The 70,510-nt window shown below is 40.3% G+C and overlaps 3 protein-coding genes across 8 annotated transcripts; all 3 read left to right on the top strand.

The window, feature by feature from the left end:
• The first annotated feature begins 10,301 nt into the window (after positions 1-10,301).
• On the top strand, positions 10,302-27,491 carry RNPC3 (RNA binding region (RNP1, RRM) containing 3). Of its 3 annotated transcripts, none has more exons than XM_082054512.1 (15): positions 10,302-10,558; positions 11,534-11,581; positions 12,637-12,755; positions 13,878-13,958; positions 14,670-14,781; positions 15,261-15,329; positions 16,771-16,919; positions 19,267-19,392; positions 20,230-20,366; positions 21,231-21,392; positions 21,570-21,664; positions 21,744-21,802; positions 22,341-22,473; positions 23,422-23,494; positions 27,267-27,491. In XM_082054512.1, the coding sequence occupies exons 1-14, from the start codon at positions 10,337-10,339 to the stop codon at positions 23,479-23,481; spliced, it is 1,572 nt and encodes a 523-aa protein (XP_081910638.1). In that variant the 5' UTR covers positions 10,302-10,336; the 3' UTR covers positions 23,482-23,494; positions 27,267-27,491. The 3 variants fall into 3 exon arrangements, 2 of the variants coding, with proteins under 2 accessions (XP_081910638.1, XP_081910639.1); XM_082054513.1 differs by having other exon boundaries at positions 26,378-27,491; XR_014184232.1 differs by lacking the exon at positions 22,341-22,473 and having other exon boundaries at positions 23,404-23,494.
• A 2,857-nt stretch (positions 27,492-30,348) lies between these two features.
• On the top strand, positions 30,349-48,651 carry LOC309439839 (pancreatic alpha-amylase). Of its 4 annotated transcripts, none has more exons than XM_082052953.1 (11): positions 30,349-30,434; positions 32,896-33,111; positions 34,612-34,758; positions 35,061-35,258; positions 36,538-36,768; positions 37,677-37,810; positions 37,898-38,020; positions 38,134-38,233; positions 38,445-38,566; positions 38,675-38,800; positions 40,627-40,843. In XM_082052953.1, the coding sequence occupies exons 2-11, from the start codon at positions 32,920-32,922 to the stop codon at positions 40,640-40,642; spliced, it is 1,389 nt and encodes a 462-aa protein (XP_081909079.1). In that variant the 5' UTR covers positions 30,349-30,434; positions 32,896-32,919; the 3' UTR covers positions 40,643-40,843. The 4 variants fall into 4 exon arrangements, with proteins under 4 accessions (XP_081909079.1, XP_081909076.1, XP_081909077.1 ...); XM_082052950.1 differs by having other exon boundaries at positions 40,104-40,843; XM_082052951.1 differs by lacking the exon at positions 30,349-30,434 and adding an exon at positions 32,173-32,191 and having other exon boundaries at positions 40,104-40,843.
• On the top strand, positions 47,939-58,339 carry LOC309439840 (pancreatic alpha-amylase). The gene is made up of 11 exons (XM_082052954.1): positions 47,939-48,042; positions 53,376-53,591; positions 53,856-54,002; positions 54,207-54,404; positions 55,453-55,683; positions 56,607-56,740; positions 56,829-56,951; positions 57,064-57,163; positions 57,375-57,496; positions 57,605-57,730; positions 58,036-58,339. Exons 2-11 carry the CDS (start codon positions 53,424-53,426, stop codon positions 58,223-58,225), a joined length of 1,539 nt encoding a protein of 512 aa, XP_081909080.1. The 5' UTR covers positions 47,939-48,042; positions 53,376-53,423; the 3' UTR covers positions 58,226-58,339.
• The last annotated feature ends 12,171 nt before the right edge of the window (positions 58,340-70,510 follow it).

The raw sequence follows: 70,510 nt of genomic DNA, 5'->3' as shown, positions 1-70,510 counted from the left end.
TCATCTAAAGAAAAAGTGGGTATAAATTGTTACTAGAATACAGAAACGAAAGTAATGGAAAGATTCCATCTGAGCAAGTCATGTAAGAACGTCAAAGACCATTTTTTCCCATTCCTTCCATACCATGCCTCTTTCACTTCCCTGACAATATTTTCTTCCACTATGTAAAGAGATGGAGAGTGCTAGGTATTACTTCAGTACGAAATCTTCTTCTATGGTTATGACAGGAATCAAACCACAGCAGCCAACATCTTTACAGTTCCAAATCTCTTCCCACTATCATTCTGATAGTCAAAATAGCTATTTTCATGACCTTCTAACTGCTGTGCTCCCAAGGCTGTGTTTGACAGTGCCTTGTTCCTGATTGTTCCACCATGCCATTTCACTGCTGTCTCCCTACAGCTGACGCAAATGCTACTTTAGTATTCAATAAGGCAGTCTATCCTTTCTTCCTCCTAAGGTAAGGAACTAAGAGTAGGAAATTCCTATGGTTATCTAGACCAGGGTATGCCATATGCGTGTTCTCCTTCAATGTGTAGTATATTTAAATCGCAGTTTTACCCATGGGTTTCAAGTTTCAACTATATTGAATACTTAGACCTCAATCCAGCCAGTAATTAATGAGACTGATGTGCTTACAGCTTCTGCTTGAAGTGCTTTACTTGAGGCAGAGTGCTCAGCTCCAGGCATGTAGAAGCTTTTGGCAAAGTGAGCAATCCATGGGTGACACTTCCTGCAACTACTAGGATTCAGTGAAACTGCAGGGAATGGTCTTGGCCTAAGGTAGCTTGGTCTGCAAATTATTAAACTTATAGGAAAAAAGGTCTAGTAAGACAATGATCTTTCACTTGAAGACTTCTGACACCTCATTCTGAAAGCATACAGATGAAGGCATTGTGATGCTTCGCTGCACAGATTTATCAAAGTTGCACTACAAAATTATTGTTCTAAATGTATAGAATGCTTTGTTAGCCCTACAGCTTTTTCAGCTAGTGTGCAAAAAGTAAAAAAAAATGTTTGTCTCAAGGGGAGAATTAATACTTAAATATCCTCATACATGTAAAAAAAATTTGCTTTCTAAAAGCCAGAAAAAAACAAGTGTACTTAGGAGAGTGTGTACTCAAAAGCCTTCCACGACAGTCAAGCTCTTATTCAGCAGAGTCAGAGCAATAACGCACTGGATAAAAATTCTAATTAGGGTACAAGGAGAAGAACCTAGAGGGAATTACAGCCTTTTATAGCTGTGTCTTAAATGAAGCAGAGCTGCAAAAGAGCTTTTATAGACACTACACTGGAAGGAATTTAACCACTACTGAATATTCCTTATGTTTTGCAGTTTGGCTTAAGATAGTGTTCTCTCATTTTTCTCTGTTCCTCCCTTTAAACATGACCTGACTCCAATCTCAGGCTGACTTTGGTACTAATACATAAAGTAAATGTACACATCTAATATTAATGGGTGAAATCCACTATATTCCTATATGAAATCTGTCATCCTCTTCTGTGATTTACACAAAGCCTTAGTAACAAGTGAGCTGCTGTAATTCAAGTCAATAAATCTCCAGATGACTTGTTAAAGTTATCAAAGAAAATTGTTTTGGCAGCAGGGAGGCTTTTTCTGACCAATAAAGTTCTGCCAGACTAGAAACATATACACCTACTAGCATCTAAAAATAGAGTTGAAACACAAAGAAAAATATAAAAAAAAAGGTAAAAAAAAATCACTCTCAAACCAAATAGAGTGTGTTACAACCCAAGACTCTTCAGGGTTTGGGAAATACATAGATTTATTTGAATGTAAATTCTGGTGATGAAGCCTTTTGTAACAGTTTCAAACCTTACAGTTGTACATCAATAGTTTTAAGACCAGGTAAAGTCCAGTTATAATGCTGATATCCTCACTAATACTGAATAAATACTTCATGCAGTACCTGGATATCAGTGGGACCACCAGTGAAATACAGGTCTAAGCTTCCCAGTCACGGAGTGGAAAAAGAAAAACAAGTGGCTTTGTCATTCTCTAGAACGTAAGACTGGCTTCCACTTAAGCCAGAAGAAAGCCTTATGATCCTCTGTCATGCTGTCTCGTTAGAAAGTGTTATTGCATGCACACTGCAAGTGTGTAAGCATACTCTGTAGATTCGAGGTCCCTAACACTGTCATTCCAGTCGCACAGAATTTTCAACAAATTTTAATGGCGAATATTTCACTTAAGGACTTCTACTTTATGTATTTGTTGCCTATATAAGTATATAAGGACTTTTTTGAAGGCAATTTTAGGTGTCTTTGAAGGTGCCAGTGAGCTTATACCTGGAAGTATAAAGAGGAATATCCTATATATTTAGCATAACTACTACAACTTGCTGTAATTTAGTAGAAACATGCACCAAAACAAGATTTAGCACACTTATATGACAGGAGCTCAGGTCCAGTATAATCGTTAATGACTTGGCGAAAAGGAAGCTCACTTTTAAAATGAATGTTGAATATACCTCAACTCAGAGCCTGCTGTGGAGATAATGTCACAGTGAAGCTGGCATTGCAGTACAATGTGGTCATTTCCTGACTAGACCCCAGTGTGACCAGCAGACGCTATTTCAGTGAGGACAAAATAGACTTTACATACTACTTATCGCTCAAAGAGTGTAGTTTCCTTGCTTACAAATTGAAAACAGGACCCAGATCTCTGACTGGTGGAAGTATACTACATTCATGCCTAGAAGTGTGAAAGGCTGATCAATATTAGGCTAGTTCCAAACCTCTTTTATGCTGGAACTGACCTAGCTTACAGGCTTTCTGAATTGTATAACCTGTTTTCATTCCTGCACTGGTTTTGACATATGGGGATCACCTGAATGGAGCTGCGCCTTTAATACTTATACAGGAGGCAGCTAGTTGAGTATGTATGTTTTGTCTGCTGCAATGAATTTAACCTTATTGTAGTTAACATTTCCCGTAAGAAGATTAAAGAATTACTGAAGAAATTAAAAAGTGTTTGTAGGGGTTCACAGAAATGACAAATGGTGAAAAACAATTAGCTCACATGAAAGAATTATGTTATTCTGAAATCACTTTGAGGAGACCATCAGTAAAATGGTGTCATCTTTGAAAGTCTAATGGAGCTCTTGGTTATAGAGACCCAACAGTGAGGATCAAAACACCACACTTTTTGATATACAAAGGGGAAATGCCTTATGGCAACAGAAATCAGAAGTAATGCCTATGGAAACAAGTAAGATAATCTCATTTTTTTAACAATATTTGCAAAATAGAAATGTCACTGTTAATTCTAGATGCAGTGACAGCATAGGAAAAAAGAATAAACTGAAACTAAAAGGACCATTCTAACTAATGACATAGGAGACACAAACAGAATGAAATATAAATATAAATCTGAATTAAATATATCAAATCTCTTCTCAGTATACTTTCGAATTTCTGCAAAAATCTTTACTCAAAGGACCATGCATCTGCATATATGGAGAATATATATATGTACATGTCCTAGAATAGTGATGTTTTCAGTACTAGAAGAAAGAGCTACTGCTAAGACGTGATCTACACTGGTTTGTGTAAAATATAACTAGTCTATATACGGTAACAGCTACAATGCATGTAAGAACAAGAAAGAAAATACCAGTTTTTCATATAAGAAAATGCTGCAGCTGTATAAAATGAAAGAATAACAACAAAATGTTAACAGCACAGTATCATCTGCAACTGAGTCACAGCATCATCTAGTGGCCAAATATGAAAAGCAGAACTCTAAGTGAATTATCCATTGTTTCATCTGTTTATTCAAACAAAACCAATCAAAAGCATGAAGAAAATGGCTCCTTACACTTCAGGGAGCATTGCAGGCAAAAGCCAGGAAAGTAGTGAACTGATTTAGGGCTTTTAAAAGGGCTACTTTCTTTTCACAGAAAATAAATTTAATAAAGCACACTAACAGAGACATGTACTCTTACTTGCTTTTTCTTTAACTGTATTCAGATATACTCCGAATGGAACTAAAATCCTCCACAAAATGTACAAGTCAAATAAATGACATTTAGCAATTATTTTGCAGTCTCTTTGAGCTTATATATATGCTTACATGGTACCTAAAAAAATACAGCTCTTGTCCATGCCTGAAGCTTCTGTAACATCTATACAGGATGCTAACAGTCACAGATATTGTCAGCGGTATCCTGGTCCTCTGTGACCTTATTTCTAAGGCTATTTTGTTACACTACAGTATTCATATTAATATGAAGAAAGTTATAGAACTACCACCATGATAATCAGATTTTCCCCATCAGTTTTGCCTTTTCTGTCTCAAAGCTGCTCTTGTAGTTTTCTTTTTGACGTTAATAATTAAAACATTTTGTCCTGAGGCTTCTAAAACTTAAAAAATGCCTTGCTAGCCTTCTCTAGCTCACAAGAAATTTGTCAGAAAAAATATTTTTGGGAAGTGAATCTGAAAAACATGTAATGCCACCTTTACCTCCTATAATTTTGATCTACAGAGTTGTTATTGCAGTAATGACCTGGTAATAGAGGATGTTACACTGTATGCCAATAAATACAGTATTGGCATTACTAATAATGAACCACAGGGTTTCAGAGTTTGCAAAGCCTCAGGACTGAGGCACATCAGACTTGCTTTGCTTGAATCCACCTAGACCTGCCTGGAGCTTTATCTTAACTTGTTTAGATGTTAATTGATTTTTCTTATCAGGTGGCTATGCCTAATTTCATTTAATTTTGTTTACCTCTCTACTGAGAAAGAGATTTTATATAAACTGTAGTAACAAGTAGTCATTCTGTATAGAATGAAATATTTACCACTCTACTGCAGAAATACAGGCCTAGTATGACAATAGAGGCCTTGAAATCAATGAGGTGTATGGAGACCTTCTTATCAACCTTTCAATTTGTCTGTAATTGTATGCAAACACACCATAGTGGTTGTAGCTGTTTTATAGAAACTGGAGTGCTACACAGTATTTGTAACCTGTATTTTTAATCTATTGTGCAAAAGTAAAAGCAGACTTCACTCAGAAAATCAGTCAATCAAGCCCTGGCTGCACATTACACAATTCTGCAAGTCACTGTATAGTTACAGATCAGCTGTTGCATGTGGAGTTTGAGAGCTAAGATGGAACCTGTACTTTGAAGTTATATTAGTATTTCTTCAACACTAGTCCCAAGAATAAGGCTGAGTACCCTAGCATTGGATATGGTTTGACAGAGAGACTTGTGATGAAGGCATCTTTGAGAAATACATGGTTTATTTTCCCATGAGGTACTCCTGCCTTTCCATAGAGGAAATCTATTTACTTATCAGCCAGTTGATGGAATCTACGCTGTGCCATGATCCACAAACTGAGAAGTTCTGCTTTAAAGGATGCAACTGCAGAAACAGCAAAGTCAACATATATCACCCTAATGCTGAACAGGTCAACATTTTTGGTATTTTGAGAAAATCCACATATCAACATACAAATGGAATGCAATGAAATTTATGTATAGCTTTGAATGTCTTGTGCCAAATACTCAGCATACAAATATTAATCACTAGACACTTCTAACACTGAAGTCAGAGTAACGATGTCACCAAATCCTTTATGGTGTATTAATTCTGATTCACAGGTAATAAACGCCCTATACTAGACAATCTTTCATTAAATCAAGTCTCTTTTGATGACTTTTTGAAGTAAGGCAGAAAATATATGAATTAAAAACCCAGGATGAGAGTAAAAAAGTGAATTTTGACAAATGCCAAATTTGTAGCTATGGAGAACTAAAATATTCCTGTGGAATAAGCCATTTGCTTGTTACACATTCCTCTTTCTGAAGGAAAGCAAAGATTCTTCCTTCCCTAGATTTTTTTTTTCACCTATAACGATTTCTCACATAGCTACAGATACCATTCCACAGAGCAGGAGGAACAGAAAGAAGAGAAATTGCAGATTGCAATTGCCAGATCTTTCAGTGTCAAACAGTTTGCTGAAAGTAACACGTCAGCTACTTCTGGAATGACAGTCTATAACTGAGTGTCCAGGCTCTTCATCTCAATGTAAAGCAGCATGTCTGAAGCCCCATAGCCCAATGATCTAGAACGAAGTTGTACTTGCATATAAAGTATTGATTTAGTGGAAAAGACACTGTCTTACACAGAAGTATAACATGCAATAAAGCATTGGTCCTGAACCTGACACCCTGTGGGTAAAAAAAGCAGGCTCTCAGCTTATGTAGAGGTGGATTTTATGCTTTCACCTGAAAGGTTCTTGACACTTGCTTTAAGATATGAAATTCATCGCCTTAGCATTAGACGTATTACCTGAGAACTGACTTTGAAAACAGATTAAATGCAGCATGTAGTTCTTCCCCTCAACACACTGAATGACAGGTAATTTGTTTTGATTGACACTTCACTTTAACAGTAGCACTTCATAATAAAGTGTTACACTACATGGTTTCTTACTCTTATGCTGCAAGACATGCTTTAATGTGCAGATGCTGTTAAAATAAATTTATTCAAAGGCTTGGAGGAAAAGCAACCAGAACCTAACTGCATAAGGAAAGAAAGGCAAAAAAGCACCACTGTTAGAACAAACTCTGTAAACTTTGTTTAAAAGGTTAAAGAAATTATTAGAACTTGCTGCTGAGGCTTCTCAGTGTGCAGGGACAACTCTTTCCTTATTCTGATACTGGAGTTCCAGTTGTCACAGTTTGAGTAATGTACAGAATATATGGAGAGTAACAAAAGTCTTTCAAGCGCTTCATTAAAGGCAGAAAAAAAACAAAACAAAAAACCCAAACAAAACAAAAACCAAAAAACCAAGAAAGAACAAGGAAAGCATTTTTTCTTCCCTTTAGTGAAGAGATTGTTTTCTTTTAAAAAGCTTTTCTGACAGCCTTTCAAATTATATTAAAAGTTCTGACTGTTCTTTCAGTGGGAAGGAACTTGAATTAAGGTTATTTGGAACTGCTGCTGTTGTAATCCGAAGGTTTTTTCTTGTGTCAGTAGAGGCTGAATGCAAAATCAGAAGAATCAATAAATTCAAATGTACAGTCTTTCTGTAGTGCTAACTATAACATGCAATTTCATTAATGAAAGAATGTGACCCCATTACGTTGTGTTATTTATTCTGTGGACTATGCAACCAGTTTGGGGAGCTATTTAAAACTCTGCTTCTGGTGGCCTTCTGGTCCTAGCCATGCAAGACAGTTCAAAACTGTTAGGTTGCTCTTGGAAAGTAATTTAAGTACATGGCTATACAGTATTTTGTAGACAAGGTAAAACAAGCAATACTACCTTGGGCTTATCTTCTTGCTAACACAACGATTTATCTCCTCACTTAGAGCTTGATTGTGTACAGTCAAGTGGAACATCTACTGGAGACAACAGAAAATACCTAGAGGTTTATATTTAAAAAAAAAAAAAAAAGACAATCAATAATGATAAGAGCAAAGTCTAGAAATCACACACTGAAGCTTTTCTTCAATGTTTAGCCTCATTCTAGTCTCACTTTATCAGGATGATGATCTAACAGAATCTTTGTGTATCTTAATTGTTCCAAGAAACAGTAGCATTGCTGCTTTCATAATAAAGCTCGTCTTTCCCTGTCTAAGGATCACAGATTTGCTACTTCCATCAATAACTGTAAAGGACAGGCTTAGTTGGGTTTCTGTTACTTTGGACAACTATATCTGCCCCTGGCTACTGCTGATTTGATGTCACTAATGCCAACCTTATGGGGTGGGCAATGAATGGTGTGCAAAACTTCAGGATATTCTGCAAAGCTGGCTTTCTTGGTCTTTTTCAAAAGTGTTCTCCTTACCAACTCAAAAGATTTTAATTGAGAATTTGGAATTTTGTCTCCATTAAGTTACCACACATTTATACAGTCACTGCCAAGTGGATAAAAGGGGAAAAAGAATCGCTGGGAGGTTAATTAATGAGTAGAAAAGCTTGTATGTTGAGGCTTTAGAACCTTCACTCTTAGTGCCTTAGGCTGGAGAAAGTCCCCAGTGATGTGGTTGGAATTCGGTGTTGACCCTGCTTTGAGCAGGAGCCTGTACTAGAGATCTCTACATAAGGATCTCCTTCCTCTCCAACCTGATCGAGTCTGTATTTCTGACTCATAGGGATATTACTAAAACACTTGAAGTTGCATTGACATTTCCCTCTGTGTAAGCAAAGAACCCCTAAACCTAGAATTTCAACAAAACATGATGCACTTGTGTTGTTTGAGTATCTCCAAATTTAACATCTTGGAAAAGAAAAATAAAAAAATAAATAAATAATTAGTCTCCTATTTTGAATGTGAAGATGAGGGAGAAAGGATTTTATTTTTCTTATTTTTTTCTTTATGCATCTTAGAGAAGAAAATCCTGTGCATTTGTATCGCCCTGACTTGCATGATACTCTGTTAAACCTCTGCTCTAGGGATGTTCAGCTTCAGTTCCCTGGTCCAACAGGGTGACCAGACTTTAAAAAAAAAATTATCTTTCTGTGATGAGGATTCTGTGCTGAGAAGGAGAGGTGGGTTGAACAGCCATGAGATATTAGGGTTGTTTCCAGTGAAATTAGTCTTGTCACTTTAGTGTCCAATGTCACTAAGAAAATACATGTTTTTCTCAGCCTACCCTGATTGGAATTGAGAACAGTGTTTCTTAGTTCTGAGGGAAAAACATATTTGAAGTTATATCATTATTTAACCATCTGGTGACTGATGTGCAGATTAATAATTGGAATGTACCGGAGAGGTATAAGGGAAACAGAGAAGTTCATTTTGCCTACAAGTTTCACAGACCTGCTGCATAAAAAGTTCTCCTATGTCATTAGCAAGGAGTGAACTAAAAGTCAGGCCAATTTAAACAGGATGCAGCAGCAAAGCCACCACAGCCTTGCTTTTGCAATCCTGATGCTCCCATCTGCTACAATTGCATGTTGACTAGCATATCCCATGAAGTCTAGACTTTATACAAATGACAGGCACACATGGAACTTACTAGGCTGGATGGTGTTACTTCTAAAGTTCAACAGGCTCAGAAAAAAACCAGTACCACTGGTATCATCAAGAGAGAAACAACACTGTCATATTTGCATACTGTGCCAATTCTTCCACCTGTTTCCAAGATCATAGATATTTCCTAGCTTATACAAATGACAACAACGAAAAAAGCAGTAGTGGATCCTGTAAGAAATTGTTGCTAAATTGCTGCTTTTCTCTGAGATCGTTCTTGAATATCCTGTGTTTCCACAGTCTTTTTTCTCAACTCCTTCCCAAGCCCATCTAGACGAACTTGGACTATCATCTGATCTACCCAGCGAGACCACTGTGACCACCCATGATGGCCAGATCTTTCCCCAAATTATCAGTGTTCAGTCACCAAATGAGCACAGCCCAAGAGCCTTCAGGTGTACTGCTGTACAGCACCAGGTCAATCATGACTCTTCAAGGAAAAGCAGCGGTCTTGAGGACTTTATGGACTGAAGGACTTATTTGTTTTGTTGAAAAATTCAATAAACATTCCCTATTCACCAGGTACACTACACATGTTTCCTGAGGCTGGCCTCCGTGCACCCTGGCAGTCCCAGCCCCTGGGTGTCACTCAGGGGTCTGCTGTCTAGGGGCAGGGCAGGTCCCACAGGCTCTGCCCAGCAGCACCAGGCACTGTGGCTCTGTCAGGCCCAGAGCCCATGGCAATGGGGATACAGGCAGGTGGTGGACCTACCAGCCAGCAAACAGCTAATTAGATGCGGTAAAACCTGAGATTTCAGCAGTCATGTGTGGAGATTACTTTTCCCCCCTTTGAGTTCATGGCCTGTGGCCTCAGAAAAAGCACCTGGCTCTGGATTATTCTGTCTGGTTTGGATAGCAGCTGGCTGGTGACTGCCTCTGTGCTCACTGCTCATGCTGCAGAATCCCCCTCAGGCCCACTACTACAGGTTGTAACTAGGGCTGTGCCTCACCCCTGCTGCTTGCCTTTGCCACTCAGCAGCTGCTACCCCGAAGCAGCATGTTAAGGTCCACCAAAAAGATCTTGCTGTTCAGGTGAAGTGGCAAGTTGAAAAGAGAAGCCTCTTGAGCTATATGCTTATGAGAATGGTATTTTGAAAGCAATAAAACTTATTACAATTTAGCCAGAAAGCAAGCGCATAACCACTGACGCACAAGCGCGCAACCGCCGCCTGCGCGCGCACTTCCCAGCCCAGACACCCCATCCCCGAACCCTGCCAGTCTCGCGAGACTTGAAGCCCAAGCCGCTGCCTCAACTCTCGCGAGATTTGTCCTTTTGCTTCCGGGTGCGCGCGGCGGTCGCGCGGGCTGGGCGGGCTGTCATGGCGGCGCCGGGCTGCGAGGAGACACGGGCAGCCTGTCCGGGGCTGGGGCTGGTTCCGCCTCACCCCGGCGTCCCGCCTCACCCCGGCGTGGCGCGGCGGCGGGGCCGGACGCTGCTGGTGCGGCACCTGCCCGCTGAGCTGACGGCGGCAGAGAAGGAGGATCTGTTGAAGCACTTCGGGGCGGTGTCCGTGCGCGTCCTGTCGGACCACGGGCGGCTGGTGAGGGCCGGGACCTGAGGAGGCTCCGGGCGGTGGGACGGGAGGAGAGATTTGCCGCTGTCCCGGGCCGTTTGTCGCCCCCCAGGAGCGCGAAGTGGCCACAGGGTCAGCGTTCTTCCTTCTCCCCGGCCGGGCCGGAGCGCGCTGCGGCGCGGTGGCCCCGCGGGCGGGAATGCACCGCCGGGCCGAGGGGAGCGGTCGGGAGGTGTCTGACACGGGGGCCCGTCTCCCGCTGGCTGCCCGTTCCGTGCCCTTGGCCGCAGCTTTGGCCTTGCCTGTCGTTAGGAGTAAGGCTGTGGAAAAGCAATGTGAGAGGGTCTGTTGGTAGGTGTTGGGATGCAGTTTCACAGGTCTGTCTCTTGAAATCTTTATTTTTCTTTCTCAAAATTACAAAAACGTGGGAATGTCTGTCAGGCAACAGATGCTGTTTGGAAAGAACCTTAGATTACTGCGGATAAATTATGTTCACATCCCGTGTCAGGGCCATGCTTTCTTTTATAGGATATTAAAAATACAGACTTCATTACAATGATTTTCCTGTTAGCTGCTCTTATAAAAGTGTTATGTTTTAGGTTTTTAATACCAAATCACGTGGTGGCAAAATGAAGTAACAAAGTTTGTTAAAACAAATTGAAGTGTAAGATGAACTACGTATTCTGTGAGGATTTGGTCTAACTTGGAAAGTAAGAGAAAATGTTAGTTAGAAACCTTCTGAACTTTCATAGCACTACAATAGTTATGACTTGTGTAGCGGGAAAAGTACTACTTTTAGGAGTTGCTTTGATGAAAATCTTCTGCTGAGAGGTGCTGAAATAAATTTCCTTTTTTTGAAAAGAGGATTAAACTATCTTATTGATATGTTCTTTCTTGCAGTTTAGGATGGGTTTTGTTCACTAGAAAAGAAATACTGTTTTCCTGTGTTTCTCAAACTTCTGAGTTCCTATCTTGACAATTTTTGTTTTGTTTGTTTTCTAGAAACATACTGCTTTTGCTACCTTTCCCAGTGAAAATGCAGCTGTGAAGGTTTGTATTGGGTTTTGAATGTTTTAGCAAAGCACTTTTCTGAATTGCCAGTTCTCTAAATATTTTACACGTCATCTAGTACTCAGTGTTGGGGAAAAAAATGCAGAGCAATGTAATATTACAGTTCTGTTTCAGTAGGTGCTTGAAGGATTTGATAAAATGAACACTTCTGTAGAGTCATAAGAAAGGTGGGTTGGAAGTGGCTTGTGAAAGTCATTTGCTCCAACCTGTCACTTAGAGCATGGCAAACTTACATGAATTGAGACTGATCAGAGCCCTGCCTAGTGTGTGTGCAAGTTTATGTATAAACTATAAGTCAAATGTAATTTACTTGTCTCCTGCTTAATTGCATATTTGCCATAAAATTCAGACATACTGATGTACTGAATTCAAGACTGCCTTGAATGCCCAGCTTTTATAAGAAAAAGAAAGCTACCATGTTAATGTAGGACATGAATGCTGAAAAGATGATACTAGTAATACTTTTAAAATATGAATCTAGTAAAAAGCTTGTGTCCTGAATTTCTCTATTATGCTCTGTTGGTTTTTTTTTTTGGTATGGCTTTTTTTTTTTAGGCTGTGCTGTAAAGTACTGCTCAAAAAGTTACAAAGACTACCCAAGTTGAACAATGTTGAATTTAGGTTGCTTTGTGTCAGTTGTTAGCCACCTATGAGGATCTGGACTTGCAAAATGCTAGAGCTCCTAGTGTCACTGTTCAGAATCTTGATTTCAAAATTCCCAGCTGTTACTAGTGGACTTTGTTAAGGCTGCAGTCCTGCTACTGTGTTCCGATGACCTAAGTCTCTGCGATGGTTCTAGCTGTGCAGCCTCATCTTTTTCCTTTCTGCTAACCCAAAAGAGGCTGCTGAAAGCAGGGCTGTGAAGGCAGGTGCAGAACCACCTCTGTCTCTAGTGGCCCACACTTCATAGAAAGCAGTTGGGACTGCTTTGTCTGGCTAGCTTACAAACCAAAGAAAAATCAGTTACACTTTGAAGTAATTCTCATGTTTTTCTTCTTCACTTTCTTTATTTTCTCCATTATAATTATTTGAAGGCTTTGTCAAGACTGCATCAGCTGAAACTTTTAGGTCACACCTTAGTTGTTGAATTTGCGAAGGAGCAAGATAGTGTGCAGGTACTTAGCCAGCCTTCTGTCTCAGAGAATTGTAAAAGGTATGTGCATTATAATTTAGTTTCTATGTTTGTGGTCAAGGAAAGGAAATTCTGTATTCATGATACTTTACTGTTGAGTCAAAGGATAACCATTTAGAAGTGTTAACAAGGAGGTTCAGTTTTACAGATAAGTGGCTACATTCCTCTCATTAGTATTGTTTCATTCAGTATCATCGTGAAATAATTCCCATCTTTATTCCTGTAGTTATTAATATCTTTAATCAGCAGATGGTCCTGTTTGTTCTCATTTACAGAGCAAGACTCCAATGTGTGTAAGCTGACCTCTGTTGCACAGGTTCCCTGTGTTTAAAAAAAGACTATTCTACTTTTTTTGGTGTGTGTCAGGATTATTGCTGTTAAGACCAGGAAAGCATTGCATGCACTGTTTTCTTTCTAATCTAATCAAGAGTCAGGCAGAATTGACACCTAGCATAACCGTAAGACTGTACTATTATAGCCACTGGCTTCTAAGCTGGAACTGATTTGCATCTATCTAGCTTGAAGCATGAGGAGAACAAACATAAAATCATCCAAGTCTCTCTTCAAATAGTTAAAGGATATGTAATATTTAAAAATAAAAATAAATTAATGTGTCTGAATGCTAGCGTGACCAAGAACTGCGATAGTTTGGATTTCAATTGTCTGTCAAATACTTAATTAAAAAATTAAGTTGCATAGTTAGGCTTCAAGTTTACCTGAGTAATATGTAACTAAGTGATAGAAACTATGTGATAGTCTTTAATTAAAATCAACTACCAAGGTTTTAAGTTATTTATTCCATTCTGAATATTAACAAAAACATTATTTAATACCTTTGATTTTTTACAGTCTCTCAACAGAGAGTAACATGAAATAATTTTAGTTCTTTTCCTGTGAGTAGATTTAAGTCAGGAGTGTTTGAATACAGGGATAGTTACTTAAATCTGAATAAAGGTTTATTTTAGTCTGGCTACTATAATTATCCACATGCATTAATTCTTAAGAATTAATAATGGCTGTAGTAATGTCTTTGATAAAAGACTTATATATTTATTTTATTTTAAATAGATGAGGTTAAACATATTGCATATGTTAGGCACTTAAATTTTGCCCTGTTTTAATTAATGCTAAATTAATTTTCAGTTCAGAAGAACCAGTGAAAGAAGAAGAGAAGAAAGAACCAAGCTGTGTTAAAATAGAGAATGGAATTGCACCCAACCATGGGTTAGTGTGGTTTTTTTTGTCTTAATTATTTTATTCTGTTACAGTTCATTTTGAAGAAAGTGTTATGCAGTGTTCTGTTTCATACCATACTGCTTTTCCGCGTGCATATCTATAATAGTTGCCATAAAAATGACATTTCAGTTCTTCAGGTTTAGAACCCTCATAGTGTCTGGTGTTTTGAGCTGTGAAGTTGTGGGCTGCAGAATAGCCTTCTAGCACTATACATTGCTTTCTCAGGAGGAGCATGAGGACTGGGTAGGTTGTCCCAGTGTTAACAACAGAATACTGTTAACTTCTGTCTTTCCAGATGTTTCTTGTTCTTTTTTTCCCCCATTTGCATTTTTGCATACATGAAGAATAAATTTATTTTGTGTCTAGTAAATCCAGCACTTTGAGCATTTAATTTATGATGGTTGTACAGCATGCTATGGTTTTGTTTTTGGACATGTTGATTGTTTCTGTATGCTGTAGGCTTTCTGCATGTGTTGGTACTTTCCTTGTGCCCAAGCCCAGTAAGCGTGTCATGCATTAGGGGACTGTTCCCTGATGTTAGAGACATGATGTAAGTGGCCCAAAACTGTTCAAGGGGAAACAATATTTCAGTGATACTTCAGATGTAATGATTACTTAAACCTCTAGTAATCATCAATTGTTATCAGTCATTGTGGCAATGGTGCTAAGATGTCTTGGTTTTCATCTTTTTTTCCTCAGCCTCACCTTTCCCATCAATTCTTGCCTTAAATACTTGTATCCACCACCTTCAAGTACAATTCTAGCAAATATAGCAAACGCCTTGGCAAGTGTGCCCAAATTTTACGTCCAGGTAAGTGGAAAATGGCAAAAAAAAAAAAAAAAAAGGTATAAAAATAAGAACATCTCCTTCTTCCTCTTTTAGTTATCTACAGAAATAATTTTTGTCATAGTAAATACTAAGTTAGCTTTGCTGTGATACTGTTAAAATGTTAAGTTTTTATTATGTTGAGAAAATAAGATTTCATTAATACTGAAGACTTAACTGGCTATGATCTTCCTAATTAGATGTGAACTGGGTACTTGAAATTTTGTTCCGAGAAGATGCTTTACTTTTTTTGATTAGCCTTTTTAGGGTGTTTGGGATATTTGCTATTAGTGTTGGATCTCCAGTGCAGACTTTCACATTGTTTAATAACCAATGTAGTTATGTCTTCATTAAAACTGTGCAAAAAGTTATCAGCTATGATACCTAGCAAGGAACTATTTTCATTTATATATTTAGGTATTTATTTATTTGAAGGAAATCTTACTTATCTTGCATAATTTCAGGTACTTCATCTTATGAATAAAATGAATCTTCCTCCACCTTTTGGACCAATTACTGCTCGCCCTCCCATGGTAACTTTTTTAAATATATGTTTTAAGTACTGTAAAATGGATTCACAATTTAAAATGTTAGCAACATGGTGGGAGATCTAAGTTCAAACTTCTAAAAGTTGGAGAAATCTCTAGAGGATAGCAAATACTGCTGCATTTCATTGCGTAAGATGCACATGTTAATCTTATAAAGAAATCTTTTTCACTGTACTTACAACAAAGAAATATGGGCATATGACAGCAGCACTGGAATATGTCAAGCTGTTGGATATTAAAAAAAGAAGAGGGAGGTTATAACATCATATTACTGATGCAGGAAATAAAGAATACCATTAGCCCATTGCCTTACAAAGATGTACTATGTTCTTTTATTTGTGTGTTTGGAGTTCTGATTAGATTCAGATTGATAGGGAGATCATACAACACTTTTGTACTTAACTTGCTCTGTCTCCAGGGTGTTTTTTCAATGAGGCAGGGCTGAGGGAAACTGACAGAGGCTTATGGGGAGCTCTTTCTGAAGGGAAATAGAAATACCAGCTCTGTGGTCTGAGTTGTCTGTTGCAGTGATAGAGTAGTTTGACTGCCAGCAGTAGACAGAGCAAGTGAGGACTGAAATGAGTAGTGCTGTCTACAGTATTTGAATATAGTGAAGTTGTGCTCCACTGCACTTGGTGTTTGCCCTAACAAAACACTTGCTTCTAATAAGAGGGAAGCTGACTGGTAAAGAAAACTATGAAATAAGTCTGTCAAATAAGTGAATTCACACTGATTTTCTGGGAATAATTTTATTTGTTGCCTGGTATTGGGACAGGTTAAGCACTGTGAATTTAATGGTCATGCGAAAAAGAGTAGTAAGGTGAGAAACCTCAGAATTCTCGGAGCAGTTTTTAAAGGGCACAGCATTTCTAAAACCAGAAGGCATCAGTGCCTAATGGAACTGATGGTGCATAGAAGTAGCTGTTAAGTGTAGTTAAGACTGTGAAAGTGAGGCTGGAGGTGATTTTGTACATAGGGAATTCCTAATATGTGTTTTTTGCAGTTTCGGTGAAAAAAAAAAACGATTCATTTCATGAAATCCTCTCTCCTTACAGAAATAGAACTGTAGCTTGGATAGGTTCAGTGTAGAAACTGAGATGGCTTGGGAGCTTAGGCCACCTACCGTATGTTTTGACCATATTCTTCTCAGGAAAGTCCTTAAAGCTGAATGCAAAGTAAAAACCCAGGGCTGTGGTTGCTTTTTTGTTTTAAACTCCTCAAGTATGAATGAGAACATTCAGTGTTACACTTTCTTGTGGTAAGTTTTCGTTAGTGATGTAGTTTAGCAAAGTAGCATCTAGATCCCTAAAAACATACTTTAAAAAACGCTGCTTCTTGTCATCTTATGATTTAGTGATTTGGCTATTTTATTATGGAGAGGAAAAAATGTTTAATTACCTTTTTAAAACTTTTTCCCCTTAATTAGTATGAAGAGTATTTATCAGTGCCTGTGCCACCTCCCCCAGTCCCACCTCTGCCTCCTGAAGAGCCTCCTTTGCCTGACGAGGAAGAAGAGCAACTATCTAGTGGAGATGAATCAGAATATGAAAGTGATGATGAGGAGGAAAAGGAGAGGTATGCATTTTACAGCCATTTGTGAGAATTTTGGCTTTTTTAAAGTGGTGTTTTTACTTTTCTAGCTTCTAGTTCAGCAAATGATAGAGTCTGTTAATATTTGCAGTACATAGATAATCTTTCCAGATGCTTAGGGAAGCTCCAGTGACTGAAAAGTGGGAGGGCAGTGCTGTTCTGAATCCTAGAAAGAGAAGGAAAATGGCCAAATGGTATGCGAATCGTCATTTGTTCCCATGTCCAAAAACCTAACAAAACAAAAACTCAGAATGAAGATAGAGTGCAGATATAAGGAATTAATAATTAGCTTGTTTTGGGGAGTCTTCATTTTTCTGCAACCTGAATCATACGTGCATTCTGACTTCCAAAGCGTTCTTTGTACATCGGTGTGTGTTGCTAGGAGTAGTAATAATGAGAGATTTCATGTGCTGAGGATTCCCTTGTAGTTTTGAGACTGAGTTTACATTGTAGCTGTTGTTTTTTGTTGTGTGTGATTTTGTTTTATTTTTTTAAGCTTTATATTCATACTAAATGAAGAAGCGATTTTCTTTATTTGCTATTTAAACTGAAAAGTATATCAGAAAGTCCCTATGCTATATTCAGAAAAATACATGCGTGTGGAAATAATATTATGAAAAAAGAATCATAGAACACCCTGAGTTGGAAGGGACAACAAGGATCATCGCGTCCAACTCCTGTCCCTGCATATGACAACTCCACAGTTCATTTCATGTGTCTGAGGGTGTTGTCCAGGCTCTTCTTGAACACTGTCAGGCTTGGGGCTGTGACACCTCCCTGGGCAGCCTGTTCCAGTGCTCCACCACCCTCTGGGTGAAGAACCTTTTCCTGATGTTCAACCTCAACCTCCCTGGGTCATCTTCCTGCCATTCCCTTGGGTTCTGTCATGGGTCTCTCTGCCCTCAAGAGTGTTGACAGCTCTCCCCAATTTCGTGTCATCAGCAAACTTACTAAGCAATCCCTTAAGTCCTGAGTCCAAGTTGTTTATAAAGTCACTGAAGAATGCTGGCCCCAAGACCCTGCAGAACCCTGCTAGTGACTGGTCACCAGCCCAACATTACCCCATTTACTAGAACCCTTTGAGCCTGGCCTGTCAGCCAGTTGCTCACCCACTGCATTGTGTGCTTACCTTGTCGTAGAATAAAATTAAGTTTGTCAAGCAAGACTTTCCCCTCATGAACCTGTGTTGGCTGGGACCAATGACTGCATTTTCATTCAGATGTTTTTCAATAACTCCCAGAACAGTCTTTTTCATGATTTACCAGCAACAGAAGTGAGGCTGACAGGCCTGTAGTTGCCAGGGTCATCCGTGTTGCCCTTGTTGTAGGCTGGGACGATGTTTGCCAGCTTCCAGTCATCCAGGACCTCTCCAGATACCCAGAAGCATTGAAAAATCACAGAGAGAGGTCTCGCTATGATGTCAGTCAGCTCTTTAAGCACCCTTGGATGAATCCCGTCAGGCCCCATTGACTTGTAGGGATCTAGCTGGAGTAGCAAATCCCGTACAAATTCTGGATTGATTGGGAGTTTATTATTCTCACAGCCATGATTTTCCAGCCCAGGGTTATGGGAGCCCCGAAGTCCATTATCGGTGTTGGAGACTGAGACGAAGAAACCGTTAAATGTCTCAGCTTTGTCTGTGTCCCTGTTAGTAAGGTGACCATGCTCATCAAGCAGTGGGCCAATGTTATTTCTAGTTTGCCTTTTGCAATTAATATATTTTAAAAAGCCTTTTTTATTGTCCTTCACAGTACTGGCCAGCTTCAATTCTGATTGAGCTTTGACAGCATGTATTTCCTCCCTACAGTGGCAAGCAGCATCTCTGTAGTCCTTCCATGTTGCCTGACCTTTCTTCCACTGACCATGGAATTTCTTCGTTCTCTGTATTTCAAGCTGTCTTTTTGCCTCATCTGCTACATTTTCAGCATTTTGGAATTGCCTGGTCCTATGCTCTTAGTAGGTGGTACTTAAAAAACAACCAACGCTGGGGGACCCCAACACCTTCAAAAGCTTCTTCCCAGAAAGGTTCAGCTTAGGGCTTCTTAGCATTCCTACAGCTTCAGTGTCCTAATTAGGTGCATGCTTGGGAAAGGAAAGGGCATCATGGAACTCATTATAATTTTGATTGTCACTTAAGTGTTTTGTGTATATTGGTTTGCTATGTGTTATAGTTTATTAATGTAGTGTCGGTCTTAAGGCAGCTTTATTTATAACCATATTCGGAAAAGTTGTATTTCAAGGGCTTTAAAGAAGAGGGAAAGGTTTTCAAAATTGGTATTTTCAAATAAACTGTAAACCACTTTGGTTCTTTTTTAAATGTTGTTTTAAACAGAATGACCAAGTTGATGGAATTAGCAACGCTTCAGCCTAAAAGACCAATAAACACAAAGAAGCGTGGTGTTAGAAAAAGGCAAAGAATTAAAGACTTATTGAATGTTCCAGTGTGTACTCCTCACAGGTTTGTATTATTTCTGTGGGTTTTGAACTTTTTCAGAAGATTATTCCTTTTACTACATGGTGTTCTCTGTATCATGTTGCTTCAGTGTTGCTGTTTTAAAACAAGTATTCTTCACTAATATGTAAATTTGGTAGTGGAGTTGATCTTCCCTTATCCTCATGCTTGGTTGTATTGCTTTAAAGGTCAAAACTTTCATGTAATTTGTACTCAAGTCTGCTAAACAACCTTTATCTGTAAAGTGTAGGTGGTTCAAGCTCTGTGTTTCTCTCGCTATCACGCTGATAAAAATCCCTTTTTCATAAAAAAAGAAAAACAATTTTCATATCACAACCCTGACAGAAGCCATCTGGGTTTATTGTCTGAGATACTTCTTAAAATAAAAATCTAAAATAAAAATAGGATGATTTGGTTTAAAATAAGTTTTTGGTTTTTGAAACTGCAGTACCGTAGCACAGCAGGCACCAGTGTAGTATTTCTTTGTAATGATGATCTATAGTGAATGCATTTTTGCTATTAGCTGCATTCTTTCTCCATGTGATTTGCTATATTTTTTGAACACTTTGTATATTTTCTACACTATCTGAGAGCAGCAGCAAGGCCAGTTCTTTTTCATATTCAAGTTAGTGTGGTATGTCTTTTTTTTTTTTTTTTCCCTCTGACTGCCAGCCTTGTGTATTTGCAGTGTTTTAATTAACCTGAACTGTATTGGGTGAAATTTATGAAACAGAGAACTTACATATTTGTGGTAAACAACAGCATAAAATTATCTGGAAAAAATCATGTACACTATGCATTCATTACTGTCTGAATCTTAATTAACATTGTTGTTTTAAACAGTAATTTGCACCCTACACTGTCACCTTCAGATGTCTTTGATCAGCCACAGCATGTAGGTCATAAGAAAATCGAGTTCCATATTACTACTGACATCCCAGCTGTTCTTCAGATAAACTCAGAAAAAGAAGAAAAAAATGGTAAGAGTGTTCATACTTCAAATGTATTTGATACTGAATTCATGTAGTTTCAGTGTGTAGGAGGCTGCTGAAATTTAGGTCTGGGAATAATTTTCTTCTTTTGTATTGGAACTTTTGTAAATAGTATACCTCAGGGTTTAAGAACATCTACTTGTGTCTTGTCTGCATTTGCTGTTTTTCCCATGTTAAAGCACAGAGCTCTGTGCTTTGGTATAGTAAAGGATCCCGATGATCTTAAAGGTCTCTTTCTCTCTGACATGATCTGTGGGTTTATGGTGAATTGCACTCTCTTTTAAATGTTAAGGTTTTTTTTAGCAAATATGTTGCAAATGCATTCTCAGTATTATACAGTGCAATTGAATATATCAGGTCTAATTTCAGATTTCCTTTTCCAGCTTTTAAAAAACATCGTTCAAGTGATTGCCAGCTCCTTCTCTGGGATGCACTGATTATCTGCTCTAAAAATGCTGGGTCAGAATAGCAATGAGGTGTGATGGTTTCTTATAGGTTTATGGTCAGTCTGTGTTTCTTGGTACTTTACAGGTCTATACAGCTTCTTTGAATGAAAGTGAGATAAACCATTGAAATGGATGCAGGCTTGAACAGCAAGGCTAGCTTTACCTTAACTGGCATGTGCAATGGCTTTTCTTTGTACTACAGTTGATTTTACAGGACTATACAGAGCAGTTGTGTTTGTCAGACCAGGGATTAAGATGCACTTCTTTAAGGATATGTCCAAATTGCTTCACAAAGTAAAACTATAACTATATTAAAATGTTACTGAAAGGAGTATAATTTTTTGCTTGCTGTTGATCCTCTTGTGAATAACATATAAATCACTTACATAATGTGTTGAAATTTCAGACCTTTATGCAACCACAGAAGAAATCAATAATACAGGCTTTGGAAGGATTTTCCCAGCTCCTAGCTCAAATGATAAAATGGAAACTGAAGAGGAGGAAGATGAAATACCATCAGAATTTATTTCTAGAAGGGATCTAGAAAAAAACAGGCTTTCTAGAGAAGGTATAACTGTGAGAATATATTATCTAATAATAGTTCTTTGATTTGTTGCAAGAAATAGTTAAAAATCAGTATTTCCTTTGTTAATTGATCATATATTAAATTTATTTATTTTATACTGAGCAAAAATAAAAAGTAAGTAAATAAGCTAAAACAGTCTGTTTTTCTGTCTTCTTCAAGAAATGGAAAAATTTTCTGTTTTCAAAAACTACGAGCCAGGTGATCCAAATTGCAGGATATATGTGAAGAATTTAGCTAAACAAGTTCAAGAAAAGGTAGGTAAACAAGCAAATGAAATATTTATCAAAAGGGCTTTTTATCAGCTTTCATCTTATACCTACCGTTTAATTTCAGGATCTCAAGTTCATTTTTGGAAGATATGTTAACTTCCAGTCAGAAGAGGAACGAAATATGTAAGTTAATTTGGTCCCTAGTTAAAATTAAGCCTTTTAGGTTAAATTCTATAATACTGTTGAAAATTGTAATTTGAATCTAGTCATGTGTACTTTCTTCTTTATGCTCCTGTATAAAGAAAAAAGTGTGTTCTATCTGAAAACCTTAGTTTATCACAGGTACAGAAATAGAATTATTTTTTGAACAGTGTCTGAAAACCCTACTATTTTGCCCTTATATTTTTTTGTTGCCAAATATACAGTTTATTGGCTGAGCAACACAGACTGAACAGTGTAGATGATTGTTTGTTTCTGATTATTTTTCATATGTCGTATTTACCATAGTTGCACACCAATTTACTGTCCTGCAGTCTAATGTCACTTTTTATTAAGTGGTTTCCCCAGGCAAAATGGTCTACAGTGACATAATTCCTGCTTGTAGGCTCTGCTCCTGTTTCTGCTATTTCTCCAACTGGAAGCATTAGAATTACATTTGTACTGTGAAATACGAAAGTGCGGTTAAACATGAGTCATTCCCCATTCTCAATTTTGCCTCTAGGTTTGATATACGTTTGATGAAAGAAGGTCGTATGAAGGGGCAGGCTTTCATTGGACTTCCTAATGAAAAAGCAGCTGCTAAAGCTTTAAAAGAAGCAAATGGATATGTCTTATTTGAAAAACCCATGGTGGTTGTATCTTTTTCTTCAAACATTTACATTATATTATTTGTAATCTGTCTGTCAATCTGTAGTTTTGCTGTCATAATGTTCTACCAGTTGGAAATGTATGGAAAGAGGAAATACCTTAAAACCAGGCAGCATAGCACAATGTGCTATTGTCAAGTTTAAGATAACTGAAAAATATATAGAAGCACCTCTTCTGATATAGGGAAGTAAATGTGCTGTATTTAAGACAATAAAATTGTCTCTTCTGGTGTTAGCTCTTTGATCCTGCACACACAGTATAAAAGACAATTTAGCTTGTATGACCATTGTATTTAAATTAAGTAGGCTTTGGACTTAGTTAAGCCTGTGTTTGCAGAATTAATAATATAAAGAAGTGGTTCCTCTCAGTGGTCTCTGTTTAGACTGCTTCTCCAGTTGGAACTGTCAGTTACTTTTTGGGCCTGTGTAATATGTTGGGATTTCTACACTTTTTGATTACATTGCCCTGTTTTATGTCTGTGAGTCCTTTTTTATTTTTCACTTAAATGTTTCATAGTTTATTTCTTTGTACTGTTGTTCATTCCGACCTCTGTTCCTTTTAGTTTTTTTTTTCCTCCCAACTACCTACTGAGACATCAAAGTTATGGAATTAACATGCTGGGGTGGAGGACTGTAAATATCAAGCATTTATCCTGTAGCTGCTCTGCTTGCACCCAACCCATTCCCACTTAGTCCTCCTTATTTATTAGTGTTGTAAACTCTTGGACAGGGTCTCTTAAAATTGTTTTGTACTGCAAATTAGTGTAGCCTTAATCTTTGACTAATAGACACTATTGTTATAATATTGAATACTGTAGTGGAACTGATTCACAGATAAAGGCCACTTTTTAAACTCTTGCTTAAATAATACTTGTCTTTTGCTTCTGATTGACGTCCTTTTATCATTGACACTTTTAGTCCTTAACAGAATCTTAGCAATTTGCTCGTTCAGCTAGACCAAAACAGGATGCCAATGAAGGGAAAAGAAAAAAGTAGAACACTGCACAAGGTATGGATTCTCTGCCTGAAAATACAAATAAACAAATTGTTCATTTGTTTTGTTGGCGTTTTTTTGTTTGGTTTTATTTATTATATTTTTAGTGGCATCTTTAGGAATAGTGATGGTTGGGGGGGAAATGTTCCATACAATTTTTTTTTCTTAAATGTGCAGTTACATTGGAATACCAGAATGCAAGGTATATAGTTGGTGTAAGTTTAAGATGTTGCATCCTCCTCTGTTTAGAAAATTGGAGACTGCCATTTCCCTAATCCTGACATCCAAGGGTAGTTGTCAGTTTCTCTAATCCTTAATCTGGGGAATTTAATGAGAATAATTCTGTGGAATCAGACCACTTACCTTTTAGTAATCTGGGGCTTTGGCTTTGAAAAAACTTGTTCCTTTCTCCTTCCCTTCTGTCCCTACCGTTGTAAAGTGAACCTGAAGAACTGTTTCCAGGAATTAACCCACTTTTGCTAGCTCTGTAAATGGACCCTTGGCTTTGCTAACTTTGGAAAAATGAGATTGTAGTGCTGTTGCAGTGTGCCTTAAACTTGTGTGATTTAGGAAAGGATATTGTGTCAGAAAGTGCTATTTAATAATTAATCATTTGATCAAGGCTTCCTTTGCTGTGGAATGCATAGGTCTTGATTTTTTCCATTTTTGTCTAAACTTGATGGGAAAGTAACTGTTAGCAGGAAGTAACCACCATTTAACTATTCCTGTTATATAGCTTTACTTCATTGCTGCTTACTCTAAGTATTTGCTTTATATGAGAGTGACTCAAGCCAAATCAGCTCTGATTTAACTGTGAGGGGTTTCATGGACTAAAACATTTGAGTAGTGAACTGTCTCAAATTATTGTGTGAAATAACTGGTGCAAGAATTAGAAGCACTTATTTCTTATTCTGCACCCTCTGATAGATCAGCTCAAATTTAAAGAGCATTTAACTTAATTACGGATTACAATTGGGCATCACCCTGGTTATGCCTCCACCTAAGACCAAATGAACTCAAAGTTTAGGCTGAACGCTTCTGAAACATTCTACTTAATCCACTATGTGTTTTTAATCTGGATGTTTTGATTATTGTTACTTTGGAAAAAAAACCCTGAAGTTTGTAATAAAGAATGTGAACAGCTGTTTTTTATTTTCAGAAATTTGTTGGAGACCCCACAGTATGGTTATTGTGAGGGTAGTACTTTTCTTTATAACAACTAATTCAATTGTAGGATTCTTGTTCTGTCAGTTGTCTAAGGATTTTTTCTTCAGATTATGTTTGAGATAGTTTCCTTCATTTCTGAGATGCTGTTTGGTTTTACCAGTTCCTATTTTGAGTTATTGATTTGTGGTTTGCAAAAATCTTTATTTTATCAAATTCAATATCAGGTTTTTTACAGGCATTCTTCTGTATTGGTCGTTGAAAAAGACAAATGAGCCTAGGCTAAAGTATTCCATAAGGAACAAGGATTTATGAGAATGTTTCAGTCTTGTTTCTTACTGCTTCTGTGTTAGAAATAACCTTGCATTTATATTATCTAGTATTTCATAAGAAGAAATTTGTAAGGTTTCTTTAAATGCAAAAAAGAAACTTGAAGTATTTTAGCTATTGGAAAGCCTTATAAATGAACTCTGGACACTTTTAGGAGTTCCATGTCCTTCCAACTAGTTTTGTACATTAAATATAATTCTGACTTTACTAAACATGCTAAATAATACTTGAATTACATAAAGAAAATAATGAGGTGTTTAGTTGGTTATTAATCATGTTGATGGTCAACTCAGAAGCTTTTTTTGAGTGAGCAAACACATACTTATGCAAGACTTGTGAACTTGAAAGTCTTCCATGAGTTTCCTTGGTGTCACTGGTTTAATGTGTCATGGGGTAGAACTTCTTCCTTACCTTGATCATTTATATGTAAAGATCACAGTATGTGCCATAGACTAATAGAGATCTCTAGGGATACATGAGGTTTAATTAAAAATACTTACTTCCCAAATAATGATGAAACTGAACCCTCTGTCTGCATGACTATGTTTTCCTGCTCCTGATGGAATATTGTGATGGATGTTGATTTATGATGCAAAATTCCATGATAGAAATCTGAGTCTATAAGGAAGAACAGTGACAGAAGAATCTAATTGAAAAATAAATATACATATACACAAGTTAATGCAAACATTTGAGGGACTTAAAATTGATCTGTATCCTGTGTCTCAATTTTTTTTTGTTGTTTGATTGGGGTTTTTTAACAACTAAATTGACAAAAGTTAAACCTCATGTTATTTTTAAACAGGAAGAAGCTGTGTTAAATTAATGAATGTTATTATTTTTAGTATTTTCTCTACAAAGGTTTCATCCTTTTTAGAGGCAATAATACATATGGTTTATAAAAATACGATGTAACTCCTTGCTGGCTGAAATGGCTTTTTCTTGATGGACTAGCAAACATTTCAGTTAGTATTTGGGGTGTCTATTTTTTCTGTAGCTAAAATACAGCTTTTTGGGAGAAAGGTTATGTAGAAGAAACTGTTGTTGAGAGGTCTCCAGCTTCTTCACAGGGAAGAAGTGACTTGAAAGCCTGCATTGAGTGGAAACACGATTGGGTTTTGAACTTGGTGGAAAAAGTGAGTCTGTAGAATGGCAGACTTGAAGGAGAATTAATGGGACAGAAAAATCTGGTGTTGTCCTAGTAGTTCAAGTTATCAAAAATGTATTTACTTTTGTATATGGAGTTTAGTGTTGGTGGACTCATCAGCCCTCATTAAATCTCTTAAGGGGTCAAAACTGTATCTTGTCGAAGAAGCATATTTGCTTTTGGTAGGTAGCATAAAGTTGTGTATGCAATACTGAGAATCAAGTAAAATTAAACCACATTCTGCTGTTCTTCTTTAGAAACATTCCTGCGTAAATACTGCAGTAATACTGTCATGCAGAGTGTATCCTTTCTTGTTGTATCCTTTTTTTGCGCGATGTTTCCCATAGCACTCAACTACATCTAAGTTTTCATATAGAGTAGGTGTGGGGAGGAGTTTACATATTTTAGAACTCGAACTAACCCAGTAATTTTAAAAGCAAAGGGCACTTTTTGGGAGGGGTGGGGGGAAGGAAAGTCAATGAGTTATCTGTCTTGCGTGAATAGACACAATGAAGTTTCCTTGTTTTGAAATGTGGCCTCTACCTCGTTCGTCAAAGGTCATATAACTTGCTAATTTGTGGTCCAATTCTCTAGCTTGTATGAGCTAGAAGTGTTCCACTGATATGTGTGGAGCTGTGCTGAGCTTACACGGAGGATGTCTTTTTCTTTAAATAAATATAATAATAATACATTGGTTAAAATATGTTGCAGAGCAATTCTTAATAATATGAAAGGGTTGACTGGTAATTTAGATCTCTTGATGATTACTGTTGTCCTGATATATGAGAAACAATCTGTAGTTGACATAGATTGTACATTCCTTACTCTTTCCTTTTTTAGTAGAGGAGAAAATCTAACAATATCTTGCAATGAAGTATTTGGAATTGAACTAATAATCAACTATTAATCAATCCTACCTTTTTGCTGTTTCTTTTTTTTTTTAGACTGTTCTTGTTCTCTGTATTGCAATAGTGTTAGCTTATTGTAACATAAAATTAATAATATCTATTAAGTCAGATTTTTTTTTCAGACATTCTGCACTTTTCTAAATACTTAGGATTTTTCAATTTAGTTGTCAAAAAGAAAGCATAACAATACTATTTTTCTAGTTGTTCTTACTTTTAACATGCCTTTGTGATGTTCCAGGTCCCTTTTGTGTTCCATCTCTTTCAAGTATTATCAAGCTGGGGAAGAAGCAGTGTAATCATCGGGACTCTTGAACTGTGCGTAGTAGCAGTTCTAAAGTATTTAAGGCAGAGTATGAATTTTCTCATCTTAAAAATTCCAGGTATCTTTAAACTGTCACAAGACTTACATGATGAATGTATGTTACTTTGCTTGTAAAATCTCTAATAAATTATTTCCATGGTCTTCATTTTGCCTTTTTTCTTCATTTTGACTTTTCTCGTGGGGTTTGGGAGGGGGAAGGTGGAGGAAGACACTTTATTTTTTGAAAAGATGAACAGTCCAATTATAACTGCAGCATGTTCTAGATGATTCAGAATGTATACTCATGTGCACCTACTTGAGTGGGATGTTTAGCTGTTAGCGTTTCAGGGTAAAAAGATAAAATCTAAGGATAATCTCATTTTAGTGTAAATATTTTTCTTGTTTTGGAAACCAAGCAGGAGGACTAGTGCACTGGCATGAATTTGTACTGTGAAATTAGGCACTTTTTTCCTCAGTGATAACTTCCATCGTTCAGCCACATCTTGAAAAATATCACTAGTGAGACTAAAGTCATTAAAACAAGAGTAGCAGTTAAAACTGTTAAACCAGTGTAGGTGTGGTCCTTGCGCTTTTGAACTGTGTGTAGTAAAAATCAGTGCTGTGGAGGTCACATAGTAAGATTTGTTACATACTAGGAAGATTAGCATAACTTCCTAAAACCACATGGGAAACGTTACAGTGATGTTAACTTTGGAAGAGAGTCCAATTGATTTAAGGAGAAAATTGTTCCATAAAATATTAAGTTGATGGTGTGGTAACAGGCTGGTTTAAAGACCTTTGTCATCATTCCAGCTGCAAACAGCCTAAATCACTAATATTGATTGCTGACCAAAATAAGTATATCTTTGCTGTTTTTTCAATATGAACTGGTTTAGCAGATTACTTTTAAATGCTTTTACTGGAATTCTTCTTATTTGCTGCGTTCCCATGTGGACTGTGTTATTTGTTCATTAGTTTATCTTGTCTGCATTTGTAGTAGGCCAAGAAAAATACACTGAGGATGTTTTATGAGAACTTCTGAGGAGTTTATGACGCTTGGAAGAGAAAAAAGTGGCTTAAAAAAAATGAGTGTTCTGTGGCTGTTCATTATGATTAAAGCTGAGCTGTGTTCTTGGTGGGGTTATATTATTGAAGAATAAATAAAGCATACTCCCTACCATCATGTACTAAGTATCTGTCAAGGAAGCTGCTTCTGCAGTCTAGTTGGGAGAACTTGCTTAAAATGGGAAGGCAAAGCTTTTGTTCCCTTGAATCAACTGGTTTTATGTTTTGTTTTGGGTTGGTGGTTGGTGGTGTGGGTTTTCTTGTTTGGTGGTTGATTAGTTTGTTTGGAGTTTGCTTGTTTTGTATGTCTTTTTTGTTGTTCTTGTGGGTTTTTTGGTTTTGTTTTCCCCTCAGAACCTTTGGTCTGATATTTCAGGTCAAATGACCTCTATTTTTTAAGAAGTCACTAGGGCTGGCTTTTGAGATTGCCTATAAGCAGTGAGTGCAGGCTTATTTCACAAATTTTCTTCATTAGCTAATGACATATAGACACAGCAACCTTTCTAATTTAATTAAATTTTGAACATACATCACTATAATTTTCAAGGTGAGATTGACTTAGATAATCTAAATAATGAAGTTTACTATAGGGCTGTCATATAAATTGACTCCTTGATATAGCAAAGATCTTGTGATAGCAGAAGCTAAATTAACTTTATTTTCTACCTATAAATGTGAGTTGTGTGCCTTGTTGGAGTTCTCTGTGAAAGCCAAATTCAGGTCGTTCTAATATGCTTTTAATTCTAAAGAGATGGATTAAAAAGCATGCACATTTCTCCAGTGTCCCTGCTGTGAGTTTGATACATAAGGCTCATCTCTAGTTCCAGTCTTTTGAGTGGTTTTTGTTTTTGTTTTTTATATTTTTTTTTCCCCACAAAAACTGAATTTTGGGAACTTCACTATATGGTAGTGAAAAGAAATTTTGAGGTTGAGAGAGTAAAAATAAAATAATGTCATCTGTGGAGTTAACGTGCATTCACTAATGGGCCGTTTCTGGCTAATTTATCCTTATGACACTAGTGACTTGAAAAATTCACTGAGACATTTCACATGCTACATAGTTTGCATCTTTGTTATCCCTTCATGTCTTTGGAAGCTGACACCTAAAGGGATCTGATCTGAAACTGGGAATCACTTTTCCTTTATTATTTTCTAGGACATTTCCAACTGCTTCCAGTTTATTCATTAAATGTATCTTCCTACTGGATACAAGGCTGCAGGGAACAGCCTTGTGGTTGTCAATACACAGGTTATGTTCAGTAGCTGGAGAGTTGCCTCCATTGCTGTTGTAGGACAAACACTTGAGTCCTAGAGCTCATACCTGAATCTTTTACTCCAGCCTAGCAAGCAGCTTCTGGTGTGAGATCTTCTTTTATTTTGTATAGAGAAACATATACTGTAGCTGTGTTTTTGACTGGTCCCAGAGAAAAGAAACATTCTGATAATGATAAACTCCATCTGTTACTTTGTCTAGCAAAGCCACTCTAGCAACATTAAAGTAGAAAACTTTAGTTAATTCCTGGTAGCCTTCAAAGATGCAGAACCCTTCCTTGTGCTACTGTATTTTTACTCTGTATAGGGACGGAGCCACTTTACAAACCTTTGTGACTCAGTTTATTGCACATAAAGAGGTATATAATAGAGGAAATGCGCAGTATGTCCTAACATCCACATTGAGTTATAAGTACGGAACCAAGCTATTAAAACATTACATAGAAGGCCACCAAGTAGATTTGCAAAGCAGTGAAGTAGTGTGACAGCAAGGTGGTGCTATACTCAAAAGATAAATATCCTTTAACAATAGAAAAAAAGAGATAAATGTATATGCAGAGATCTTTCTCAAATCTCGAGCCTCAGTGTATTCCAGAATGTAATTTTATCTTGATTCGACATGATCTCGTGTGCTGTGAGGCTGTTAGACGAGCCCGTTCCCCTTAAGCTAACGCAGGCGGAAGGGGCGGGGCTGCCGGCACCGCCGCGGCGCTGGGCGGGCGGCGGCCGCTGCTGGAGCCGCTGCAGCTGACGCGGGGGCCCCGAAACGTGCGTGTTGCGTTCCCTGCTCGCTCTCGGGGTGTTCGTGGCCTGTCTGTGCTCAAGAGGCGCGGCAGGACGTGGGGCGGTAGAGCGGGTCCCGGCGAGGGTTGTGCGAGGGGTAGTGTTGTGTCTCTAAAGGAGGCACCGAAGTAGAGTTGCTTCGTCTGCATGAAACATGCAGCTGCTGAGCGGAGTTGTGTGGGCGGTGACTACAACTACTTTCCTATATCAGCCTTTTACCACCTGTAGATTCAACAGGCCTGCCTCAAACTTCTCGCGAATTTAAATATTGTTGCCAGTATTCTGTAGATAGCAGCTGAGTGTCATACCACAGACTAACTCAGCAGAAGATGAGCTGACCTGAGCTCTCAGGTTGCCCAAGACAGCAATAGTGTTCTCCAGAAACAGTTCTCTCCCATGGTCTTTGACTTACAATCAGTTGTGCTTTCTTTTCTTCCATATAGGAATATAGGCCTATTCCTTTTTTCCAAGTTTCAAAAGCGTTTTGAAGCTAGAGCCTTCAGAGTGCATTGAGCATTTCAACATCTCTGTTCTCTTACCATGGCTTCTACTGAAGCCAAAGCAGCAATAAACCTGTTTCAAATACATTAAAAACTATGTTGAGTTGCCTCTTCAAGCCCTAGGCCTTGGAGCTGGTTATCTCAAAATGTATTATTCTTACTGCTTTGTGTACTTACTGCTGTAAGTAAAAATTGCCAATCTGATAAATGACTTCCCTCAAGAGGGAAGACTGAACTTTTTTAGCTTGTTTTCTGGTAATTTGTGTTCTTCCTATCAGGGCAAATAAGCATTCTTCCATGAAAATGGAAGCCCCCAGAACAGCTGCTTACAGCTGAAATTTATCTGTATATTCTGCAAAAGAGCTACAAGTAAATAAGTTCATGAAAATAGTTTTGTTCACAAGCAGAAAAACAATCTAAAATTATCAAATGATTCGTTCTAAATAACTCTGGCAGCGTGTGAAGTGCGGTGACAGATGATATTAACAGGCTGTGGAAGGCAAGTTCCATATTTTATAAGCTGGGATATTTTTGTGCTTGAATTAGCTCCAAAGAGTGCAGCTTGACTGACTGAGAGATAGGGATCGTACATTTCCTAAAATAAAAATGAGAGAAGGAGGGTAGTTTTGTAGAAATCATTAAGATATTATATAAACTTTTGTTTGTTTGTTTTTTGTATGGGTGTGATAGCAGGTTGGAGTGTTCAGAAGTGCACTCCTAAATGTGTATTGAATCAGGAAAGGTTGCAGGTTTATTTCATGTAACAAACCTGAAGACACATGTATTCATGTTTAAACCTTCACTGAGGTGTTTGCTGTCCCCTGTGACAGCACTTGGGAATCTTCTTATTCCCTCCTTGTCCTGTGTTGTTTTTGTGTTACGATAGATTTTTTTTTTTTTTTTTTGAAACATGTAGAGACTTAGAGGAAAGAAAGAGGATTCTGTATTTTGTTATTTAGGGGAAGCAATCATTCAGCCTTTTGTTTGCAAAAGATGTCCTTCTAGGACTTCTTTGTATCTCAGGCTCTCTAAATCAACTTCTAAACATAAGGAATGCAGAGTGACATCCTAAGTGGTGTAGTGTAAACTTTAATCATTGTTAACTTCTGGTTTGTTATATCTCTCTTTAGATGAGAAAAAGGAGAGGCAATTTCAATAGGCCTGTCATCTGTGTTGGTATATAAGTAAATACAAATACGATATGAATTGCGAAGTATAGTTCCTAGCCTGGCTTGTCAGAAGGTAAGGCAGCTGTTCTTCTTCCTTCGGAAAGCTCCTTCAGTGCCTTTGTAGAACTCCGTACCTGGGCACTGCCGAGAGTTCTTGGCTATGGAGCTTCACGGCACGTCTAACCTCTGCATGCCATTGGGCTGTGTCCTTGGGGAGAAGAATACCTCCACACAAATTGCACAGGTGTACAGAGATTAACCATTTAGCGTTTCTGGTTTTGGGTCAGTATGGTCACTTCTGTACCTGAGAGATCTTCCAAGATTAGGGCTGTTGTTTGAATAATAGATGTCATGCATATCACAAATGACAGACTCACGTATGTTACACCTCCAAAGTATCTGGGGTTTCTTGGCAACTCATGATGAGAAACATGCTTCTTCTCCAAGTCCTTGTCTAAATATGCACAAGTCATACTAACACAGATTGGAAGATAAAATGTCCATTTCAATCTATATAATTACTCCTTTGCCTTTTGGGGTTATTTGGGCTTTATATTAATACAAATTTGCGCACTAGAGAGAGCCTGTATTAGACAACGTCTGAATTTTAACTTCAGAGAAACACAGTTACCGTTAGTATGGGAGGTTGGTATGGCTTAAGTAGAATCCAATTCTCAAACAAAATGGCAATCAAGTAAAGTTAAATAAATATGATGCCAGAGATGGGCATTTACTTTTTAATGTGTATTTTGTAATGTGTACTTTACCCCCTTGCAGGTACACAAATAGGCAGTAAGAAGAATGCAACTGATCACAGAGCACAGGATGGGTATCTGTTTTCTTCTGCTAATTGTAGGGTTTTGCTGGGCACAGTACAACCCTAACGCTCTCTCAGGAAGGACGTCTATTGTACATCTCTTTGAATGGCGCTGGGCTGATATTGCTCTTGAGTGTGAACGCTATTTAGCTCCTAATGGATTTGGAGGAGTTCAGGTATTTCTGTTCCTATCAGTAGGTAGTAAAATTGCTACATAGATGATAATTTGTTTTCCAGAGAAAATGTTCAATTTACTAAAGGACAGGTACTGAGAAAGAAAAATAGAAATTGGTAATGGAAGTAGTAAATTATGACAAATATATTCTTCAGCCATCATCGTGTAAGCCTGAATTTATTTCATTGCTCCGAAGTGCATGTTTCATGCTCTGTGCTATTGCATTTAGATGAATTAGAATTGTGTATCACTGACTAAATCTTTATTTTACTGCTGTGAGGAATAACCTATGTTTATCTGCTTGATTTTATTTATATCAAGGGAAGCTCTTAAGAGCTAGATAAACATAAAATGAAACTATGAATGGAAAAAAAAAGGGATTCCCAAAGAGAATACCAAAGTGCTGAAGGTTTTAAATAAATAAATATTAAAGTCTGCTAATTGCATTCACCCAGACTGGCAGGTTTCTCTCTATAAAGCCTAGTGTCAGAGTAAGCCATTAGGAGACCCTTCTTTGCAGGAACCTGGGGTGAGCAGGCAGAAATGAACGGAACCCAGGTTCTGGTGCAGATGTGTGGATGTGAGTCCGCTCTGTTTGAACAACAGACACATGTTCCTGTGGAACCAGTAGTGTCAGATGGTGGGGTGGTACGGCTGGAGAGCAGTTAACTATTAAACTATTTCAGTTTGTTTGTCAGATTGCTCAGGAAAAATTGGTGAGAGAAGTCTGCCTGTCTCTTGTAGCTCAGGAGTTGACCTGAGAACTTGCCCATAATTTTCAAATAATACATCTTTTCTTTGCAGCCTTCTTTCCAGGCACACAGGCCTGAACGATTTCTCAGACTATAGTATGTGCCTGGATATTTTCTTAATCCATGCTGTGACAGGGTCATGGAAAGGAAGGTTTTTCAGATGCAGACTTGCTGAGCTGGTCACAAAGGCCTGGCTGCTACATAGGCTGCAGCCTGGGCATCTTTGTGAGAAGTGGTGGGATCAGGTCGTTATGTCCAGAGACTTAGAGGTAGCAGCAAAAGCTTGTTGCCTGAAAAATATCCTTAAGAGTCTATAAAAGGAAGAAGTATAGCTTATCTGGAAACGGTGGCAAGTCAGATTGATTTTAGAGGCAGGACGTTATGTCAGTTGTTCTGCTGTCAGTTCCTTCCTGATTCTGGGCTACCTCTATGGACCTAGTCCTTCAGATTTCAGACTCTACTTTTGATCTTTGAGGCTGCATTCACAAAGATAATTAGGATGCTATGTCCATGAACATAATTTTCATAGTATGTTTCTACCTGCTGAAGTTCAAGGCCCAAGTCTTTTATTTCCAGCCCACTACAGTGTAGGCAGAGGATACAGAGGATCTACATGGGTTAGGCATTATGAGCATCTTCCATTAAATGGACCAGATTTTCTATTTTTATATTCTTTCTCTTACAACACTGGATGAACAAATAGACCATTACCAGTATCTTGTTACCAAGAGACTCCATCTTATTCACAGATTTCGCCTCCAAATGAAAATGTTATCATTACTGACCCCTGGCAGCCATGGTGGGAAAGATACCAGCCTGTCAGCTACAAGCTGTGCACACGATCTGGAAATGAAACTGAATTTAGAGATATGGTGACCAGGTGCAACGATGTTGGAGTAAGTGCTCCGAAAACCTTCTGGTGTGAGCAATGCAAGGATATAGACAACCACTAATTTAGAAGGGAAGATGTGGTAGCACTGGCGTGAAGATGAAGATTTTTTCTGCCTGTTAAGATAGAATACATGTTATATCACCATTGCTATATGTTAATAAAAGAGAAATATCTAAAATAAAATGTTGGGGGAAGCAAGTGAACAGAAATAAGGGAATAAGGCAAGACGTAAGAGAGAGAGAATGTTAATTAGTGGTGGCATGGAAAGTAGCTTTCTCAAATTGAAATGTTAATGCTGTTCTCTAGGTACATGTCTATGTGGATGCAGTAATCAACCATATGTGTGGAGCTAATGCTGGTGCTGGCAACCATGCTACTTGTAAAAGCTATTTCAATACAAAGACTGAAGATTTTCCAGCTGTGCCATATTCTGCCTTGGACTTTAATGATGCTAAATGTAAATCTAGAAGTGGAAACATTGAGAATTATCAGGATGTATCTCAGGTAAACCTTGAAATATAAATATATTCTTCATGAACATCCATTCCTGGGCTGTGGTTTCTTTGCTGCCCTTTACTATTAGATATTTTTTAAAAAAACAAAGCAAAACAAAAACCTTAATGAAAAACTATACAAATTGATAATAGAAGTTAGTGTTGCTATCAGGAACACCACTTCCTAACGGTATAGCTCTGCTTGAGCCAGTGGCTCCATTTCAGATTTAGACAAATGTGCTTGGGTACTTTATAAACACAGTTTTAAAGCTCATAAAATCTGTTTAGGGATTATCTTGTGGTTTGGGGTTTTTTTGGTGGTGGTGGTGGGATTTTTGTTTGTTTTGTTTTGTTTGGGGTTTTGTTTGTTTGGTTTTTAAATAAGAGTTATTTTTTGCCTTTTATTGTAATTTGGAAGTTTTCTTTGCTCTCAGTTTCAGAAGAGAGAGACTAGGATTTCATAAAGAAAAAAAGCAAGGCTAAAAATCTTGAAAATCAACCTTCTGTTTAGAGATTTCTCTTCCTAGTAGTCTATCTGTTCTTCTGTATCAGATTATGAGGTCAGGAATTTGAAAGTACCACAGAATGAAAAATTATTTAATAAAGAGAAATACCTGTCTTTCTTGAATAATGTATTATGCCTTTCAAATGCATTTGATACTTCCTGAATCTAAGTTGAAGGGAGAGGGGTTTTGGAGAAATGGCCATGAAAATCCATTGTAAGTGTTACTAAACCAACCAACCAAACGATTCAGTATATACAGTGTGTATTTAAAGTATTCATTTAATGAAAGTCAATGCCCATTCTTTTGTATTTACAAGAAACAAAAGCAAAAAGGGAACAGAAAACAAGAGTTTAACGTTTTGTAAGGCTATAATAACTGAGGTTTTTAAAAGATTTAGAAATGTAATTTCTAGAAATCTCTCCTACATCAGAGAAGAAATGAGTGCACTTAAAATAATAAGGAATCTATTCCCTAGCTTACTGGAGTAAAAACAATGTACAATATTTTTGCAATATACTTGAATTAAAATGCTGATTTTAGATTTAAGGGTTTGACTCTGTTATAATCCTTCAGCACCTACAGCTGTGTAAGCCGGGTTAATGCAGATTTCTTAGTGTTCCTTCTGTGTGGACAACTGTCCAAGGCAAAGATATGCATGTGAACAATGGCTAGTGAAGGTTTTATTTTGGCATTGTAAAGTAGGTAATAAAATTCAAAATGTATGTAGAACAGTACATTCAGTTTATTAGATGAAAAATGTTTAATTCCAGAATTTTTATATAGGTTCGAAACTGCCGCTTGGTTAGTCTTCTTGATCTGGCCCTGGAGAAGGATTATGTGCGCTCAAAAGTTGCTGAGTACCTGAACTACCTCATTGATATTGGTGTAGCAGGCTTCCGAATTGATGCTGCCAAGCATATGTGGCCTGGAGATGTGAAGGCGATTTTGGAAAAGCTGAAAGACCTAAATACTAAATGGTTTTCTGCAGGAACTAAACCTGTCATTTACCAGGAGGTGATTTCTTTTTTCCTTTCTTTTTTTTTTTTTTTTCTTTTTTAACGTACTTCACAAACACATTTCTTGCAGGCAGAGTGTATTGACTCAATCCCACACTGGAAGCCGTGCTTTGCTTGAGCTGGGCCCAAGCAGTTTTCCGGCTCAAGATGTATAGAAATCAACACTGAGATTTAATAACCCTATTTAAAAATATCTGAACTGTCCACAAATGGTAGTTGATATGCAAAATGTCCCTGTTGTTTTGGACCTTCTGGAAGTAGGTAACCTGGAAGTTTTGCTTGAGATGAAGTTAGTGTAAAAATTGTATTGGTTTAAAAAGAGATTTCACTCCCTGAATTTTAAATTCTGGATAATTTTGAAAATACAGATGGTGATTAAAGTCTGAAACTTTGTTTTCCAATGGCATAACCACTGTTACTTGACATTCCAAATTTGTGGTTTATGTTTGAATAACAAATCCTAACAAGAGCTAAGAAACAGGTAATTATTGGCTTCAGTCATGAGCAGCTAAAGCTTCCAGGCACATTTTATTAAATCAGTATCTTGCCTGCAAGTTCCAGGGCAAATATTGAAACATTCCTGAGCTACGTAGTGAAATGAGGTTGCCCATGTGCTGGAAGCAGAGGCATTGGTGACTAGACTAAATATAGAGTTGGTACAGCCCAAGCTTTAATTGTGTGGTAATGATCAAATAAGGTGAGGAGATTTAGGATGGAGATGGAAAAAAATTCACAGCTAGGGTGAAAGAAAATGAAAAAATAGTTTTAAATACAATTTTGCAAATAACCCAAATAATATACTTAGCTCAAGTAGTGCCTGTTACTTAAAAAAAATGTCTAGAGCAATGTCTTTAACTTGTTTGATTTTTTTAAGTAGAAAGGAATACTTTATCTTTCCTGCACCAGGTAATTGACTTGGGCGGAGAGCCGATCACGGGCAGTGAGTACTTTGGAAATGGCCGAGTGACAGAGTTCAAATACGGTGCAAAACTGGGGACAGTGATCCGCAAGTGGAATGGAGAAAAGATGGCCTACTTAAAGTAAGGATGAAGATCCTGTGACATTTTGGGAATATGCTGGGTGCTCCAGTTGACTGGGTAGCTTCAAGTATTTGTGTTTTTGTCTAGGAACTGGGGAGAAGGCTGGGGCTTTGTGCCTTCTGACAGAGCCCTGGTCTTTGTGGATAATCACGACAACCAGCGTGGGCACGGGGCCGGCGGAGCTTCCATTCTAACCTTCTGGGATGCCAGGTAACGGTTGCTCTTGTCTGGGTGATGCTTCTTCCTTTTGCTTGTCTGTCTGTTTTCTGGCATGGTTTCTCTTTCCACATCTCATGATTATTTTTTTTTTGTCTAACGAACAGGCTTTATAAAATGGCAGTTGGTTTCATGCTTGCTCATCCATATGGGTTCACCCGTGTGATGTCAAGTTATCGCTGGCCAAGATCTTTTGCAAATGGACGGGTAAGCTTGTGATACTGAAGATACATTTGTGGTGAGTAAGGATCAGAACAATGACAGGGAAGCCCTCCAGTGCATGCAAATTCGTTAAGTGATTTCCCTGTCCCACGCTGAATCTAGCAGGTGGAAATTGGTTCTTCCATCTCACTTTTCTCCAGAGACGGGCTCTCTGTATTTCTAGTAAGAAGTTTTAAACTTCTCTTTTCAATCACAGGACGTCAATGACTGGATTGGACCCCCAAGCTACTCAGATGGAACCACGAAGCCTGTTACGATCAATGCAGACACTACCTGTGGCAACGACTGGGTTTGTGAACATCGCTGGCATGAAATAAGGTAGGAGACTGTGGAGGAAAAAGAAGTAAAGGCAGTTCCTTTGATCCGTGTTGCTGGTGGCTTTAGAGCTCGTGCAGCCACAGTGACAGACGTTCCTTGCATTTTCAGGAACATGGTTGTCTTCCGTAATGTGGTGGACGGTCAGCCTTTCTCCAACTGGTGGGACAACGGCAGCAATCAAGTAGCTTTTGGCCGTGGTAGTAAAGGCTTCATCGTTTTCAACAATGATGACTGGTGAGTAATAGAGGAACAAATTATCACAGTATCACAGTATGTTTGGGATTGGAAGGGACCTCAAAAGATCATCTAGTCCAATCCCCCTGCTGGAGCAGGAACACCTAGGTGAGGTCGCACAGGAACATGTCCAGGCGGGTTTTGAATGTCTCCAGAGAAGGAGACTAATACTTGTAGTATAATACTTGTAGTTAGAACAGAAGGCTTTTAAAGTTTTGTGAACTCCAAGAGATCTTTGTAACAGATGCTTTCTCTGTCTTGGTTTTTGGTAGTTTAAATTCGCAGTCCAGGGTTAGGCCTTGTGCTGTGCTCTTGCTCTTTCCCAGTTGGCTGTGTCACTGAAGAGCATGGTCAGCCAGCAACAGCTGAACTTAAAGGAATGAGGGAACTTGGCAAATTGGGGCTATGGTCGAAAAGTCTCCCCTTTAAAAACTGTCTGGCAATCCTGTGTGCAAGAGTGAGATGATTTAAGAGAATGTGAGTTTGTCAGATCTGTAATAATTAAGAGTAACTTGGGGTCATTAGCAACTTGAAGTATGTAGTGGCTCACAGTTAACTGTCTTCCAGCCTACTGTGCTGTCTACCACAACAGTTTCTTTTGGACACCCTTCAAAGATGTGAGAGGAGTTTTATTAGGGCTGACAGTTTTTTAGACTATTTTGGTATGTTCTTCTAGAGCACTGTAATGTCAGGAATACAGTATTTGCATGGAATCTGGCATTTCTCAAGTACCTTTAAGCTCCTTAAAAAAAAACAGGTTACTAGTAGACTTTTCTGAAAACTGGTTATGTGATAATCTAAAAAAGCTATCTGGGGTTTGGTGGGGGAAAAAAGGAAAATTTCACTAGAGCACAATTTGAAGTTCTGGAGTTGAAGTCCTGAAGTTCCTGGAGAGTGAGAACACCTAAGCTTCATGTCATTGCTGGTAAATGCTTAAATAGTACTATTTATTTATGTAATTATTTTTCTTAACTGTAAAGAGGTGTAATTCTGTGTGACTAGAACCAAATTCCTTTAAGTGTCATAATGTAAAAGAGCTCACATGAAAAATTATTTTTCCTAGTGTGTGTTGAGCAGCCTTACAAGGCCTGAGCACAGCATGAATCTTTGATGTTTCTCTAGGCTTCTCACTCAGTAGCACTAGACTATTGTCATTTTGTGGGAGAATAGATTTTGGAGTTTTCCAGAGAAGTGCTGCAGAATAGTAATTCCAGAATTACCTAACATCTAGAAGGTCTCGGATATGAGTTGCAAAGCATTTGAGAGTCCAATAATCCTTGTTGCATTTCAATATTTTCCAAAGGTCTTTGAATGTAACTCTGCAGACTGGTCTGCCTGCTGGCACTTACTGCGATGTCATTTCTGGCCAAAAGAAAGGTGACTACTGTACAGCATTTGAAGTTCATGTTGCTGCTGATGGCATGGCTAATTTCCTCATCAGTAATGAGAATGAAGACCCATTCATTGCAATTCATGTTGATGCTAAATTGTAACTACATCCGTTGTGCACACGTTGTTTCTTCTCTTTTTTTGCTAATAGCATACATGGTGGTCTGATTGTCTGGCTCTTCAGCAATGAATGAACTGTGACAGGGCAAAGTGTATTAGCTTACATTAATTAAATACTGAGTAGCTGCTATACAGAGACAGGAGCTAGTGCTGCTAGTGCAAATCTGGAACAGGCAGTATACACCTGTTTGCCTTTGTAATTGTGCTTTATTTGGTTAAAGTACTAAAAAACTATGAAAGGCGAAAATGGAAATTACTTAATTTTAAATTTTGCTGCTCTGTGCATAAGTGGAAATGTCGTTCTCTCTATTTGGAAGCTGGACTGGGAATTAACAGAATGTCCAAAGATCAAGAGAAGACACCTTTGTGCTGAACCATGGTGGAATTCAAGATGATACCAAGTTTTAACTCAGTTGAAAATCTGTTTCTTCTGTTGGTCTGTACATCTACTATTTCCCCTATATGTGATTCCCTGGTATTGGAGCATGAGTGATTCTCTGTATTTAGTGAATAATAAATGGCAATCAAATTCAAGAGTAATGCTTTTTCCCCTCATGAACTGGATTGTAAATTACTCACTTCATAACTACTGGCAAAGCAGTGATAGGTTTTAAGGCAATGCAGCACTGCATTTCCCAGATCAAAGAAACATGGAAGAAAATAAAATAGATAAAAAGAACTCAAACTAACACCTGGGCGAGTTACAACGTAGTATTTCCAAAGACAATCCTTACATACACATCTGTATCCCAGAGCAGCCACATTGTGTACAGCACCTACCAGAGCTGCCTACACGCACAGACGATTTATCTCATTCTTGTGACAAACCAGACCCAAGGTGTACTTCTAAAGGCTGTTTCCCTTCTGTGGCAGAGAGTGCATGGGTGTTGGGGTGGATATTGGCTCTTGATGTGCCCAAGGGGTCAAAGTGTCTGGCAAGGCCATGATGCTGAGGGAGGAAGGGCCAGGTAGTGCCCCTGGCCTATGGGCTGGATCTGCTGCCTGTCTCCCTCGCTGGCTGTGGCCAGCACTGCCTTGCTGAGAGCAGGAGCCTGCTGCCAAAACACAGTCAATGGATCTGCTCACTGGAGCGGTGTCAGAGATTGGGAGGCCCATGTGGCTGGATGTTAATAGCCATTGTAACCATGTGGCTTCGCCCCAGGATTAGGACAGAGGGACCCCTCCTGCCCCTCTGACACAGACCAGCTCCACTTGTCTATGCAAGCTGGGGTGGCAGAGGGATGGATTCACGTCCATGTTGTGCTGGAACATTCCTTGAATCAATTTTTAGGAAAGCTGGTATAAAAGCATGACATCTTGTGTAGTGAACGTGTGTGCTCCTAACTGTGCTGGTCTGGGTAAACTGGGGGCATTCACACTCTTTGAATGACCTCAGGGACAAACAGATACACGACCAGCTGAGGCACTCAGCTGCCACAGCTGCTTATCTAAAAGGCCGCACTCCAGCTCTCCTTTTTGATGAAATAAAGTCAGCATTCCTTGCAACACCTGTGGACAGTCACAGCCTGTGTTATTCCCTGAGCTGCAAGGGCCAGTCACTCTTGCCTGTCTCCTCTGAGCCTTCTTGCTTTGGAGGGGTGTGTTGGTCACGTGCGGGTAGGCCTTGTGTACACATTGATGCCGCACCAGTGTATTAGGACAACGCTGCCTTTGCAGCATGGTGTGGGTTGTGTCTTTGATTGACAGGTCTGTACTATAACCACACAGGGAAGCATAGGGGTGGGCCTCCTTTTTTAGGTTTGCAGAGTGACAGCTTGCAAATGAAAGGGTCTTATTTCCATAGCTAGAACCCACATGCTCCAGTGCTTCACAACCAGGTGTCCAAGGATACTGGGGGATGAAATGGCGTAAAACAAGGCATTTCAAAACAAAGCCAAACCCTCCCAATGTCTCATCTGCCCAAAGCTTCTATTCCCCTAGAACTCCCCTGAAAATCAGAAGCAATTTGTTAGGCACCTGACTTTTTTAACGTACCAAAAGAGGTGCCATGTCAGAAACTGTACATTGAAGACTTTCTGCTTGGGGTTTTACTTCAGAGAGGCTCATAAACCATCAGTGCTGCACGACCACCCCCTCTCCTGCCCTCGTGCGTTTCCTCAGCATGCTAAAACACTGCAGCCTCTTCCGCTTGAGCTGCTGAATAGCTTGTCATGTGAGGGCTCCCAGTCCCCTTGCCAGTGGGTTGGCCATCAAGGATGGGTGCTTCCTCTCCTTGGCTGATAGCAGGGTATTTCAGTGGAAAGCACGTGCCAGTGAAACTGAGTGTTATGCAGTGACGTGCCATCACATCAGTGCAACCCCTTGGAGAATGGAGAGAGTGGTTGGCCTCAGGCATGTTTGGTTGCTCTCGGTAATACCGAGGAATGGGGGGGGCTCGTTCTCACTGAGTTGGTAGTCACACGGTGCAGTGAACTCACTGGTTCTTTGCTGTTGGCGAGCAGGCAAGGTCATTTTGAGTGATTTACTATTTCATTGTTGTAGTGGAAAAAGAGACCTTGGATAAGGTGTGTGATATGAAAATGAACAGGTGGGCAAATGGGACCTGTTTCTGTGTTTTGTCCTTGAAGAGAAACTCTGGGTAAGAGAAGGGTGCATGTGACATAATCCATGGCCTGGGTAGTTTCAGAGAGAACACACTAGAGGCAGTTCAGGTACAAAGTGAACTGAGGTTTCTTTTCTCTTGGAGTGGATGTGCCATTTTGTGGGCTTTTTGTTTTTCTCACAGGTGTTCATCAAACGTCAGGGGTTTTCTGGCCTTTGTGTTCTCTCAGAGTGTTCTTGAGTGGGACTCAAGCTTATTCATGGAATGTTGTTCCCGAGACATTGATCCTGTGATCAGTTCCAAACGAAGACATGAAATTATGTCACAGGCCAAAGTCAGGAGGTTGTTTTTTTTTTGAAGGAGGAGATTGTAGGAAAAGCCAGAATGGACTTGGGCAACAGCTCTGGCCTTCAAATGTGCTTTTATGTCAGGCAGCTCAACCTCATCTGCAGTGTCACTTTACCTCTGATTTTGGGTTTCCTTCCTCGACTCAGATGAATTATCGGTCGTCTAAGGTGAGGTGAAACCTGGTGCAGAGTCCCTGTTGGAGAGGCAAACACTTGCAGCTCTGGTCACTTTCAATCAGGCAGTGCAACAGTTGCTCTGCACGACCATGTGAAGAAAACTGGTAGCAGCCCCCAGCAGGGACTGGACAACGATGCTGGGAGAACTGCAAGCATGATAAGGGGTCAGTTTCTGGTTACCAATGTGATTTGCCTGGTGAAGACCCAGGAGGTGTTGTGTGATACATCTGCTGTTGCCTGAGAGTGGCTGATCAGGTACTGCGGACCGAGCTGAGACTAATCCTGAGAGCTTGATGCCTCTGAATGCTGGCACACACCTTCATTCTCGTAGAGCACTTAGATGTCCCGTTGTCTCTTAATGACCCTCCTTTCCTTTACTTTCCAGAGCCCCCTTTGAGGGTCTGTGTGTTACGTTTTGGGATAGTTTTGATGAAGTATCTTTGCTTATGTGGTTGGAAGGAGTGCAATTCTGAGTTTGGGTGCCCTGCTCACAGACGGCTTGGTTTGTGATAAGTAATTATCATTGTGAAAAGATATTTTATCTTCAGCTGTTGGGCAATCCAGGAAAAAACACAACAGAAGAATGATAGTGAGCTAGCTAGCCACATCAGAACTGATGATAGCGTTGATCTGTGTGAATTTTGACGGCTGCAGTAGGAACTTTGTCATCCTGCAGGCGTATAAATTGGCAGTGGAGAGACCACAGCTTTATACTGAAGGCACCATGCAAGTCCTTCTGCTGCTCGCAGCTGTGGGGGTGTGCTGGGGTCAGTACAACCCCAACGTTCAGGCCGGGACAACATCTATCGTACATCTCTTTGAATGGCGCTGGGCCGACATTGCTCTTGAGTGTGAACGCTATTTAGCTCCTTATGGATTTGGAGGAGTTCAGGTAAGTTGTTTCCTGTAAGTAGGTAGAAAAGTGGCATTGTAGCATTCAACTAGTAAATCAAAACGCCTGATTCGGAGACAGCCAGCTGCAAGTAACTTTGCTGCTGGAAAGTGGGGGATGGAAAGTAGTGGCTGCTGCTAGACGCAACCCTAGACCCTGCAGGGCCAATGAAAGATAGATATTGTGTCTCTAGCAGATTTTGCCCTTAAAATGTTGAAATAAAACCAGTGGATTTCTGATCAGAGTACATGATTTTGTCTGCAGGTTTCTCCTCCAAATGAAAATATTGTCATTACTAGCCCTTTCAGACCCTGGTGGGAAAGATACCAGCCCATCAGCTACAAGCTCTGTACCCGATCAGGAAACGAAGATGAATTCAGGGACATGGTGAGCAGATGCAACAACGTTGGGGTAAGTGCCTTGAATTTCAGCATCCGATACAGCAAGAAGTACTCTTCCAGCAGAAGGGAGTTACTGCTGCTGTCCTTAAAGGAGGCATAAACTGAGAGCAAAGTGAAGGGGAAAAAGGTTGAATGGAAAGGGATGTGGTAAAGCTCTGGCTCTCACTTTGCCATCCTGATGAGACATACTGAAATGCAGTTATTTCTTTTCCAGGTTCGTATTTATGTGGATGCTGTTGTCAACCACATGTGTGGGGCTGCGGGTGGCTCAGGCACCCATTCCACCTGTGGGAGCTATTTTAATGCTGGGAGTGAAGATTTTCCAGCTGTGCCGTACTCAGGCTGGGATTTCAATGATGGCAAATGTCACACTGGAAATGGAGAAATTCAGAATTACGGTGATATATATCAGGTAACTTTCTCTGGCAAAAGTTTGCCTTTTTTCTTTTTTCTTTTTCTTTTCTTTTCTTTTCTTTTCTTTTCTTTTCTTTTCTTTTCTTTTCTTTTCTTTTCTTTTCTTTTCTTTTCTTTTCTTTTCTTTTCTTTTCTTTTCTTTTCTTTTCTTTTCTTTTCTTTTCTTTTCTTTCCTTTCCTTTCCTTTCCTTTCCTTTCCTTTCCTTTCCTTTCCTTTCCTTTCCTTTCCTTTCCTTTCCTTTCCTTTCCTTTCCTTTCCTTCTTTCCTTTCCTTTCTTTCCTTTTTTTTCTTCCTCTCCTCGCCTTTTTTTCTTTTTTTCTTTTCTTTTCTCTCTTTTTTTTTTGTTTTTTTAAGCTGATGGTAGTTGCTCACAGAACCTGTACTTAGTAACCTGACAGCTGAATGAAGTAGAGACTGTAGGTACAGAAAAGATAGATACCCATGGTGCAAAAATATTCTAAGCACTAAGAAATCAAGAACCCTCCCTACATATTTCAAGTGGGCATGTGCAGGAGTTTGCTCCTGAACTGAGCCCAGTGTACTCAGCGCAGCTGGTGACCTCTTTCTTGTAGCTTGTAAATTCAGCTGATCTTGACAAGAGTCCCCTTGCAACATTCAGAGGAGTGCAAGGCAGTAGCCTAGTAGAGCAACTGTTTTTTGTCAATGGAATGTGTGGCAGTTCTTTCTCAAGGTTAATGTTCTTCCTTAGACCACTTTGCAATGATACACCATGCCGTTTCTCATCTTCGGTTCTGATGACATCTGCACAAGGAGCTGCTATCCTTCTCCAACTGTCCTAACTTACGTATACAGCTGTATAGTAGATATACCAGTATCTTGGTGCAGACCTTGGCATAACTCTCTTCTGTGCCCGTTAGATATCCAAACAGAATTGATTTTACAGCTGAAAACATGTCATTGCAAAGTTTTACAAGCTGAGAGAGTGGCACCTCAAAACTCTCTGTTTGTTTTGTTTTCTTTTCTTCCCTATCGCCTAGGTTCGGGACTGTCGCTTGTCTGGCCTACTTGATCTGGCCCTGGAGAAGGACTATGTGCGCTCAAAAATTGCCGAGTACATGAACCATCTCATCGATATTGGCGTAGCAGGCTTCCGAATTGATGCTGCCAAGCATATGTGGCCTGGGGACATAAAAGCATTTCTGGACAAGCTGAACAATCTAAATACTAGATGGTTTTCTGAAGGAACGAGACCTTTCATTTACCAGGAGGTAATCTCCATGATTTTTCCTTTATGTTTGGTGAAGGGTTTGGAGCGGAAGCCATTTGAGGAGGGGCTAAAGTCACTTGGTTTGTTCATCCTGGAGAAGAGGAGACTAAGGAGGAACCTCATCCCAGTTGTCAGCTTCCTCACAAGTGTAGGAGGAAGAGTAGGCGCTAAACTCTTCTCTTTAGTGACCCATGACAGAACCCAAGGGAATGGCAGGAAGATGTCCCAGGGGAGGTTGAGGTTGAACATCAGGAAAAGGTTCTTCACCCAGAGGGTGGTGGAGCACTGGAACAGGCTGCCCAGGGAGGTGTCACGGCCCCAAGCCTGACAGTGTTCAAGAAGAGACTGGACAACACGCTCAGACACATGGTGTGAACTGTGGGGTTGTCATATGCATGGGCGGGAGCTGGACTCGATGATCCTTGTGGGTCCCTTCCAACTCAGGACATTTTATGATTCTATGTCTTTGCCTTGATCTACACAGCAGAAATAAACGTACTTTAGTATGTTTTCTCTCAGCGTAAAGCAAGAGCTAATGTTGAGGACTGTAGGCTGCATGTTTTGTCTCTGTGAGACAAGAAGAGATGTACAGTTTTTCATTCCTGTACCAGGTAATTGACTTGGGCGGAGAGCCGATCACAGGCAGTCAGTACTTTGGAAATGGCCGAGTGACAGAGTTCAAATACGGTGCAAAACTGGGGACAGTGATCCGCAAGTGGAATGGAGAAAAGATGGCCTACTTAAAGTAAGGATGAAGATCCTGTGAGTTTTTTGGGAATATGCTGGGTGCTCCAGTGTTTTTGTCTAGGAACTGGGGAGAAGGCTGGGGCTTGGTGCCTTCTGACAGAGCCCTGGTCTTTGTGGATAATCACGACAACCAGCGTGGGCACGGGGCCGGTGGAGCTTCCATTCTAACCTTCTGGGATGCCAGGTAGAGGTTGCTCTTGTCTGGGTGATGCTTCTTCCTTTTGCTTGTTTGTCTGTTTTCTGGCGTGGTTTCTCTTTCCACATCTCATGATCATTTTTTTTTGTCTAACGAACAGGCTTTATAAAATGGCAGTTGGTTTCATGCTTGCTCATCCATATGGGTTCACCCGTGTGATGTCAAGTTATCGCTGGTCAAGAAATTTTGTAAATGGACAGGTAAGCTTGTGATGCTGAAGATATATTTGTGGTGAGTAAGGATCAGAACAGTGACAGGGAAGCCCTCCAGTGCATGCAAATTCGTTAAGTGATTTCCCTGTCCCACGCTGAATCTAGCAGGTGGAAATTGGTTGCTCCATCTAGCTTTTCTCCAGAGACGGGCTCTCTGTATTTCTAGTAAGAAGTTTTAAACTTCTTTTTTCAATCACAGGACGCCAATGACTGGATTGGACCCCCAAGCTACTCAGATGGAACCACGAAGCCTGTTACGATCAATGCAGACACTACCTGTGGCAACGACTGGGTTTGTGAACATCGCTGGCGTCAAATAAGGTAGGAGACTGTGGAGGAAAAAGAAGTAAAGGCAGTTCCTTTGATTCGTGTTGCTGGTGGCTTTAGAGCTCGTGCAGCCACAGTGACAGACGTTCCTTACGTTTTCAGGAACATGGTTGTCTTCCGTAATGTGGTGGACGGTCAGCCTTTCTCCAACTGGTGGGACAATGGCAGCAATCAAGTAGCTTTTGGCCGTGGTAGTAAAGGCTTCATCGTTTTCAACAATGATGACTGGTAAGTCAGAGGGAAAGACGGCGTCCCCAGAGGGAAGCGTAGCGTTCCTCAGTAGCAATACCGATGGGGAGGGTAATGTCCACTTCTCCTGATGCGCGCGATCACTACAGCCTGAGTGAGAGTCATGCAGGTGCATGTCAGGTCTTCAGAGCCAAAACGGAAGCGTAAGGAGCAAAGCCAGGATAGGGTCTGCAAGCTCCCACTTTACATTGCCCTTTAAAGTAAGGGAGTAGCATCAGGTCTAAAAATGCAAAATATCTGTTTTGAAAACAATGGTTAAATAGCGTTCACTTACTTTCACATAGGAATCTGAACACCAATTTGCAAACTGGCCTGCCTGCTGGTACCTACTGTGATGTTATTTCTGGAGACAAAGAGGGCAACAGATGTACTGGAACACAGGTGTACGTTTCTGGTGATGGGATGGCTAATTTCCAGATTAGCAACAGTGCTGAAGATCCATTCATTGCAATTCATGTTGATGCCAAGTTATAACTCAGGAGAAATGTCCTTCTTCGTTTGGTCTGTGCATTTCTGTTTCCCCCATATGTGATTTGAGCATAAGTGATTCTCTGTATTGACTGAATAATAAATGGTAATCAAATTGAAGAGTAATGCTTTTTCTCCTCAAGAATTGGATTGTAACTTTATTACATGATAAGGCAATGCAGTGGTGGGGTTTGAGGCTACGCAGCAATGTGTTTCCCAGATCACAGAAAGAAGGTAGAAAATAAAATAAACAAAAAGGCCAAGCCAACACCTGGGTGAGTTAAAATGCAGTATTTCCAAGGTCAATACATACACATGCATCTGTATCCACGAGCAGCCGCATTGTGGGCAGTCGCCTACGAGCGGTGCCTACGCATGCAGAGGGTTCACCTGTTCCTTGTGACAAAGCAGACCCAAGCTGTGAGTCAACAGAGGAAGCTGGGCTGTGCCCATTAGTTATTCCACAGTCAAGCCGGCGTGTTGCCTGGTTCCTGGTCAGTTTGTGCCGGTATGTTGTGGTTTAACCCCAGCTGGCAGCTAAGCACCACACAGATAAGAACAGTTTAATAATTGAAAGAAAATAGAATACTAGTGGTACTAATGTTACTACTACTACTAAATTGTAATGACAAGGAAAATAAGGGACATAAATAAAACACAAGAATGACAAGTGATGCAAATGAAAACAACTGCTCACAAGCAACCGACTGATGCCTAGCCAGTCCCTGAGCAGCAGGGACCATCCCTTTGGTCAGTTGGTGTCAGCCATCCCAGCTGCGTCCCCTCCCACTCCTTGTGCACCTGCAGCCTGCTCACTGGTGGGGCAGTAGGAGAAGCAGAAAAGACCTGGGCTCTGTGTAACCACTGCTCCGCAGAACTAAATCATCCGTGTGTTATCAGTCCTATTTCCAGCACACATCCAAAACACAGCCCCATACCAGCTATTGTGAAGAAAGGTAACTCTATCCCAGCCAAAGCCAGCACACTGTACAAATCAAAACCACAGATCTCTACTGTTAGCCCCAATGGCTTGTGCAAACAAGCATTGACTGTGGCTGTTCGAAAGGTGTCTGAGAAGCCAACTGTATATCCAAAGATCGCTTAAATGTCGTGACAGTGGCTGAAGCACAGCATATTCTTGTCTCTGAGGTGTGTTAGGCTCATGTATTCTTTAATAGCTCAGAGAATTATGCAGATGGAGAACAGACATGGTGTCTTTCCAGGTTTTGTTGTCAGTTCTGAGCAAATGCCAACGTAACATCAGAGTGCGGCCCTTGCTTTAAATCAGAATGTCTGCTCAGCCAGAAGTACTTGTTGTGACCTCGTCTGGTGGGACAAATGGGAGATGTACATCTGGATTTATTATTTTTGAGGTCAAGGTGTACTTCCAAGGGCTGTTTCCCTTCTGTGGTAGGAGAGAGTGTGCACAGGTGGGGTGGGCATTGGCTCAGGCTGTCTCGACTGGTTTGTGCAAACTGGGATGACAAAGGAATAGATTCACATCCATGTTGTGCTGGAACATCCCTCATGTCAATTTTCAGGAAAAATGGTTTAAAGCATGACATCTCATGTAATGTGTGACAGTCGCAGTATGAACATTTACAATTAATGCAACGAATACATCTCTGCTGTGGAAACTGGCATGGTATTTTAGGTCCCATGGCTATGACATCTTAATCTCTTCTTGTGATGGCTCTTTCTCTGCTTCTCTGAAACCTCTCTTTGCCATCCTTCCTGGGATTTGTAGTGGACTTATGTGGCAGATACTCCTGAAATTTGAGAACTGTTTCTTTCCCAAGAAGAGAACAGGCTCAAATTTGCAGCATGTTGTAATACTCACCTGTCTAGTGAGCAGCAATAAGTGTAGACGTGTTTCTTTTTTTTTAAAGATGGTAATTCAAGTCTCTTATTTCTAAGTGAGCATCTTTAAGACTGTCATCTTCCTTGGGCTTTGATGTTGTTTTTAATAACCTGTCTGGGAATGGGTGAATACTGTGTTTAATACACAGGCACACTTAACTGCACTTTTATGCCATTCAAGCCATTGCTATGACAGAGCACAACAATAGTGGTTATTCATTTGGTCAAGCTAAATAGCAGCGAGATGGACAATTGCATTGAGATCGTTTTGACTGTCAGAATCCACTACTATCTGACCATCTTCTTTTGGGTATTCCACATGTTGAGGGTGTAACGTTTAAAATCAAATTTACTTACTTGAAGATAATTGATGCTACTTTCTTTTTCTAAATTGGCAGAGTAATACGAAGTGTACTGAAATAGCCAGACGAACATAAGTTAACTTCACCATCAGGGAGCTGGGTGTCCCCATTCACTGCACAGGAGCCCATTGCTGTCTTTGAAAATCTTTAATTAGTTGTTTAGTTTTTATACTCTCTGTTGTGATGAGCCTGATGTATGCTCCTCCCTGTGCTGGTCTGGGTAAACTGGGGGCCATTCACACTCTTTGAATGACCTCAGGGACAAACAGATACACGACCAGCTGAGGCACTCAGCTGCCACAGCTGCTTATCTAAAAGGCCGCACTCCAGCTCTCCTTTTTGATGAAATAAAGTCAGCATTCCTTGCAACACCTGTGGACAGTCACAGCCTGCGTTATTCCCTGAGCTGCAAGGGCCAGTCACTCTTGCCTGTCTCCTCTGAGCCTTCTTGCTTTGGAGGGGTGTGTTGGTCACGTGCGGGTAGGCCTTGTGTACACATTGATGCCGCACCAGTGTATTAGGACAACGCTGCCTTTGCAGCATGGTGTGGGTTGTGTCTTTGATTGACAGGTCTGTACTATAACCACACAGGGAAGCATAGGGGTGGGCCTCCTTTTTTAGGTTTGCAGAGTGACAGCTTGCAAATGAAAGGGTCTTATTTCCATAGCTAGAACCCACATGCTCCAGTGCTTCACAACCAGGTGTCCAAGGATACTGGGGGATGAAATGGCGTAAAACAAGGCATTTCAAAACAAAGCCAAACCCTCCCAATGTCTCGTCTGCCCAAAGCTTCTATTCCCCTAGAACTCCCCTGAAAATCAGAAGCAATTTGTTAGGCACCTGACTTTTTTAACGTACCAAAAGAGGTGCCATGTCAGAAACTGTACATTGAAGACTTTCTGCTTGGGGTTTTACTTCAGAGAGGCTCATAAACCATCAGTGCTGCACGACCACCCCCTCTCCTGCCCTCGTGCGTTTCCTCAGCATGCTAAAACACTGCAGCCTCTTCCGCTTGAGCTGCTGAATAGCTTGTCATGTGAGGGCTCCCAGTCCCCTTGCCAGTGGGTTGGCCATCAAGGATGGGTGCTTCCTCTCCTTGGCTGATAGCAGGGTATTTCAGTGGAAAGCACGTGCCAGTGAAAATGAGTGTTATGCAGTGACGTGCCATCACATCAGTGCAACCCCTTGGAGAATGGAGAGAGTGGTTGGCCTCAGGCATGTTTGGTTGCTCTCGGTAATACCGAGGAATGGGGGGGCTCGTTCTCACTGAGTTGGTAGTCACACGGTGCAGTGAACTCACTGGTTCTTTGCTGTTGGTGAGCAGACAAGGTCATTTTGAGTAATTTACTATTTCATTGTTGTAGTGGAAAAAGAGACCTTGGATAAGGTGTGTGATATGAAAATGAACAGGTGGGCAAATGGGACCTGTTTCTGTGTTTTGTCCTTGAAGAGAAATTCTGGGTAAGAGAAGGGTGCATGTGACATAATCAGTGGCCTGGGTAGTTTCAGAGAGAACACATTAGAGGCAGTTCAGGTACAAAGTGAACTGAGGTTTCTTTTCTCTTGGAGTGGATGTGCCATTTTGTGGGCTTTTTGTTTTTCTCACAGGTGTTCATCAAACGTCAGGGGTTTTCTGGCCTTTGTGTTCTCTCAGAGTGTTCTTGAGTGGGACTCAAGCTTATTCATGGAATGTTGTTCCCGAGACATTGATCCTGTGAGTCAGTTCCAAACGAAGACATGAAATCATGTCACAGGCCAAAGTCAGGTGGTTGTTTTTTTTTGAAGGAGGAGATTGTAGGAAAAGCCAGAAGGGACTTGGGCAACAGCTCTGGCCTTCAAATGTGCTTTTATGTCAGGCAGCTCAACCTCATCTGCAGTGTCACTTTACCTCTGATTTTGGGTTTCCTTCCTCGACTCAGATGAATTATCGGTCGTCTAAGGTGAGGTGAAACCTGGTGCAGAGTCCCTGTTGGAGAGGCAAACACTTGCAGCTCTGGTCACTTTCAATCAGGCAGTGCAACAGTTGCTCTGCACGACCATGTGAAGAAAACTGGTAGCAGCCCCCAGCAGGGACTGGACAACGATGCTGGGAGAACTGCAAGCATGATAAGGGGTCAGTTTCTGGTTACCAATGTGATTTGCCTGGTGAAGACCCAGGAGGTGTTGTGTGATACATCTGCTGTTGCCTGAGAGTGGCTGATCAGGTACTGCGGACCGAGCTGAGACTAATCCTGAGAGCTTGATGCCTCTGAATGCTGGCACACACCTTCATTCTCGTAGAGCACTTAGATGTCCCGTTGTCTCTTAATGACCCTCCTTTCCTTTACTTTCCAGAGCCCCCTTTGAGGGTCTGTGTGTTACGTTTTGGGATAGTTTTGATGAAGTATCTTTGCTTATGTGGTTGGAAGGAGTGCAATTCTGAGTTTGGGTGCCCTGCTCACAGACGGCTTGGTTTGTGATAAGTAATTATCATTGTGAAAAGATATTTTATCTTCAGCTGTTGGGCAATCCAGGAAAAAACACAACAGAAGAATGATAGTGAGCTAGCTAGCCACATCAGAACTGATAGCGTTGATCTGTGTGAATTTTGACGGCTGCAGTAGGAACTTTGTCATCCTGCAGGCGTATAAATTGGCAGTGGAGAGACCACAGCTTTATACTGAAGGCACCATGCAAGTCCTTCTGCTGCTCGCAGCTGTGGGGGTGTGCTGGGGTCAGTACAACCCCAACGTTCAGGCCGGGACAACATCTATCGTACATCTCTTTGAATGGCGCTGGGCCGACATTGCTCTTGAGTGTGAACGCTATTTAGCTCCTTATGGATTTGGAGGAGTTCAGGTAAGTTGTTTCCTGTAAGTAGGTAGAAAAGTGGCATTGTAGCATTCAACTAGTAAATCAAAATGCCTGATTCGGAGACAGCCAGCTGCAAGTAACTTTGCTGCTGGAAAGTGGGGGATGGAAAGTAGTGGCTGCTGCTAGACGCAACCCTAGACCCTGCAGGGCCAATGAAAGATAGATATTGTGTCTCTAGCAGATTTTGCCCTTAAAATGTTGAAATAAAACCAGTGGATTTCTGATCAGAGTACATGATTTTGTCTGCAGGTTTCTCCTCCAAATGAAAATATTGTCATTACTAGCCCTTTCAGACCCTGGTGGGAAAGATACCAGCCCATCAGCTACAAGCTCTGTACCCGATCAGGAAACGAAGATGAATTCAGGGACATGGTGAGCAGATGCAACAACGTTGGGGTAAGTGCCTTGAATTTCAGCATCCGATACAGCAAGAAGTACTCTTCCAGCAGAAGGGAGTTACTGCTGCTGTCCTTAAAGGAGGCATAAACTGAGAGCAAAGTGAAGGGGAAAAAGGTTGAATGGAAAGGGATGTGGTAAAGCTCTGGCTCTCACTTTGCCATCCTGATGAGACATACTGAAATGCAGTTATTTCTTTTCCAGGTTCGTATTTATGTGGATGCTGTTGTCAACCACATGTGTGGGGCTGCGGGTGGCTCAGGCACCCATTCCACCTGTGGGAGCTATTTTAATGCTGGGAGTGAAGATTTTCCAGCTGTGCCGTACTCAGGCTGGGATTTCAATGATGGCAAATGTCACACTGGAAATGGAGAAATTCAGAATTACGGTGATATATATCAGGTAACTTTCTCTGGCAAAAGTTTGCCTTTTTTCTTTTTTCTTTTTTCTTTTTCTTTTCTTTTCTTTTCTTTTCTTTTCTTTTCTTTTCTTTTCTTTTCTTTTCTTTTCTTTTCTTTTCTTTTCTTTTCTTTTCTTTTCTTTTCTTTTCTTTTCTTTTCTTTTCTTTTCTTTTCTTTTCTTTTCTTTTCTTTTCTTTTCTTTTCTTTTCTTTTCTTTTCTTTTCTTTTCTTTTCTTTTCTTTTCTTTTCTTTCCTTTCCTTTCCTTTCCTTTCCTTTCCTTTCCTTTCCTTTCCTTTCCTTTCCTTTCCTTCTTTCCTTTCCTTTCTTTCCTTTTTTTTCTTCCTCTCCTCGCCTTTTTTTCTTTTTTTCTTTTCTTTTCTCTCTTTTTTTTTTGTTTTTTTAAGCTGATGGTAGTTGCTCACAGAACCTGTACTTAGTAACCTGACAGCTGAATGAAGTAGAGACTGTAGGTACAGAAAAGATAGATACCCATGGTGCAAAAATATTCTAAGCACTAAGAAATCAAGAACCCTCCCTACATATTTCAAGTGGGCATGTGCAGGAGTTTGCTCCTGAACTGAGCCCAGTGTACTCAGCGCAGCTGGTGACCTCTTTCTTGTAGCTTGTAAATTCAGCTGATCTTGACAAGAGTCCCCTTGCAACATTCAGAGGAGTGCAAGGCAGTAGCCTAGTAGAGCAACTGTTTTTTGTCAATGGAATGTGTGGCAGTTCTTTCTCAAGGTTAATGTTCTTCCTTAGACCACTTTGCAATGATACACCATGCCGTTTCTCATCTTCGGTTCTGATGACATCTGCACAAGGAGCTGCTATCCTTCTCCAACTGTCCTAACTTACGTATACAGCTGTATAGTAGATATACCAGTATCTTGGTGCAGACCTTGGCATAACTCTCTTCTGTGCCCGTTAGATATCCAAACAGAATTGATTTTACAGCTGAAAACATGTCATTGCAAAGTTTTACAAGCTGAGAGAGTGGCACCTCAAAACTCTCTGTTTGTTTTGTTTTCTTTTCTTCCCTATCGCCTAGGTTCGGGACTGTCGCTTGTCTGGCCTACTTGATCTGGCCCTGGAGAAGGACTATGTGCGCTCAAAAATTGCCGAGTACATGAACCATCTCATCGATATTGGCGTAGCAGGCTTCCGAATTGATGCTGCCAAGCATATGTGGCCTGGGGACATAAAAGCATTTCTGGACAAGCTGAACAATCTAAATACTAGATGGTTTTCTGAAGGAACGAGACCTTTCATTTACCAGGAGGTAATCTCCATGATTTTTCCTTTATGTTTGTCTTTGGTATCTGTTTTACCATCCTCCTGCAGAGGAATGACGGCGATACATCTTCACCAAATGTTATCCCAGAAAGAGGTAGCCATGTCCTTGGAGCAGCATTGCAGATGTAAGTAGTTTGCTTTTTAAAAATGCCTCCACAACAGATTGTCATTCAGCTTTACTTTTTCTTTGCTCAGTCTTGTTTTTACCCGTGTCCATCACGTATCATATCGACTTATCTCACCTGGAGTACTGTGTGCAGTTCTGGGTGCCGCAGTATAAAAAAGATATTAAGCTACTAGAGAGTGTCGAGCAGAGGGCTACAAAGTTGGTGAAGGGTTTGGAGCGGAAGCCATTTGAGGAGGGGCTAAAGTCACTTGGTTTGTTCATCCTGGAGAAGAGGAGACTAAGGAGGAACCTCATCCCAGTTGTCAGCTTCCTCACAAGTGTAGGAGGAAGAGTAGGCGCTAAACTCTTCTCTTTAGTGACCCATGACAGAACCCAAGGGAATGGCAGGAAGATGTCCCAGGGGAGGTTGAGGTTGAACATCAGGAAAAGGTTCTTCACCCAGAGGGTGGTGGAGCACTGGAACAGGCTGCCCAGGGAGGTGTCACGGCCCCAAGCCTGACAGTGTTCAAGAAGAGACTGGACAACACGCTCAGACACATGGTGTGAACTGTGGGGTTGTCATATGCATGGGCGGGAGCTGGACTCGATGATCCTTGTGGGTCCCTTCCAACTCAGGACATTTTATGATTCTATGTCTTTGCCTTGATCTACACAGCAGAAATAAACATACTTTAGTATGTTTTCTCTCAGCGTAAAGCAAGAGCTAATGTTGAGGACTGTAGGCTGCATGTTTTGTCTCTGTGAGACAAGAAGAGATGTACAGTTTTTCATTCCTGTACCAGGTAATTGACTTGGGCGGAGAGCCGATCACAGGCAGTCAGTACTTTGGAAATGGCCGAGTGACAGAGTTCAAATACGGTGCAAAACTGGGGACAGTGATCCGCAAATGGAATGGAGAAAAGATGGCCTACTTAAAGTAAGGATGAAGATCCTGTGAGTTTTTTGGGAATATGCTGGGTGCTCCAGTTGACTGGGTAGCTTCAAGTATTTGTGTTTTTGTCTAGGAACTGGGGAGAAGGCTGGGGCTTGGTGCCTTCTGACAGAGCCCTGGTCTTTGTGGATAATCACGACAACCAGCGTGGGCACGGGGCCGGTGGAGCTTCCATTCTAACCTTCTGGGATGCCAGGTAGAGGTTGCTCTTGTCTGGGTGATGCTTCTTCCTTTTGCTTGTTTGTCTGTTTTCTGGCGTGGTTTCTCTTTCCACATCTCATGATCATTTTTTTTTGTCTAACGAACAGGCTTTATAAAATGGCAGTTGGTTTCATGCTTGCTCATCCATATGGGTTCACCCGTGTGATGTCAAGTTATCGCTGGTCAAGAAATTTTGTAAATGGACAGGTAAGCTTGTGATGCTGAAGATACATTTGTAGTGAGTAAGGATCAGAACAGTGACAGGGAAGCCCTCCAGTGCATGCAAATTCGTTAAGTGATTTCCCTGTCCCACGCTGAATCTAGCAGGTAGAAATTGGTTGCTCCATCTAGCTTTTCTCCAGAGACGGGCTCTCTGTATTTCTAGTAAGAAGTTTTAAACTTCTCTTTTCAATCACAGGACGCCAATGACTGGATTGGACCCCCAAGCTACTCAGATGGAACCACGAAGCCTGTTACGATCAATGCAGACACTACCTGTGGCAACGACTGGGTTTGTGAACATCGCTGGCGTCAAATAAGGTAGGAGACTGTGGAGGAAAAAGAAGTAAAGGCAGTTCCTTTGATTCGTGTTGCTGGTGGCTTTAGAGTTCATGCAGCCACAGTGACAGACGTTCCTTACGTTTTCAGGAACATGGTTGTCTTCCGTAATGTGGTGGACGGTCAGCCTTTCTCCAACTGGTGGGACAACGGCAGCAATCAAGTAGCTTTTGGCCGTGGTAGTAAAGGCTTCATCGTTTTCAACAATGATGACTGGTAAGTCAGAGGGAAAGACGGCGTCCCCAGAGGGAAGCGTAGCGTTCCTCAGTAGCAATACCGATGGGGAGGGTAATGTCCACTTCTCCTGATGCGCGCGATCACTACAGCCTGAGTGAGAGTCATGCAGGTGCATGTCAGGTCTTCAGAGCCAAAACGGAAGCGTAAGGAGCAAAGCCAGGATAGGGTCTGCAAGCTCCCACTTTACATTGCCCTTTAAAGTAAGGGAGTAGCATCAGGTCTAAAAATGCAAAATATCTGTTTTGAAAACAATGGTTAAATAGCGTTCACTTACTTTCACATAGGAATCTGAACACCAATTTGCAAACTGGCCTGCCTGCTGGTACCTACTGTGATGTTATTTCTGGAGACAAAGAGGGCAACAGATGTACTGGAACACAGGTGTACGTTTCTGGTGATGGGATGGCTAATTTCCAGATTAGCAACAGTGCTGAAGATCCATTCATTGCAATTCATGTTGATGCCAAGTTATAACTCAGGAGAAATGTCCTTCTTCGTTTGGTCTGTGCATTTCTGTTTCCCCCATATGTGATTTGAGCATAAGTGATTCTCTGTATTGACTGAATAATAAATGGTAATCAAATTGAAGAGTAATGCTTTTTCCCCTCAAGAATTGGATTGTAACTTTATTACATGATAAGGCAATGCAGTGGTGGGGTTTGAGGCTACGCAGCAATGTGTTTCCCAGATCACAGAAAGAAGGTAGAAAATAAAATAAACAAAAAGGCCAAGCCAACACCTGGGTGAGTTAAAATGCAGTATTTCCAAGGTCAATACATACACATGCATCTGTATCCACGAGCAGCCGCATTGTGGGCAGTCGCCTACGAGCGGTGCCTACGCATGCAGAGGGTTCACCTGTTCCTTGTGACAAAGCAGACCCAAGCTGTGAGTCAACAGAGGAAGCTGGGCTGTGCCCATTAGTTATTCCACAGTCAAGCCGGCGTGTTGCCTGGTTCCTGGTCAGTTTGTGCCGGTATGTTGTGGTTTAACCCCAGCTGGCAGCTAAGCACCACACAGATAAGAACAGTTTAATAATTGAAAGAAAATAGAATGCTAGTGGTACTAATGTTACTACTACTACTAAATTGTAATGACAAGGAAAATAAGGGCCTTCATAGGCTGAGGATTTTTCAAAAATATCTATGATCATATGTACCATAAAAACTCAGACTATAAAGTTAAGAGTCACCTCACACTGGACAAATAGAATAGATTAAATTCTATTTTTTTTCTGTCTCTATGTGACATAGTTTAGCAAATTTTGTAGCCATTTCCTGAGCTACACACCATCAACCTATATTTACAAGAGAATGTGTACATATTCATAAATGATCTGGAAAAAAAGTAAAGAGCTATGACACACAATTTATTGATTATACTTAGCTATTCAGTATAGCATTCATATTCAGGAAAGCTGAGTATGAAGGATTACAGAGGCGTTCTACAACTAAATGACTGCGTGGTAGTATAGAATATAAAAATCAACTTAGATAAAGGAAAGAAAAAAAAAAAAGAAAAAAAAAAAAGAAAAAAAAGGGACTTGAGCATAAGCCCTATGGGGAGAGGCTGAGGGAGCTGGGGTTGTTTAGTCTAGAGAAGAGGAGGCTTAGAGGTGACCTCATCACTCTCTATAACTACCTGAAGGGAAGTTATAGCCAGGTGGGGATTGGTCTCTTCTCTCTTCTCCCAGGCAGTTAGCAATAGGACAAGGGGGCATGGGCTTAAACTCTGCCAGGGGAAATTTAGGCTGGATATTAGAAAGAAATTCTTTACAGAGAGAGTGGTCAGGCATTGGAATGGCCTGCCCAGGGAGGTGGTGGACTCGCCGTCCCTGGAGGTTTTTAAACTGAGATTGGACATGGCACTTAGTGCCATGATCTAATAAACGGACTAGAGTTGGACCAAGGGTTGGACTCGATGATCTCTGAGGTCTTTTCCAACCCAGTCGATTCTGTGATTCTGTGATTCTGTGAAATAAAACACAAGAATGACAAGTGATGCAAATGAAAACAACTGCTCACAAGCAACCGACTGATGCCTAGCCAGTCCCTGAGCAGCAGGGACCATCCCTTTGGTCAGTTGGTGTCAGCCATCCCAGCTGCATCCCCTCCCACTCCTTGTGCACCTGCAGCCTGCTCACTGGTGGGGCAGTAGGAGAAGCAGAAAAGACCTGGGCTCTGTGTAACCACTGCTCCGCAGAACTAAATCATCCGTGTGTTATCAGTCCTATTTCCAGCACACATCCAAAACACAGCCCCATACCAGCTATTGTGAAGAAAGGTAACTCTATCCCAGCCAAAGCCAGCACACTGTACAAATCAAAACCACAGATCTCTACTGTTAGCCCCAATGGCTTGTGCAAACAAGCATTGACTGTGGCTGTTCGAAAGGTGTCTGAGAAGCCAACTGTATATCCAAAGATCGCTTAAATGTCGTGACAGTGGCTGAAGCACAGCATATTCTTGTCTCTGAGGTGTGTTAGGCTCATGTATTCTTTAATAGCTCAGAGAATTATGCAGATGGAGAACAGACATGGTGTCTTTCCAGGTTTTGTTGTCAGTTCTGAGCAAATGCCAACGTAACATCAGAGTGCGGCCCTTGCTTTAAATCAGAATGTCTGCTCAGCCAGAAGTACTTGTTGTGACCCCGTCTGGTGGGACAAATGGGAGAGGTACATCTGGATTTATTATTTTTGAGGTCAAGGTGTACTTCCAAGGGCTGTTTCCCTTCTGTGGTAGGAGAGAGTGTGCACAGGTGGGGTGGGCATTGGCTCAGGCTGTCTCGACTGGTTTGTGCAAACTGGGATGACAAAGGAATAGATTCACATCCATGTTGTGCTGGAACATCCCTCATGTCAATTTTCAGGAAAAATGGTTTAAAGCATGACATCTCATGTAATGTGTGACAGTCGCAGTATGAACATTTACAATTAATGCAACGAATACATCTCTGCTGTGGAAACTGGCATGGTATTTTAGGTCCCATGGCTATGACATCTTAATCTCTTCTTGTGATGGCTCTTTCTCTGCTTCTCTGAAACCTCTCTTTGCCATCCTTCCTGGGATTTGTAGTGGACTTATGTGGCAGATACTCCTGAAATTTGAGAACTGTTTCTTTCCCAAGAAGAGAACAGGCTCAAATTTGCAGCATGTTGTAATACTCACCTGTCTAGTGAGCAGCAATAAGTGTAGACGTGGTTTTTTTTTTTAAAGATGGTAATTCAAGTCTCTTATTTCTAAGTGAGCATCTTTAAGACTGTCATCTTCCTTGGGCTTTGATGTTGTTTTTAATAACCTGTCTGGGAATGGGTGAATACTGTGTTTAATACACAGGCACACTTAACTGCACTTTTATGCCATTCAAGCCATTGCTATGACAGAGCACAACAATAGTGGTTATTCATTTGGTCAAGCTAAATAGCAGCGAGATGGACAATTGCATTGAGATCGTTTTGACTGTCAGAATCCACTACTATCTGACCATCTTCTTTTGGGTATTCCACATGTTGAGGGTGTAACGTTTAAAATCAAATTTACTTACTTGAAGATAATTGATGCTACTTTCTTTTTCTAAATTGGCAGAGTAATACGAAGTGTACTGAAATAGCCAGACGAACATAAGTTAACTTCACCATCAGGGAGCTGGGTGTCCCCATTCACTGCACAGGAGCCCATTGCTGTCTTTGAAAATCTTTAATTAGTTGTTTAGTTTTTATACTCTCTGTTGTGATGAGCCTGATGTATGCTCCTCCCTGTGCTGGTCTGGGTAAACTGGGGGCCATTCACACTCTTTGAATGACCTCAGGGACAAACAGATACACGACCAGCTGAGGCACTCAGCTGCCACAGCTGCTTATCTAAAAGGCCGCACTCCAGCTCTCCTTTTTGATGAAATAAAGTCAGCATTCCTTGCAACACCTGTGGACAGTCACAGCCTGTGTTATTCCCTGAGCTGCAAGGGCCAGTCACTCTTGCCTGTCTCCTCTGAGCCTTCTTGCTTTGGAGGGGTGTGTTGGTCACGTGCGGGTAGGCCTTGTGTACACATTGATGCCGCACCAGTGTATTAGGACAACGCTGCCTTTGCAGCATGGTGTGGGTTGTGTCTTTGATTGACAGGTCTGTACTATAACCACACAGGGAAGCATAGGGGTGGGCCTCCTTTTTTAGGTTTGCAGAGTGACAGCTTGCAAATGAAAGGGTCTTATTTCCATAGCTAGAACCCACATGCTCCAGTGCTTCACAACCAGGTGTCCAAGGATACTGGGGGATGAAATGGCGTAAAACAAGGCATTTCAAAACAAAGCCAAACCCTCCCAATGTCTCGTCTGCCCAAAGCTTCTATTCCCCTAGAACTCCCCTGAAAATCAGAAGCAATTTGTTAGGCACCTGACTTTTTTAACGTACCAAAAGAGGTGCCATGTCAGAAACTGTACATTGAAGACTTTCTGCTTGGGGTTTTACTTCAGAGAGGCTCATAAACCATCAGTGCTGCACGACCACCCCCTCTCCTGCCCTCGTGCGTTTCCTCAGCATGCTAAAACACTGCAGCCTCTTCCGCTTGAGCTGCTGAATAGCTTGTCATGTGAGGGCTCCCAGTCCCCTTGCCAGTGGGTTGGCCATCAAGGATGGGTGCTTCCTCTCCTTGGCTGATAGCAGGTTATTTCAGTGGAAAGCACGTGCCAGTGAAACTGAGTGTTATGCAGTGACGTGCCATCACATCAGTGCAACCCCTTGGAGAATGGAGAGGGTGGTTGGCCTCAGGCATGTTTGGTTGCTCTCGGTAATACCGAGGAATAGGGGGGGCTCGTTCTCACTGAGTTGGCAGTCACAAGGTGCAGTGAACTCACTGGTTCTTTGCTGTTGGCGAGCAGGCAAGGTCATTTTGAGTGATTTACTATTTCATTGTTGTAGTGGAAAAAGAGACCTTGGATAAGGTGTGTGATATGAAAATGAACAGGTGGGCAAATGGGACCTGTTTCTGCGTTTTGTCCTTGAAGAGAAATTCTGGGTAAGAGAAGGGTGCATGTGACATAATCAGTGGCCTGGGTAGTTTCAGAGAGAACACATTAGAGGCAGTTCAGGTACAAAGTGAACTGAGGTTTCTTTTCTCTTGGAGTGGATGTGCCATTTTGTGGGCTTTTTGTTTTTCTCACAGGTGTTCATCAAACGTCAGGGGTTTTCTGGCCTTTGTGTTCTCTCAGAGTGTTCTTGAGTGGGACTCAAGCTTATTCATGGAATGTTGTTCCCGAGACATTGATCCTGTGAGTCAGTTCCAAACGAAGACATGAAATTATGTCACAGGCCAAAGTCAGGAGGTTGTTTTTTTTTTGAAGGAGGAGATTGTAGGAAAAGCCAGAAGGGACTTGGGCAACAGCTCTGGCCTTCAAATGTGCTTTTATGTCAGGCAGCTCAACCTCATCTGCAGTGTCACTTTACCTCTGATTTTGTGTTTCCTTCCTCGACTCAGATGAATTATCGGTTGTCTAAGGTGAGATGAAACCTGGTGCAGAGTCCCTGTTGGAGAGGCAAACACTTGTAACTCTGGTCACTTTTGAATCAGGCAGTGCAACAGTTGCTCTGCACGACCATGTGAAGAAAACTGATAGCAGCCCCCAGCAGGGACTGGACAACGATGCTGGGAGAACTGCAAGCATGATAAGGGGTCAGTTTCTGGTTACCAATGTGATTTGCCTGGTGAAGACCCAGGAGGTGTTGTGTGATACATCTGCTGTTGCCTGAGAGTGGCTGATCAGGTACTGCGGACCGAGCTGAGACTAATCCTGAGAGCTTGATGCCTCTGAATGCTGGCACACACCTTCATTCTCGTAGAGCACTTAGATGTCCCGTTGTCTCTTAATGACCCTCCTTTCCTTTACTTTCCAGAGCCCCCTTTGAGGGTCTGTGTGTTACGTTTTGGGATAGTTTTGATGAAGTATCTTTGTTTATGTGGTTGGAAAGAGTGCAATTCTGAGTTTGGGTGCCCTGCTCACAGACGGCTTGGTTTGTGATAAGTAATTATCATTGTGAAAAGATATTTTATCTTCAGCTGTTGGGCAATCCAGGAAAAAACACAACAGAAGAATGATAGTGAGCTAGCTAGCCACATCAGAACTGATAGCGTTGATCTGTGTGAATTTTGACGGCTGCAGTAGGAACTTTGTCATCCTGCAGGCGTATAAATTGGCAGTGGAGAGACCACAGCTTTATACTGAAGGCACCATGCAAGTCCTTCTGCTGCTCGCAGCTGTGGGGGTGTGCTGGGGTCAGTACAACCCCAACGTTCAGGCCGGGACGACATCTATCGTACATCTCTTTGAATGGCGCTGGGAATATAAGGGAGATAAATAAAACACAACAATGACAAGTGATGCAAATGAAAATAACTGCTCACAAGCAACTTACTGATGCCTAGCCAGTCCCTGAGCAGTGGGGCTATTATTGTGACAATACCTTCTCCCAAATGTAATAGTCAGTTGTTCTCAAAATTACAAATCCGCCCCCTGCCCCCCTTCACTATTGTGGCAAATGATCGAAGTGACACACATTGATGTGAGGTGTCCAGAAGGTGCTGAATATGGAGAAGGATATGTCTGTTTCTGTGACCATATGTGGATCCACTTTTCAATTACATTGGAGTGCCTTGAGTGTTTTGCCTGATGTAGATTCCATCTTAGCTGTGCATTCAACAATGGAATTAAACACAACATGGAAAAAAAGAAATCATGAACCAGTTTCCTTAAGTTTAAGTAAAACTTCATGGGCCAGATGTTCACTGCTTCAAGAGGACCAAACCTGCATCCAGACTTTGGATTTTGTACTTTTATATCAAGCTTTTTGGCACATTGCCTTATAATTTGTGCACAAAGAAGCTGAAGAAAGCAACAGCATCATCCAGAGAAACACCAACTCTTTCATATGAGTCATTAAGTTTTTTTTAAAAAATTATTAGCACTAAGAAATTATTATCATTTGTATTACTACTCTTCTATATGTAAAGTGATGTCACTCAGGCTCTAATTTTGTATTACAGTAATGAATGAAAATTTGAAATCCTCTTATAAAATTTGTCAAATTTAAAGTCTGGTATTTTCTGGAGCACAACAGGATTTCAAACAGATTTGCTGAAGTGTAAGGTTTTGACTTTTTTGGGCATTATGCAACATTTAATTTTCCATAGCAAAGTAGTGCTCACTTTCATTGGCCAAACAGTGAATTTGAGTAATGTCAAAACCTTTTTACAGGCTAATATTCTAAAGTTTTGTTGTAATAATTCCAGTCTGAAGCCTTCCAAAATAACATCGCAAACCTTAGAAATTCTGAGATTTAAAATAAATTAGAGTTGAGGTTTAATTTTTGAGTTTTCCAGGTACACTCTCTTCTTGTTTTTATATTTTATTTTGAAATTTAGTATAGAATTTAAACACGGGAAAAGCCCCTAAAACCTAATCACCTCGGATTAAGCACTTAACATAACATAAATATTTCCATTTCTAGGAATATGCCATGTAGCTGATTGGAAGAAATTTGACTGCAAGCAAAGGTAAATACTGTTACCTTTTCACAGACTATCAGGTTATCAGACTGTTTTTTTAAAGGGAATGGAAGAAAGATGATGCCTAGTAATAGACTGGACTATTCTTCCTTTGGGATCTATGAGATTTCTTTTCCAGATAAATTTAACTTGTTCTGTTTTACAATTTCCTTTTCTGTTCCTTCACTGCAGAAGAGCATGAATACAGTTGCTGGTTCAAGCATGGTTTGTTCTGTGCTGTACAACATATGGAGACATTTAAGGGAAGCAGACTGGAACAGAAGGAAGATCAATGAAGAGATAATTAACTTGCAGTGTAGGTATGAGAAAAATTCCTTGACTTATTTTACCCAGATGGTCTATAAGTATCCATTATTGGCAATAGTATCCCTTAGAGAACATTTTAGGGACCGTAGTTAAACAGTTTTACAGATAAAGTTTAAGACTCTACCAATTCTTGCTGTAAACTTTATTATGGTCCTCTAGTTGAGCAACTTTTACTTCTTCTTTTGTTTTCTTCTCCCTCTTTTTCTTACTTCTTCTTTCATTCTTCATTTTTTTTCTTCCTCTTTTCATTTCTTACTGTAGTTCTGGCTCTATGAGGATCTTTCAGCATAATAGTGATCAGAATTTACTGGAAGTGATGCACAATAAAGCCAAGTGAATGGCTACATTGTATATGTAACTGCTCGTGAACACTAAGTTACATATAGAGACACAGTGAGGCAGTAAACACTTCCACAGTCACCTGATCAGAAAAGAGAAAGGATGAGTCTGATATATCACAAGATGTTTTGTCCTTTTAGTGGTTTTAGTCCATAGAGTTGAAATTATGTATTTGTCAGAGAAGGTGAAATAAATAGTGCAGCTAGAAAAAAACATGAACTTCTAGTGGATTGTCTATGAGTGGACCAGCAGGTTAAGTTTACTGAATTATTAATGGAAATTTAATTGTTCAGCTCAATGCAACAGCAAAAAATGAAAACTTCTGTTCAGCTCTGCATGCCTCGTGTCAGCTTATTATTTCCCTGAATCACTGTTATACTTCTAGCAGAAGAAAGAGTTCTGTGAAGGGAAGCTAGCAGTCTACATTCTGTTTTTAATAGAGACACTGAAAATTTTATTCCAGTTATCATTTTGTTTTAAGGGAAACGAATGAAAAACTCAACACATAACACTAACTTTTTAACTGCTGATCATGTGTTTGTTTCCTTTATCTGCAATCTGTGCTTGTAACAGTCTCAGTCTATTAGTCTCACTGCACAACGTATTCTGAGCAATATATAGATATTTCCTTTGCAAATGTTTTCAAGACATGGCAATTTTCAGTTTGCCTTAACGTTAAATCAAAATGGTGGTAAGAAAGACCAGTATTAGAAATAATGCTACTAAATATGTTGCCTTTCAGGTGGCATTTAATACAAAAGTCTTGGTCATAAATATTGTGGTGACATTGGTTGAGATAATAGTGGTGCATTATCTCTACTTACTGGAGTCAAAGTGTTTGGGTTTTCCCCCAGCTGGCACACCAAGTGCTCTGGGATAAACAGCCAGAGCATTTAATGTATGATTAAGAAAGCTACTTACACCCTGTAGGAGAGCAGTAATGTGTAAGAGATTCTGTGGCACTTGTGAGCTGAAAATGGAAATACCAAACATTTTTCAGGGAATGAAATTCTGTTGTCTTCCTTGATCTTAAACTAAGAATTAATATTTTCATTATCCAGCCACCAGGACTGAAAAGTAGACAGCTTAATTAACTGCATTATATTTCTTTATTATTCTTAGTATATATATTTTTTTTTCTTTTTTGTTGGTTTTGTTTTGTTTTGTTTTCTCTGAGAAAAATAAAGGGTGATGTCAAGGTAAATATACACCACTACCTTTGTATTTTATTTTTCATTCCAGTTGTGAAGAAAGCCTTTTGAAGCTTAGCAATTTCTGTGTGTTTGTAGTTGATGGTTAATAACTGTGGATGCTAATTTTTGCAATGTTCTGAATACTCTATGGAACATGAAGTCTGTCAGAAGATCCTTGAAGAAAGTTAAGAAAGTTAACCTTTAGAATTTGGGTGAGATGACTACAGGAAAGTCATTATGTTTACAATAATGAACATTCAGCTGTCAGCATAATTTCCATTGGTATAATTTGTGAGCTGTTCCCTTACAGTGTGTGTGGGAGGCAGTCACTAAGATTTTGATTCATTATCTTACAGGACCTCATGGTATATTTCAAGTATTGGAATTCATTTCTATTTAAGATGAGCTGTTTGTTACACCATTATTGTCCAAAGTCTTCTGTCTTTAAGGTTTTGTAAAGTATATCTGTGTCTTTGGAATTGTCAAGATTAAGCTCAAATAATTGCTGAGATCATGTGATAAAAACATTCACTTGCTAAATAGCCATTGACTGATTTTAGGCCATTTAGATACAAATCATAGAATAGGTTGTGTTGGAAGGGACCTTAAAAGCTCATCTAGTCCACCCTCCCACCCCGCAACCACCATGAGCAGGGACATCTTCACCCAGATCAGGTTGCTCAGAGCCCTGTCCAGTCTGGCCTTGAATGTTTCCAGGGATGGGGCATCTACCACCTCTCTAGGCAACCTGGGCCAATGTTTTACCACCCTCATTGTAAAATGTTTCCTCTTCACGTGTAGCCTGAATCTCTCCTCTCCTTTAGTTTAAAATATAGATTCATAGAATAATCTCAGAATAATCATAGAGTATCTCAGGGAACAGAAAATGCAATAGGGCTGCTCCCCTTCTTCTTGCAAAGGGGAGCACTTCTGGGTGCATGTTTTTCCCCTGGCTAGCCCAGCCTGTTAAGAAGCAGAGCTGTCACCCGCGTTTGCTGGTAACTGTGCACAGCTGCAGCTCCTGATGCACCACCCTCACCCCAGGTGTATCTGAGGGGGCTCCTCCTATTCTTCCAGCAAAGCATGGGCTTTGTGTGCTCCTTGGAGGTCTCACATTGATCCACTGAGCCTTTTTCGAGTGTTTCAACAGTGTGAATGGGGCTTCAGGCTGGTGGGATGTGGCTTTATGCTCACCATGGCTGAGGTGAGTCTCATGTTTGCTGTTCCTCATTTCTTGGGAAGATGCAGAAAAGGGACAACCTGTAAATGTGTGCTCATGTTGATGTTAGTTGGGATTGCCTTTTGGCCTGAGAGTGAAAGTTACATCCAGGTGTCTTTAAAATATATGAATTCCTTTGTTTTTAAAATACAGGGGAGGGGTTAAGAGGTACTGGAGTGAAGCTCCTTGCAAGCAGGCAGGAAAGCAGAGGTGTGTGTGTATTTATGTATAGGCATGTGTGTGGGAGAGCTCATGTGAGGTCTGGTCTGTGCATAGCTGTTGAAGCAGCCTGGGTGCTGTCTTGAGGAGTCTTTTATGTTTTAGATGTTGGAGGCATGAGGCTGTAGCCTCTTCATGAGAGAAGGTGCATATTACCTCTGCTGATATTCCCTTGTGGCACTGTGTGAGTATCAGAAAGTCATCGTACAGCTAGTCAAGGCCTCTCTCACCTTACATGGGACTGGAGAAGGTTTTTCTTAACAAGTATGCAGCTTGTTTACAAAGTTGATAAATTGGAGAAGTGGTATTAATACCCTGTGCAGGGCTGCATTTTTCTAGATGAAGGAAACATCACATAATTCAGCTTTGAATTACTACTACTATCTTCTGATTTGTTATGGATGCAATACAATTGCTCTATGACTGCTGACTTTGGAAAAACATTCCTCTCCTAGTGTTACAGGTGGCTTTCTGTTCATTTGATGTTCACACTCAAATGCCATGTTCTCTTTATCCCACACTTAGAGATCAGAAGGTTGAATAAGACCATTGGGACCATTTCAGAGGCACTATAATTACAAGATGATCCTCTCCACTTAAGTGTTTCATCTGGTCTACTTTGAACATAGCTTTGTTGATGCATCAGCGACTTCTTCTGAAAAGCTACTCTACTACCTAGTGGACTTTATGGGTAGATTTCTTTTTATCAGTAAGCTAAAATGTACATGTTTATATTATAGCTTATTACTCTTTAATCACCTTAAATAATGTCTTCTGTTTTCCTGATGGTATTTCATATCAGTAGATGAGAAATGATGTGTTTGCTGAATGTCAGTGTATGCTAGTGGTGTGTAGAATAATTCTAATCAAGTCCACTGTCACAAAATGAAAGCCGCTTTCATTTTTCCCTTCCTCATTTTTATCTAAGTAGACACAAAAATCTAGTAATAGAATTTTTCTGCTCATGAATGATTCAGTAGATTTTTGGCCTCACATGATCTGGTACTTACAGACTTACAAACTTCGCTAGCTAACCTTGTTATAACCCAGTTATAACCTTGTTCCAATCTATTTGTCTACGCTGAAAAGATTAGGCAACAGGTGGTGTAACTAATATAAAATCAGTAGCACATAAGTATATGTGTGCATGTATCCATACACACACATCTACATCTATTTGTGTATATTTTTTTCATTCCTTATGCCTGCAGGACATTGCTTAGGCACTTAGCTGGAGATTATATGAAATATTTATAGATCCCATTATGTTCAATTTCTGCCATAACTGTTTAGGTATCCTAGTTAGCAAATAAGGTTTTATTTATGGGATAATCAGTGGTCCAATCTCATACTTCTTGTGCATACAGAATTTTCATTGAGATCAAGTAGATGTCAGTATGAAAACAAAACAAAAAGCACAGAGACTGGAATGATCAGTTAAAGTAATCTTTTTGGTTTAGGCATTTTCCCTTAAAATGTGTGGAATAGTGAGTCTTGTTTTTATACTGAGCTCTAATCTCATCTTTTAAGATGCTTGTATGATTTTGCAGTTAGTTTAGTTCACCCTTATCCTAACAAATGAGTGAATAAGTGGAGAATTTTCTACTGAAGCCCTGCGCCCTTTATACAGTAAAATACCTGCAGTTGCTAGTCTCCCTACTTCCTATTCTATTCCTCAAAAAAAAGGCCAAAATGGCAGTTTTTCTTCACGTTTGTATTTATGGGTCCTTTAAGCACACCTGATTTCTGTCCTTTCCCCTTCACTATTTTCCCAGTATATACTCTGTTTCTACATGGCTACTTGAAATATTCACTGTGGTGGGAAGTGACTTCAGGTTTGGAAGAATGAAAAGCAAATAGAAATATTTTATTTCTTGCCTTCTGTATGTGCTGATGGCAGACACAAGACTAGTCAGGGGCCATAGGCTG

The sequence above is a fragment of the Streptopelia decaocto genome, assembly GCF_964273445.1.
Source record: "Streptopelia decaocto genome assembly, chromosome: 5".
In the NCBI taxonomy this organism is placed as follows: domain Eukaryota; kingdom Metazoa; phylum Chordata; class Aves; order Columbiformes; family Columbidae; genus Streptopelia; species Streptopelia decaocto.
This window is presented reverse-complemented; position numbering and strand designations above follow the sequence as displayed.

Bases quoted from the DNA above. Each gene is read 5' to 3' on its own strand.
- RNPC3 (XM_082054512.1), top strand. From the start codon at position 10,337: ATGGCGGCGCCGGGCTGCGAGGAGACACGGGCAGCCTGTCCGGGGCTG. The intron at 15,330-16,770 runs GTAACTTTTTTA...CCCCTTAATTAG, and splicing joins TTACTGCTCGCCCTCCCATG to TATGAAGAGTATTTATCAGT. The intron at 20,367-21,230 runs GTAAGAGTGTTC...TTGAAATTTCAG, and splicing joins AGAAAAAGAAGAAAAAAATG to ACCTTTATGCAACCACAGAA.
- LOC309439839 (XM_082052950.1), top strand. From the start codon at position 32,920: ATGCAACTGATCACAGAGCACAGGATGGGTATCTGTTTTCTTCTGCTA. The intron at 33,112-34,611 runs GTATTTCTGTTC...TCTTATTCACAG, and splicing joins ATGGATTTGGAGGAGTTCAG to ATTTCGCCTCCAAATGAAAA. The intron at 37,811-37,897 runs GTAAGGATGAAG...GTTTTTGTCTAG, and splicing joins GAAAAGATGGCCTACTTAAA to GAACTGGGGAGAAGGCTGGG.
- LOC309439840 (XM_082052954.1), top strand. From the start codon at position 53,424: ATGCAAGTCCTTCTGCTGCTCGCAGCTGTGGGGGTGTGCTGGGGTCAG. The intron at 54,003-54,206 runs GTAAGTGCCTTG...TTTCTTTTCCAG, and splicing joins GCAGATGCAACAACGTTGGG to GTTCGTATTTATGTGGATGC. The intron at 57,731-58,035 runs GTAAGTCAGAGG...ACTTTCACATAG, and splicing joins GTTTTCAACAATGATGACTG to GAATCTGAACACCAATTTGC.